Here is a 70,851-nt window from a genome sequence, read left to right on the forward strand (position 1 = left end):
GCACATCTTAATCTCAGTGGAGCGTATCAGTAAGTGATATAAACATGTATTTATCATTCAGTAGGGAAAGACCATGGAAAATTTAACCAATTACTCTGACTTCTGCGACCAACTTTGTCTTATCGAGTATTTTTCTTTTAACATGGTGACTGTATGGTGGAGAACTCAACAGCTTGTTAGTAGCCATGCATGCACTTGTGTATTTCCCTAAACAAACAAAAACTTTCAATGGCTTGGGTGTGTATCCAGTGCTTTTAAGCAGGTAATTGTCTAAGCAGGAATTTCTTGTCTTCATTTTTGTCTGCTGAGAAAGCCAGACTGATGTATAAAAGACAAGCGCATGCCAAATGCATTAAGAGTTTACAAAGCCTTAATCAACCTGTTTTAAAATTCTTCCTACAGCCCTGAAATAGTAGTGCTGAGTTGAAACCACTTCTGACACCTCTAAGAAAAAACAATAGTGAATGAAGGAAGGAGTCAAGTATAGGTGCGAGTAAGGCGTGTGGCAGAGCACAAGGCTCTGGGTGCAGCCTCTGAAGACTCTGGATGAACAAGGTAGAAATCAGATTCAAATCCCCAGCAGTGGGGTCAGGTCACCCTGTTTCCCCTGGGTTTCCTCCCACAAAGTCCAGCTCTCTCAGGGGTCTTGCTGTCAATCTTCTCTCCCTACCGCTTGCCCCAGACCATTGCTGTCTTTCTTTTCACATGAGCAGAAGGAAGAGGAAAGGCATGGCTGTTGCTGGCGATGTGACCTGTTAGCTTAGCTGCGTGGAGAGCGTACAGGCTGCTGCACTCCCCAAAGCACTGGGGGCTTGTTGGTCGTTTGCTGAAGGTAAGCTGCACTTAGCGAAGCTCACTGTGGTATTTCAAGGCTGAGAGCTCAAATCAAATTCATTCTTAGTTTAATTGTTCCACCAGATCCTTTATTTTTTTCTCGAAGAAGTACCACATTGTGCTATTTTGGCAACGAACTGAGTCATGACACACCTTCCTCCATTCGTGTGGGAGAGAGCCCAAATGGAATGCAAGATTAATGGCTTGATGTCGTTCCCCCCAGCGGAGATTACCTCTTTGCACAGCTATGAGCTGCTGCGGGCAGTTCTTGCCCATACCCCTAACAAGAGCATGACCCTTTATCACAGAACCAAGTCAGAGACGAGTGCTGGCTCTAGCTGTGGCTGCTGCAATAAATAATGCCCGTTTCTAAATGCGCTGCAGTTTAAAGTGACCTTCTAAGTTGTACGTAGCGAGGTGTTCCCACCTGAACTGCTGGGTTTGCTCAGAGACCAGTTTGGTTCCAGGATGGCTCTGGGTACTCACTGCAGCCTGTATTGATGTTATCAGTTGGCGTGAGAGTCATAAATATTCATTCCCACTGTTCAGGGGTGTCAAAAATATGCAGCAGGAGCACCTATGTTATGCGTGTGTTATTTAGACCTGCTTGTTATCCTTAGGGCACCCTTTTTCTATGCTGAAACACGAGAAGAACACAATCATGCAGCTCGTGGATGTAACTGCTGTAACCATGTCCGTTTCATTCCCAAACGGTGAGAAATGATGGTCTGTGCACTAAGCCTCTCATGTTATTAAATCCTGACCGACATTAAATCCCTGGAAGTCTTCAAAAGACGTTTAGATGTAGAGCTTAGGGATATGGTTTAGTGGGGACTGTTAGTGTTAGGTCAGAGGTTGGACTCGATGATCTTGAGGTCTCTTCCAACCTAGAAATTCTGTGATTCTGTGACATGAAAGAAAGAAGTGGAGAGGATACATCCCTGCTCGGATGCAGACCACATTAAAAGGTCAACAAAGTAAAATAAATAAATAAAATTAAAAAAATATAATAATAATAAGAAGAAAAGGCTCTTCCTTAGATATTGTTCTGTTTCTTTCTGGAAAAAAACGTCTGTTCCCCACCCCCTGCCCTGGAAAACACGCATACTTCATTGCCCAATTATCTAGCAAGGTTCTCTAATAATAAGGCAAGTACCAAAAGAAAAAAGCCTGTAGGGCATGAATAAATGATAGGCTTGTTTTTATGACTTCCTACAACAGAGAATGAGAAATGACTTTACTTTTCTGAGGGCAGGAACGATAAAGAAGTTTGGTCAAACGTGGTGTGAAATCTTGCTTTCAACAAACTGCATTTTCAGGAAATGTGGAGGCCTGGCTTGATGAAAGCACTTGGAAGCCAAAATCTCCTCATTATCACTTTGAGCCAACGTGTAAAAAGCTTAATGCCAGTACTAACATGAACAGCTACCATAGCTCTCTGACCTAGGAGAGCTTGCAGGGAGATCTTGTAGGAGAGCTGCAAGGAGGAGGTGGCCTTTGGTCACATTTTTAGACCCCACAGAATCTCCCAGCTGGCATCAGCTGTCTCCTGAGCCAGTACTTCTTGTTCCAGTCTAAATAAGCGGGCTGCTTTTCTATGAGTTTCTTTTGGGGGGCTGTTGGCAGAGGGGAAGGGTGGCACCTTCTGCCAGAGGAGTCTCTGGCTCCCTCTGGAGTCACTGAGTTACGCTCCCAAGACGTGCCTGGTAAGCTGGTTAGTGGAGGAGTAATGTCTGCTGGGTGTCCCTCTTTTTAGGGACCTCTTTCGGGGCCTGTGTTAGGCTTAAAGGACAGAAAATGGCAACAGGCTTCAGACCATGTAGCGACTCTTGGGGAATCTCCTCTCTACAAGAGGGGAGGTACAGCATCTGAAGTTGATGTGGCCTTCATGACGGCCGTTCCATGCAGAGCGTGCTTGGGCCAGAAGCCTGGGGAAATGGCCAACTTCTCACAGGGTAATAAAGGGAGAGGACAGGAAAGAAGGTCCTGTGTCCCCATGGACAGGGAGGGAGGTTTCCTTGCTCAGAGAGAGCCTTTTTGTCCTGCAGGATCTAACTTGTCCACTCCTTGCCTTTCTAGCCCTTACAAGTCCCATGCCCCCATCCATAGGCGCTGCTTAAACAGCCTCCTTACACCTTCCCTCTCCTCTCTCTCCACCGTCTCCCAAGAAGCCGGCAGCAAGCGAGTCTCTCTTTGCTTTCTCTCTTTTCCTGATCTGCATGGCACAGCCTCCTGTCAACTGCATTTTTCGCCAGCAAAACAGGTAGTCCTCAGCCCGTGGTGTTTCCTGAGAGCTGTGGAGGCAGCACTCACAGCCACGCGCCAGAATGCTCAACAGGTTAAAAAAGACACAGGGGGCTGTCCAGGGCACAGGCAGTCTGAGTAACCATTGCTGCCTGGAAGATGTGTGGGTCAAGATCCTTGGGGGGTCAGTGGGTAAAGCAGGCGATCCTAAACCCTCCTCCTAGGAAACCGAGGGGGATAGGAGGCCTTGGCTGCATCTTGCCCACGCTGGCACGGTGCATGCCGCAGTTGTAGAGACCTTGGCACAGTCGAATCCGATCTCCTAATCAGCTCCCGTTTCACTGCGTTCCTCGTTAAAAGGCGGTTCTCAGGCGAGAACGTCGATGTTTTCATTTGCTTGGAGCCAAGCGCGCAAATATTTACTTGCGTCTCATAAGCTGTTGTGAAGAAGTGCGAACCCAGCGCCTTGAGCTGGATGCCAGAACCCAGCCAAACTGCAGGTCAGTCGCTGTGCTTCTGTGCACGGCTCCTCGCCAGCGTGGTAACGTGAGAAAAAGCTGCTGGCTTCCTGTGTGAGCTCTGCCGCGGCCACCGAAGATGCGCTGACCTCAGGGCGAGATGTCTTACAAGCCTTCGCGCCCCACTGAATGTGTTATGTAGAAGCGTCTCTGCTGATTTCCATTTTCACCAGTTTCCTTTCCATCCTTTGTTTTGTTTTTGTTTTTTAAAACACTGCAGATTAAAATCAGGCCCTCGCATTGCAACTGCTTTTGGAAGGCGTCCACATGTACATGCTACCTGGGGAACCAAGGAACTACTTAGCTGGGTAAGAGTTTGCTGAAATATTATTGAGCAGCATCCCAACTCAACAAGGTAGCAAAAAAAAAAAAAAAAAGTGCACTTTAAGCACAGGATTAACTCCGGTGAAGTCAGTGAGAGGTGAATGCTTGCACAGTGTAAAACTCCCTGATGCGGCTGTTTATTCTGCGTTACTAGTAAGAAGATAGATCTAGATTTATCAATAGGTTTAATGATCAAGTGTTATACATATTCCAGTATCATTTGCTGTGATTACTACTACGTATGCCTTTTGAATATCTTTTCCCTTAATAGATTTGATGGTGAGCCAAGGCGTTTTAAACATTTTGCTATATTATTACAGTGAACTTTTAAAAACGGGAGTTGGAGGTTGCTGGAGAATCCTGGGGACAGGCTTGTTCGTTTTTTCTGAAGGAGATTATTTAGCAAGGAGAACATTCGTCTTGCACTCTGCTTATCGGAGAAGACAGAATTTAAAAAAGTTATACATTGAGAAAATAGCATCTGATTACATACAACATGTTCTGCCAGATATTCTGAGACAGCACCAGAAGGCACCACATTTCAAGTGGCAACAACATGTCATGGAAATATCTGAAAAGTCTCCTTTTTAGTAAAATGTCTGTTTATCATGCACTCGCTATCAAGCTGTCCTGTTTGTTTTTACCTTAATTTCCCCATTCTTCAGTTGCTAGGTTCACTTTCACTTTTCAGATGGATTCTGATTTTCAGTGATTTGAAAGCATAAACAAACACGATACAATTTTGCTGCTGTTGTAAAAGCATAAAACGTTTGAGTGAATGCATTCCTACAGCGATCCCGTGGACTCATATGGACTTCGGTCCTTTCTTCTCACGCCCCTAAAAATGACAACAAAAAGGAAAACTGCTTCAGCAGCTTCTTCAGCTGCAGTGCTGCTGGTGCAAATTAACAGGCTGATCTGCAGGAAGGTACAGAGCATCTGCAGAAAGAATAAGTAGAGGGCTTGTGGTGTTTATTCCCCAGTATGGCTCACTCGACTGATACAGCTTTCTGCGTATCTTCGGGCGTATTCCTTAGCAAGTCTGTGCTTGAATGCCCTGTCTGCAAAGGGGAAAATAATATTTCTTCTGTCTATTCAGTCTGTAACTTCTGTGTGACAGCAACGGGGTCTTGTAATGCTTGTACAGAATCCACCATCGTGACCCCCCGATAACACTCTCCTAGATTAATGGTAAGAAACAAGGCGGGCAAATACAAAAAATTGAATGTTAATTCCTCAGCTGAAATCTTAGTGCAAGTTAGTTTGGCGTATCTGAATGAATGCTTTTCTTCTTCTTGGCAGTAGACCTCACTGGTCAGAATATGATGGATTTGGGGAAGTCTGCCAACATCACCTTTGAACCAAAAGCATTTCGAGTGCTTCGGGAGCCAAGCCAAAGGTATTCTGGACATAGGGTATTCTACGATGCATGTAGCATTTCCTTGATACATGCAGATCAGGGCGGGCGGAGGAGGAGTGGAAGAGGAATTGCGGAAGAAATTGCTGAAGCAGCCCGTTTTGTCACCTGCAGCAATTCTTCCACTCCCATTTCCCCATAGCTCCACTGGGGCAAACCAGGAGAGAATAATTTCCTTGGGGTAGTGTCTTTGCTGAGCTTTGGAAAAACACCCTTCCGGGTCTTTAGGTCCTGTTCAGCCGTCCCTAACCTTTACATGATGAAATGACAGCACTGAGGCCAACTGTTGTAGGCTGAGAAAACAGTTTCACGAGGCAATAGCAACGATTTCAGCAGGCTGTGACGTTTGAAAGCACAGACAGACTAGCCTGCCCTTTATTTACTAGTGCAGAGATGCCCTCCCATGCTTAATAAGCAACCTTGGCCAGTAGTTAGAGTCACCCATAATAGTAAGGGAAGCTTCAATAGTTTGGGCAACTGTCACTGCAGATCTTGGAAGCGTGAAGAAACATCGCATCCTGCTGATACCACGCATTGAGAAGAGTGGGGACAGGAAAGATATCTGCTTAACAGAAATTCATGTCCCCAAGCAGTGTTAACCAGAGAAAGAAAAATATTTCTATATCTGTGAAACTCTGCATGGACAGGACCTTGTTGTACCAAGCCCCCTTGCTAACAGCAGCAACTCTTTGAAGGCACCCCCTGGGTGAAGAATCCTTCCTGCCCTGTTTTTAGCACTGGAGATGTCAAAGATGAAGTGAGTGCTTTCGGACAGCTCTTTCAGCCCAGTGGGCTAGAGAGGGAGCCCACATGATGTGGATTTCCAGTAGTTTCAGTTGCCACCAAGAGATAGGCAGGTAATATCCTGAGGAATCAAACATAGGGCAGCCAGCAACCAACAGAGAGAGGTTATTTCTACCAGGCAGGTCGTGGTGAGTCAAGGAAGAATCCCATACATCTCATTTAAACCAAGGGCAAGCCTTCTGCTGCCCTTGGGATGTGCGTGTATTGCAGAGGGAAGCACACATTGTAGAGACAGTGGGTAAATTAGTTTGGGTACCAACAGCGTACCCTATAGAAACGTGCCTGTTTAAATTTACCTCCAGTGTATCTACCCTATACTGCAATCTCAGTTATTTAAACCACTCTGAAGTACTGAACCTTTTAAGTCTCATCATTTCATAGCCCCAGACATCTGGAGAACTCCATCTGTGCTATGGCACTGTGCTATTTCAAGGTCACGAATTGCACTACATGATTCCTACTGCATTTTGCTCCTGTGTGGATGTGGAGTTTTCAGCTGTCTGCATCCAGCCGGGGTGCTGAAATCCTGTGACGACGAGTTCTAGAAAAATCCTATCTGAAAAATAATCCAGGAACGGGTCGTGAAAGGGTAAAGGGAAATAGCAATGAGACCGCACGTGAGTGGCCTCGCAAAAAGTGAATTTATAGGAAAAAAATAGCAGAGTTGGCAGTTTGCTGAAGAACTGCTATGAAGCATAAGCAAAAAGCACCTCAATGTAAAAAAAAAAAAAAGGATGGGAATTTTAGTGAGACCAGAGTGCCTCAGTCATTAGCTCTTCTTTGATCTCTGTGTAAGAAGGGAACATGCGGAAAATGAAATGTAGGTCATCATACTAAGGATTTATACTGAAATGATAGCATAAGCATTTATGGTGTAGATTACATTGCAAGCTAGAAAAGGAAATAAAATGCAAGAAAGGGGGCTTCTGAAGGTATGTCAGTAAAAAGAGGGAGTTGAAGCTCAGGTCTTAATACAAAGAGGCAAGGAAAATCCACTGTGTCAGCACAGGGAAGGAAAAAGTAAAATTTTTGTTGTTTTGCTTCATTCTTTTCTAATATGCCTAATTTTCTAATATACCTAACTGCAATGAAGTAGGCATGTTTGACTCCAGGGAAATGTAGACAAATTGTCTACATATGGAACAATGCAAGCATTTTTACTGAATTACATTCAGTTGAAGTTTTCTTCAGCTTTTTGTGGCTGTGCAGAATTCTAGTTCTGTCCTCCAGCACGCAGCTTTTGAAAACCTAGGAGATGTGCTTTCTTGTTTCATCATTCAGATGATTTCCGAAATATTCAATAATAATGGATTGTGTCAGGTCTTCTGGACAGTTGTGTGGTACTACCCTCAGCTTTATCAATGAACCACCGAAAATCCTTGTGTCCAGTGCTCCCACCTGCTCTGTCTCCCCTTTGGCGCTGCCATCTCAAGATGAGCCAGGCTGTTTGTAAGAACATCAGGTAAGGCGTTACTAAAATCAAGATGTAGAACACCTACTGCTTCCTCCTACTCAAAGGCCTGTTACTGAATCAGAGAAGAAAAATATTTTGGTTTGACACAGTTTGTTCTTGGAGAAGAACTCACTGGTTGCCAGTTATCTTGTTTTCTTACAGGTAGTTCCGAATAGTTTAATTCCTTGTTTTAGTACTTTATTTATTTATTTCCCAAACATCATAATGAAGTGGATTAGATGAACAGTACTGGTCTGGGAGCTTTGTCTGAGCGGTGGAAATACGAATTTGACGTCGCAGCTCTGCCAGCTGCATGATCTCCTGACTTGAGGAAAAGACAAACTAACCAAGATATGGCCCCCAGCTCTCAGTTTTTCTCAAGGTGAGTGGCAGGGTTTTCTTAATGATGTTTTGACTTTGTGTGTTGACTAAAATAGCTCATTTTCTCGTCAAGGAAGTCCAGCTGTGGTTTGTGGGGTTGTCTTTCACTGCCCTGAGACGTAAATGCGGCGACAGCACTGCGCTGTACACTCACCTGCTGTCCCAAGACCCAGCATTGGTGGCAGTGATGCAGGAGGGTCCTGGGTGAGTGGGAAGACACAGATTATTCCCAGGTGGAGCCCCCCAAGTTCCAGAGTCAGCAGACACCATCATTTCGGCTGCTGGGCACCACCAGCTGCAACGCAAGAGATAAGCAGCCCACCAAGGTGGGGATGTGAGCCTGGCAGGACACAAATCCCCCGAACCACCCTCACACGGGTGGCACACGTTGCCACTGGGAGCACAGAATGAGAAGAGCCCAGGGACAGAACCTGCAGGTGTTATCTCGGCTTTCCAGCCTGAACTCGCCCCCCACAGGCTCACACGTGTTTGTGGACACGTGTGGGGCTCTCCGCCCTCTGACAGGTCATGACGGGTGATGGAAAGAGGCTGGAGGTATCAGATGTGGAAGGTGGCACTGCCCCAGAGCTGACGAGCATAGAAACAAGCCAGACCCCACCACCAGCCTGGAGCCTGCTTCCCACCGTCAGCACCTGTAGTGGCTCAGCTTACCTGGGAAGAGACCAGGAAAGGTACAGTCTCCTTCCCAACAGGGCAAGGGGCTTAAAAGGAATAATTTATGTCTGATTTATGGAGAATTTTTCCTTTTATTGTAGGCTTAGGCTCACCTTCACTTTTTTAGGGTTTATAGGGAAGGTCCGAAAGGTGCTAGCTTGGATTTCTTTCCTGCTTTTTTTTTTTTTTTTTTTTTTTTTTATCCTAGCAATATCAAGCAATAAATACATAAATATATATAGAAACACAAAATCTAAATGTGTATGTAGCTATACATTGGTTTGTTTTGGACTGGTTGTTTTGCTACAGGATTGCCTGGACACCTGAGCATGCCAACCCCGACCTGCTCACTAAATGACTGTTGGTGCATTTTCCACTGAAGAAAATTCTCCCACTTGTTCCTTACTCTGTGCAGTTATGTAAGTGTCAGGGAAAACATACAGCATCTCAAATTCCTTGTCTAAAATCCTGGTCTTACTCAGTTACTGTGGGAGACTTTTACTCATTTTTCCTTGGGATGCCATTGCTTTATAATTACCGTTGGGTATAGCACGTCTGAAGTTCTAACGGAATCATGTAATTAATAAAAATTGTCAAGCCCAATTTATAGAACTTTAAAAAAAAAAAAAAGAAAAAAAAAAAGAAAAAGACAATTTCAAACCTCAAAGAAAATGACATATTTTGAAGTGTCTGTGCGTGTGTATGAGTATTTACTTCAGAGTTCTTTACTGGAATAGGTAGATACAAAAATACACGAACATTTTATCAAAAGCTGCAGTTACTTGGCTGAAAATAGTTTTACTTCTTACTCAGATAGAAACTGGTACATGTGCCTGTGAAGAAATACCTTGTCTTTTCTTTAGTTTCTGGTTGCTGGTAAGTGTAACAACTAGATCAAGTTTATTTATTTATTTATTTTTAATGCAGGAAAAACTATTGCACATTTTATTTTGAATTAAGTCTTCCATTCTTATCCCAATGAAAATCAGATTGTAACACTTGCCCCTAGCTCCTTGCTTTATGACTTTGTGAAGCCCCATCACCTGCCCCTGTAGGCTCAGCAGCGGAGCTCTTGCTGGGAACTGCAGCGCACGGGTTTCATTAGGTCGCGGTGCCCATACGGTGTGAGGGGTGATGCTCAGCGCCTGTTTGCACGGGGTAAAAAACAATGCCACCTGTAGGAACCTCTCTAATGGCACAACTCAGCGTTACAGTAACCGACCGTGCTGACTCACGTCCCAAAGATTTTGTAACTTTTTTCTGCACGAAGTCTGTGAGCAAGTTCTCTCTTAATTAAGCCGTCATGTTCTCACAGAGCACTTTTTAGCTCTCAGTATGTCACTTACTGCATAGATGTCAGCTTGGGAGGTTAGAAGACATCCTTGCCAGGCTGCCAACGTACAATGAAGTTCTGGATTTTCCCCCCAAGCACTTCCTGAAACCTTTTTTTCTGTCATTATATAAAGCAGTGTGGTGCTCTATCTTTTAAGCTTGCCATCTGGATGCCATTCTTGATTTTTGTCTCTCTTTAAATACACGTATTCAGGCTAGATCTGAAATGATGCAGCTTCTTTCTATGTAATGGTTCTAAAAGCTGTATACTTTCTTTCCCAGTCACTTTACCAAAACTTTGGCATCATCTTTGCCATCTCACATCCTGATAGCTCAAGTGCTTCCTCTCTAGTATGAAACTCTGCACTTTCCACCTCCCTATGGATACCCTGCTCTTCCCTGTGGAGCTGCAAAATTTATTTTCCCGATCTCATGGACCATACATGTACAAACCCCTTTTCTAATCATCTTCCCCTGGCACCTTGTATCAGTTACGAGTTTCTTGTCTTCACCTTCCACACACCTCATTTCTCAGCCATTCCTAGGTTAGCCGATCCTGAAATGAATCCTGATTTGTGCTGTGTCCTCATCTCCATGTCTATTCACGAGTAAACTCCGTGTTTCCCAAAACTAGGGCTGGTAGCAAGGGCTGCCAGAGGGAAGACAAGGTTCTGAATCCCACCCTGGGATCTTTGGATACGGTTACAGCCCCCAAAAACGTGCTGTTCCTCTGGTGCTGCCCAGCTCTTCTTCTGCCACCGCTGCCTCGAGCTTTGCAAGAATATTGCTTTATTTGTGAAACTGGATTTCGTTCCCCAAAATAACCAACACAAAGGCTTTGACAGCAATAAGTTTTCACAATAGAGCCTTTGTTAAAGTAACGGGTGATTGCGTTAATTGTTTTAATGCTTTATCTGTCAGCGTTAGGGAACTCTTGTTGTTTCTTTAGTGAAATTCACAAGACCGGATAGCCACACCAGCAAAAATAGCTATTTAAAGTGACGTAGGATGAAACTGAAACCTTAAAAAAAAGATAAGGGAAAAATAAAATGTTTGTTTCGATGTGTCTCTAGACCAAAGGAGCCAAATATCCTGTTGCAATAGTCAGCGTGGAGGTTACGGCTGCGTTCGAGGAGGCCACCACATCAGTGAGCTGCAAGCTGGCAGCCGACCACGAAATCCTAACGGGGCTTTTATTGAAAACAAAGCACCCCTTGGGTCAACTAAGGCCCGGTACCAGTTGAGGTTCTTCTTTCACCTCGTGTTTTTCCTGCAGCCGGGAGTGCAGGAGGGGACTGGGCCCGCTGCCTTCATGCGCTCACGGGCTCCTGGGCCTGGCTGGGGCCAGCTCCAGCAGCGGGGCAGGGGCGAGGCGCCTTGTTCCTCCCAGCCAGCCCTCTTCATACTGCTGGCGTGTTAAAAATTTCCTTGGTCACAGCCGCGTCCCTCATCTCTGCGTTTGGTGTCTGCTCTGTGCCGAGTGACGTGGTCTAACCCTCTCTCAGCTCAGGTACAGCTTCGCCTTCCTTATGGCACCTTACGGCAGAGCATTCCCTGCTCCCGGTGTGCCTGCGAGGAGAAAACCCTCCTTTTGCTGCTGCCTGAGCCCATTTCTTCGTCCTGTCACTGGGTCCTCCTGCACTGAAACTTTCTCTGCCCAACTTCCCTGCGCTGCAGGTTAGGCGGTGCCAGCCCCCTGCCAGCCCCCTCCCTCACTTCCCTTTTCCCAGCTGGGCAGCCCCGGGCTCCTCAGGCTGTCCCGTGCGAGCCCCCCCACGCTCTAATTACCCCCCCCAAGACCTAATTACCCTCAAGGAGGGGGCAATTAGCGGAGGCCCCGCCCAGCCTCATGCATATGCATGAGCTCATTAGCATGCGGCGGGGCTGGCCCCGCCCCCCGGCGGCCATTTGTAGCCGCGGCGCCCTGGCTGCGGGGGCGGGCGGCGCTCGGCGGGGCTCGGGGCAGCGGCGGCTCGGCGAGGAGGAGGAGGAGGAGGAAGAGGAGGAAGAGGAGGAGGAAGGCAGGAGGAGGAGGAGGAGGAGGAGGAGGAAGGAGGCAGGCGCCGGAGCCGTGACCCGGCTCCCCCATGGCCGCGGGCTGCAGGGACGGCCCGGGGCAGGAGAAATACCGGCTGGTGGTGGTGGGCGGCGGCGGCGTGGGCAAGTCGGCGCTCACCATCCAGTTCATCCAGGTGAGGGCTCGGCCGCCATGGGGGCTCCGCTCCCTTCCCCTCCCCTCCCCTCCCAGCCCCTCTCCCGTCCCCTCCCCGCAGCCCCGCCGGGGCCTGGGCGCTGCCCGCGGCGCCGGGGTGGGGCCGCGCCGGGCCCGGCTCCCCCGCGGGGAGGGGAAGGGGAAGGGGAAAGGGGAAGGGGGCGGCTCGGCCGGGCGGGGTCCCGCTGCTTTTAGGGTCGCTGTAGGGCCGGGGCTGGTGCGGGAAGGGCTTTGGGGTAACGCCACCCCAAAACGCGGGGGGAGTTGGGGCTGGAGGGCTCCTGCTGGCCCCGGGCTCGCAGGGGGGTGGCGGAGCAGCCGGCGCTGTGAGGGTTTCCTGCGAGGGGTGGCGATAAAAGAAGGGTTTTGCTGCTGGAGTGGCAGCATCACGCCAAGCTGAAGGCGAATTTCCCAAATTAAGCCGTGCTCGGTGTGCTCTCAGCCACCTGCCTCGTTTCGCCCCCTCGGTGGCGTTGCCGTGAGGTGAAGCCTTGGCACTGTGCCGTGAGCCCTGCTGGGTGGCTCGGCCCCATGGAGATTTGGGGGCTTTGGGCTGTGCTGAGCAGAGCCATCGGTGCCTGGCGGGGGGTTTTGTGCTTCCACAGAGCTGCAGGCGGCCAGAGGTGAGGCCTGGCCGCACAGCCCCTTCTGCGTGGCACATACCCTGCCCAGGACGCTGTTTGTCTTCTGAGGCTGCCTGGAAGCCACCCCGAGGTGTTTTAAAATTGATTACGAGCGAGTCACACGCGTCGTTTCTGGAATTGTTCAGGATTAGGTGACAAACTTGTCGTTGCCTCACGCGAACACGGCTGGGTACGGGACTTGGCCTCCTGACAAGCCTTGATGTCAGCGAGGGATTTCGGTCCTGGTTTGCCTCCCTATTGCTTGTGGCAGCGTGGTTGTTGCTTCTCAGTTCTGAAGCTTAAAAAGGAAAGTTGTTTTGTTTTTTTTTTTCTTACTGGCACTAGTGAATATTTCCACACTTGGGCTTGCTTCCCTATAGCCCCGGGCTTAACTTCCTGCAGGGGAGTACTTCAGTGCAGTCACTGCTGCTTCTGCTTTGCTGCTGCTCGATATTTCCCAGCAAACAGGACTGATGTGCACACACCTTCCTTCACCGTGTCCCTTTGAAAGACCGAAGGGGTTTTGTGTTTGGAAAGAGGGGAAGCTGTTGGCTCATTTCAGCTGGAATAAGCGAAGAGGGAGCTGGGGGTGTGGGCAGGACCGGGTCAGCTGCTTTCCGTGTCTCTCAGCCTTGCTCAGGTGTCGGCACCCGCCCTGAGAGCAGGACCTGCTGCGGGGGCCAGGCTCTCACTGTGGCTCTGAGGTAGCTGCAGACTGTGGTGCTAAAATCCGAGCTGAAACAACCATGTCCTTGTAAGGGGGCTGGGTGAACGAGCCGGTGTCACGCAAGAAAGCCCTTCCCCGTGCTGGGTTTGGCGTCCTCGTGCTGACCAGCGCAGCGGGAGCAGCATGTGGGATGCAGCTCCTTGCCCGTGAGAGGCTGGGTTCGCTCCTCGGGGGCTCCTCTTACAACCCGGAGAAATTTCAGACAACGCAGTAACAGATCAAAGCTTTCGGCGGTGAGACGACTGCCGTGCTCCTCAAAATCCTTCCTCTGAGGAGATAAACAGAGCTTGGTAGTGGCGTTGGTGGGACAGGATTTCATCCTGGAAATTTAAAATCATTTCCTTTAAATCAGGATGTGATATATGAACTTCGTGCTCCCTGGGCTGCGCGCTGTTAGGCAGGAAGTGGAGAAGTTTCAATCGTGGAGTAGATGGGATCCGACACAGCTATAAACCTCAGGAAAGCCCCGGCAAACGATAGTCGGGCTCTATACCACGGTCTTTTTAAAACTCTAAGCGCTGGAGCTAAGCATTCCTCCTCTTATTGGAAAAATAAACAAATAATCCATCACGCAGAGATCCCAAAAGAGGCAGAAAACTTTTGAAATAACTTGCAGGCAGCTAGCTGGCCCTGTAGCAGGCTGAGGTATTTGGGAGTATGAGCTGTGCAGAGCACACAGCTGTTGCCACAATAGCTTTTCTCCAGCTGTCATGCAGAGGTCTGTCACAAAATACCCCACATTCCCTTCTAACTCAGCCCTTTGTAATGTTCAGGTTTCCTTGCTCAAAGGGAGTACAGCCTAGCAAATACTTAATCACCCTCTGCATATTTTGTCCTGCAGTTGCCATTTACTTCATGCTTTTTTTTTTTTTTTTTTTGGTTAAACTGCTCTGTGCGTAGCTGGTCTCAGCACTGTGCAGCAAGGAGCCCCCTCACGCTCTGCTCCCTCAAGTCTCTGCTCCCCGAAGTTGGGGGCGCTTTTGATCCCAGTCGTGAAAATTATTTGTTCTGCCTCTTCACAGAGCTGAAGATTGTGCTTTGGGACAAATGCCCGTGGATGTTTGCCTGCTGAACAGGACTCCAGCGGGTAACACGGATGTGTTGCTTTATAAATGTCGCTGGAGGTGGTGGTGACTGGATGTAGTTCAGTGGGACCGAGTTGAGCTCAGTTTGTTGGTCAACTTGATGCTGATTATGGTAGTGCACAAATACGTGGTACAGCTTGTACGTAGGGGTCTGCTGGTCGCTTTGTGTGCGTGTACTGAATCCCTGCTGTATTTACAAGTGGGCATTTGCTGCATAAATGCATCTCCTCCTGCTCTTCCGACTGTCAGCAGTGAGCTCTGCTGGGACCTGAGCTGGCTGTGTTGCTGAGCGAGTGAGTAAAGCAAATAGGATGTACATTTGTTGACTCCTGAAGCCTAATACGAGATGTTTCTCTGAAACCAAACATATAAGACCTAGAGGTGGATGGTGAGCAACTGGTCAGCTATTTTTCTTTTTCCTTTCTTTCCCCCTGCTGCTGCTTTCACCGGGATGTTAGTTCTTGCTAACTAGAAACGCAGCTGAAGGTAAGGTGGGTGAGCTCCGAGCACCTTTCACGTCTGATAGAGCTGTTGGGCCAGAAAATGGCCTGTTCCGAATTTAATGGTGCGGAGTGGTAAAGCAGATGGAAAAGCAACAACTGAACTGCAGCTGGTGCTCGTGCCGGCACCCGGGGCGTTTGGCAGCCCCTGCAAAACCCTCTCTTGTTCCTAGGTGCTCTGCTGAACCGCTGCTGGCCCTCAGAAAGCGCTCTTCAAGCGAGACCGTTGTGGGGGGGGGGAAAAAAATGGACTAAAATGCCATGAATTCCAGGCTGTGGATTCATGTAGGGCTATGCTTCGAGTGGTGTGCTTACATTGTGATAAAGAGTGGGGCCTTCCTGCGGGAAGCAGCGCGCCCTAACAGGAGACGGCAAAACGCAGCTGAGGAGCGTGAGCGGCTCGGCACCGGCATCCATTGGGGTTAAAGGCGGCGTGTGCGTGTGTCGGGAGAAGGTGGGAAGTAAAAAAAAAAAATCCTAATCCAAACAAGGCACTTGCGATGCAGTCACCTGGAATAATAAGGGCTGCTTGTTTCGCTTCTTGTGAAACCTGAACCCCCGCGCTCCTGGCTTTCCCGGAGCACCGCCGCCGCCGAGCCGTGCGTTGCTCAGTTGGAACCGCCGCCAGGCTGCAGATCTGACTCCTGGCCTGACTCGCAGGCGAGAAGGAAGGGCTGACGAGGTGCCAGGAGCTGCCAGGAGCCCGGTGTGCCGCCCTGATGTTGCGCATGTGTGGCGGCTCCTCGCGGCGTCCTGGCGGGGCGGCTTCCCAGCCGCCTGGTGCCGCTGTCAAGGTGCGCTGAGGAGCGGCCCCAGCTGCTGGCTGGAGGTGTGTGGCGAGGCTTTGGGGCTCCAGGGCTGTGCTGCAACATCACCCACCTGCCAGGGATGCTGCAGAGGTTGGGGCTGAGCTCCCTGAGGGGGAAGTAGAGTGGCTGTCTGGCAGGAGCTGGTAGTCCTGTGCTCGGATATGGCCATGAGCATGGCTGAAGTAAAACAACATCCAGGTGAACGCACCACGCGGTGTAAATGCTCTCCGTTTCAGGAAATATGTTAAACCAACACTGACTGAAGTCGCGTTTGGAATGGCTCCTCACATCTGGACTTGTCCCTCTGGCTCTGTGTATAACACCTCCAAAAACTTCTGGATGTAACTCAGAGCAGCCTAGACAAATTTTTACCAAAAGGGGTGGAGTGAGCGGGATACAGATTAGGTAGCTTAATTACGAATAACACCTGTAGGCAGTGGTTGCCTGGCAAATGGTTTGCCACGCAGAGTTGGTGGGGTTTTGTTTAAAAATGCTGGTAGGTAGCAGTGCTAACCCATTGCTAGGAATCTGGGGAACTGAGCTGGATCCTAGATGAATGAATTCTGCATGAGCACTGGGTGAGGTCCTACCTGCTTGTCTTGAGCTATGTTTTTATTTCCTAAATCCTGCATGCCCTATGATCTCAAATTTATGTATTTATTTATTTCCCAGCTCTTTTTTACCCTCTGTTCTTTGCTGGTTGTATGTTCTGTCTCACGGCTTGGTTGTGGTTGCAGCTCGGGTCCAGAATAGCCTCTAAGCCCCTCTGGGGGAATAGGTGATGTGAAAGAAAACATTTCTTTCCGATCTTTATAACTGAATTACTTGGAGTAGGTAGCGGAGAGAAAGATGTTTGCTTCTTTGCTGTGCCTTTTCTTACCTACCCTTATCCAAGGACGCACCACGTGTACACCTGAACTGGTCACATAACAGCATCAGTGCCAAAGTCGGACGGGGGAGCTCCTCGGTGTGTAGCTCTGCTTCTCGATGGAGCTTCCCTAGGGTTTTTTAACCTTTTTTTTTTTTTTTTTTTAATCTGCTGCCAGCAAAGGAAAAGCTTTGGAGCTTGCGCTGTGGCTGTCCTGAAGTGTATGCAGGGCCTTGACCTGAGCTGGGTGGAGGTGGCTGGGAACGCGCTTCTCTAATTACTCGGGGAAGTGCCCTAAGGTCTGCTTATGGGCTGAGATCCCGGCTGAGGGCGAGCTCCCCGGTAAACTTTGTGCAACCTACAGATGAGCTGACACGCGGCCAAACTGCCCGAGGAGCTGGTTGCTTGGTGCGGACAGAGCGAGGAAGATGTCAGCGACGGGAAGTCTTACCTTCGTGCTGATGGACGGACGTGAAAAGAGGAGTTACTCCCCAAAAACGCGGCGGGGAGCGAGCGGTGCGTGTGCGGACACGAGGGACGTGCTGGAGACTCGAGCGGGTCGGAGCAGCCTGCTGGCGGTGCAGCTGGAGAGACGGAAGGGCCTTGAACGTGAGGACAAGCTGTTGTTTGCTTTTCAAAAGGGGGCAGCCAGTGGGGAGGAGCAGGGCCACGAGGTCAGTTTGTACTCTTCAAGCCCGAAGAACAGGGTTTCGCTGTAGCTGAGCGTGTAATTTGGGAAGCTGGTGCTGCTCTGAAGGAAAAGCATCCAGCAGCAGGTCCCCGTGCTGCCGCGGCGATTGTGCCACTGTTTTCTCCGTGAAGTTCTCTGCAAGTCCTTAAGCGATCGGAGTTAAAAATAACCCGGGAATGTCTCTACCCGGGATCAGTTACCCTGTCTGTGCAAACAGCTTCATCTGGCCGCGGGGCCGGCTCACCCGGACCTGCACCGACTCGCCAGCGCTGCCAAGACACCGAGCTGGGATCTGTGGTGAATGGGGAGAGGGCTTCGGGTGCCGAGAGCCTGCATGGAAGGACCCCATGAAGCACAGGAGCAAGTACTGGCTGCTGGGACCAGCGTGCATTAACCATTAACTAGATGTGAACCCCACACAACAAAATGCCACGGAGTTACTGTCACACCTCTTTCTTCAACTGAAGATCTTTATGCAGAAGACCTGTACCTAGCTGTGTATTTCTGAAGCGATCTACCGTGTTGATTCACTAGTTACATTTGCTAGAAAAAGGTGAAATTTCAAGACCTCTCCAGTTTCATTTTTTTTTCTGGCAAAACTAACTTGCTCAGGTCGTGCCTCAGAGTGTCCTCAGCATTTCCAATTTAAGCAAATAAAACCTTTGAAGACCTGCAAACGAAGCTGAATGTCGTGCCTCCTATGTAGGAAGCAGACCACGAAATGGCAGGATGTCGGTGGTAAAGCTGTGTGAAAAATCTAGCATTTTTGGATGGAAAAGCGATCTGTTAAATATCTTCTGTTATTAAACTTCCTCTGTGTAAGGAAAGTAAAGGGGACTATGTTAATACGCGCTGCTTGTAGTAGGGTGTTTCTAAACTGCGTGGCCCTAGTAGTTTTTCTGTGTTTGCCTTTCCTTTTAAGAAGGTTCTTTGTAATCGTGCAGAAGTCGTTGTTGACGATACACTGGAGCGTGTGCTGCCAGCACTACTGCTAAAGAAGGAGATGCTGCTAACAGCGCCTCTGACGTTTGCTGCTGCTAGCTCGTGCTAATCAGTCTTCATTAGCAGAATAAGTACTGGTGGTATATTTAAAAGGATTTAGGCTTTGCATGACGCAGCATCGCGGAGAAAACAATTGCCAGGACAGTTTTCATTAGTTTTGTGTTTCCAGTTGCTGCTTAGGGATTTTTTTTTCCTAGTGGTTGTCTTCCAGGTCCCCCAGAAGCATACCGCCCTTGCGTGTCATTCTCCTGCCTCTCCCCAGGCCCCAAATAAAGTTATCTGAGTCTCGACCACGCACTCTGATAGAGATTTCCCAGCTGCAGACGCACGTGCTGAAGTGTTTCTGTTTCCCATACGCTGACTTGCTTTGCCTGGCGCTCCTTGGCCCTGTGAGCCAGCATCTCACCTCGCTTTGGAGCAAGGGGGTGTGTGGAGAAATGCGCTCAGCAGCGCTCCTGCAATGAATTTGGTAAACCTACGAGGCCCAAGTCAGCGTGTAAGCAAGGTAAAACAACTCCGGCTGTGCAGCTGCGTGTCTGACGGAGAGCACTGCAACGAGAGGTTGGGAAGAGTGGAAACGGCTCCGATCCCCATCTCTGCAGGGCCGGATTTATAGCAGGAGAGCAGGTAGTCAAAGGATTCAATAAGCTTTTTTTTTTTTTTTGGTGAGACTGATCTTCAGCCATGTGCATTCTGTAAACGTTGATAAAATCCGCTCATCTTTCTGGGAGTCTGATGTGGGGAAGGAGCCGTAGATGCGAAGCAGCCACCTCCTTTGTCCCAGCACGAGCTGCCTCCCTCCAAGCAGGCCGCATTCCAGACATTTTTAATGGTGGCTTCCCCTCCTCCAGGGCTGCTTCGACTTGTCTGGTGGGAGGCCTTGAATATTTAGGCTGACCCTCCAGAAGTCTCCTCCGAAAAGGGAACCGGGGATCGCACTGATCGCTTCGAGCCGAATTTGAAAATAATCTGCTCTGTGCTGGCCGAGTGTTTGTTCAGTGGAAGCGTGACCTGGGATCTTAAAATGCAGCTGAGCCTGTATAAAGTCAGGGGTTTTGCTCACAGTTTAAAGGTTTTTCTAGCTTGAGCCAATGCTGTACCCTGAAATTATTAAGAGTATCTGTAAATTGGGAAAACAGAGCCCAAACAAGTGCTGCATCTCGTGAAGTGATCTGTGTGGGGGGAAGTGGTGATCTGGAAGAATTTGCTCGGTCTGGTTGCAGACGAATAGCTTAAGCTCCAGCCACTTGCCTCAGACTAGATAATTGAGACCTGCTTTCGTGACCACTAACCAGCTTATGTGAAACGTTTGCTGCGCTGCGTGTGTGCTAGCAGGCTGCCTTGCAGCCGAGTGCTTCCAGATCTCCGCTTCCCCCACTGTCAAGAGTTACAAGATGCTGATGTGATTACCTAATAGTTCTGCTAGGTATTTATCTCTCTAACTTCTTCCTTTCATGGATCGTGATGCCTCCGGTCTCTCTTCGTTCTAGGAAAAGCCATCTCCTTAGTGAGAGGGACTCAATGGTATTTATTCTTCTGGGCAAAATCCCACGTGTGCCCGGAGTCCTCCTGCTGGCTGAGCACGTCAGGAGGGGAGCTCGAACTTGGCAGCTTTCAGATGGGTGCTTCTGGGGTGCACGCTGTCCCCGAGCAGTGGCAACCTGCTGTCCTGGCAGCTGGCTGGCACCGAGATGCACAGGAAGATACCCCTAGGTCTGCTTTTCTGCCTTATCTTTATCTGACAGTCGTTTCCTAAACCTGCAGCTTGTGGGCTGCCGGTGCTAAAAAACCTTTCTGAATAAACCTTTGTAAGAAGCAGAGAGCTGCAGCAGCAACAGGTCAGTGCCATCTGGGCTCTGCCCGAGGAATGCATCAGCTTCGAGTTTGGGTGATGATGGAAGGTTGCTTCTCATCCGTGCACAGGAAACGAGTCCAGAAAACTTCTGGTTTAAATTACAGTGATTCCTAATGCTGGAAGAAAGCCTTTAATTGGTAGTATCCTTCCCGCCCTTGTAAATGACCTAACGTTGGCTTTGCTGCTTGCTGGAGGCTGCCAGAGCTCTGTGGCAGTAGCGTTATGCTTGGAGGTGGAGCTGAGATTCAAGCTCAGCTCAGGAGGAGTTAACCAAGGAGATGAGGTGTCCCGAAGGCTTTCTTCTTGTGCCGATGTAGTGGCTGCCTGGGACGTCACCTGTGCTCGGGGGCGCTGAATAGCCCATTATTCGAGCTGTGAAGCTGAAGAACTTGTTTCTAATCTATAAAAACAAGAGAAACTAATATGCTTTCCTGTGGTTTCGGTGCAGAAGGCTGGCTGCTCGTGCATTCCACGCTCTGTTTTCTCTTCACTAGATGCCTTTACCACAAGATCACTACTCGGTAGAATATGGGAGCGGAAATAGCAGCAGGTTTTTTTTATTTTTTTATTATTTTTTTAAACAACAACAACAACAAAAAACCCTCCGATCAAACCTCATGCATTCTAAAACCTTACTCTAAAGGTAAACAAATGGCAGGGCTCTGCACGCTGCTCACACGTTTTCAGCCTGCTTAGGACTGCTGCCTCTTCCCACCCTCACGCCGAGCATTTGCCTAAGCCCCTGCTTGCTGGGGAAGGCGGTGGGATAATGGCACCCTGCCCTTATTTCAGGGCGTAATTAGGTGTGCCCAGATGACTGGGGAGGAGAATTGCACGTTTTTTTTTTTGTTGTTTTTTTTTTTAAGGCAAAATATCTTAGTGATGAACAAATTACCAAATTTCTCCATTGGCAGTGGCTGGTCTCCAAACCTATGCTGAAGAAGGCACCTTCACTGAAGCTTTGTGTCAAGTTAGTGATCCTAAAAGCAGGGATTCGGAGCAACAGGTAGTGGGACCATCGTGTCTGAAGTGAAGATCTGACTGGCATGATGAAGTTTATTCTCCATCATCCCATTGTCCTTCCATACTTTGAAAGTCATGAAATAATCGTGCCTTCATGGCTTAGCTAATGTGTTTGCTGGTGCCTTTTACGACCGGTGTTCATATGGCTCGCACCTGTGTTTTCCAGATAATGACGCTGCTTTCCTTAACTGGTGTCTGTGAAGGAGTGTGATGGAGAGAGCTCAGCACGTATCCTCCGATGCAAATGAAGTAAATCATATGCTCCATCTGCTCTGTCCGGACTGACGGCAGCTTATAAGTTTAGAAAACAAGTTTATTTGAGAATTTATGTAAATCTTTGAAAGAATGAGAGCACATAGGGGACAGAAGGGAAATCACCTTGCTGGAAACCCCCAGAACAAATCTTGCCGTACCATGTAGTGTTGTGAAGTATCTGAGCGTGTATTCCAGTCCTTAATTTTAACTTTATGGCTTTTAAAAGGCTAAAAATTAGAAACTTCCAACCTTGAGATGGGATGATGGACTGGCCAACGTGAGTGCGGTGTGTGAGAACACCAAATGTTTTATTATTTTTTTTAGGGGTGTGTGTCTCCCTTTAGGACATTGGAGGTACTCAGCCTGCTCAAATAGAGGATTGTGCTGTATTCAAAGCAGGACTGGCAGGGCGAGGATAATCGAGTCTGTTAAAGCGACATTTGGTAAAGAGCTGTGCTTAAAGGTTGCTGTGGACATAGCTGCATAGCTCTGAAGGTTTTGCTGCATGCCTCTTAATAAGCAAAGCCATTGGAAAAAGGGATTCAAGTGTGATCAAGTAATCATAGAAATCTATGAAGTTGCAAAAGGAAGGGGAGGAAAATACTTTATGGCACTTAACTGCGTTCAGCTGAGATCTGTTCTAGGTAAACTGGTCTGCCGTGTTCCAGCTGGGACGAGGCAGTTCCCCAAAATGGAGCCCATGAAAGAATAAGATGCCATCAACAGAAAGGAAAGGCCTGCGTGTGCGAGGAGTCTCCTGAGCCTTGGGACACCAGCAGAAACAGCACTAGAAATGCCCTCTGTGAAAGGTTTCCACGTCTGCAACGCAGATGGTTCCCATGAGGTTCTTAATGTGAGGGTGAAGCAACGGGCTGGGAAAGGATGTAGAAGGGAGGGTGGTGGGGTTTGGGGTTCCCTCAGCAACTTTGTGTGCTGGAGATCGACTTAATAGACTCCGGAGAGTTGGCTGCTCTGTTGGAAGGCAATACCACGCTTTATTTCCTTTGGGAAAATAAGGAGACTGGATGCTGGGGAAGAAAATACAGGACCTCGCTCTCCTGGTGATCCTAAGGTCAGCGTGACTCCAGCACGTGTTGCAGGCTCAGACTGAGTTCCCTAAACAAGCAGGGACACTCTGTGGATGCCGGGCTTAACGCAAGCTTTTGTCACTTGCAACCAGCTCCATCACAGGAGGTGATGCTGCTCGGTGTAGAGCTGCTGTCATCTTCCATTTGCTTTCTTTGCTGCTACCATAAATGGCTGTACTGTAAAAACATTTGTTGACTGCTTGCGGTGGTTGATTATATAGCGCTTCAGCTGAATGTTTGCTTGCAGTTTCTTGATGTGGTTCATAATAGATGTGGCTTTTTGTAACGTGAAAGTAGGTATTTGCACACCGAGCTGCAGCTCGTGGCATAGCGTGAAGTGGCTCTGAACGTGAGAACGAGCCTGCTAATGCTCGGGGAGCTCTGGTCTGTTGTGCTGCGGGGTTGTGTTAAGTGGACGAGGATGGTGCCTTACAGGAGATGTGCTTTTCTGCCTCAGTTATAACAATATTTGGTTGGGATGTAATTATATTCTCACTTGAGGTAAGGCAGTCCTTGCTATTATGATCATAACTTCTCTAAAGGTAGGGAAGATCCTGCTAGCACATACCTGCGTAGGTCCTCCAGCTGAAGCCTCCCATGAAATATTCATCTAACCATCATTAATGCCACAGATATTGAGTAATCTCTCTCTTTTTCTTTCCCATGCAATGTCTGTGTGAATTCCGGGCAAAAAGTAAGCTCCCTCTGAGTTCCCGAGGTGCTTTCCTGCTTTTTCCTGCCCTGTGCTGAGGGTGACACTGACTAAGAGTGGAAGTACACCTGCAGGTGCAGAGACAAAGGGGAAGAAACTCTGTGGTTGGTTTTGGTCTAAGCAAATGTTTTGCTGGTAAATATGCTTTTTTTAGATGGAAATTGTTGCTTGCTTAAATATGTAGGCTAAAAACTGAAGACAAAAGCTTTTTTTTTTTTTTTATGTAACATTTGAGGATGTAAGCGTATTTCCATTTGACTTGAAAAATGTAGAGTTTCTGTGGCTGAAAACTCTGGCGCCGTGTAGGAGCACTGAAATTGCACTCACTGGAGCTTGAGGATCTCATCCCTTCCCCTACAGACCAGCTACCCAGCCGAGCTTAGCAAGGCAGTGCCTGTAAGCAGCTCTGCAGTACCAAATCTTGCTCGCATGTCAAGATTAGCAGCTGTGTAAAACCACTTGATAGCTTCTGGTTCCTGGAATTAGCGTCTGTACGCATTTCCCTATATGTAAGCTGCGTCGCTGTAAGCAACGTAAACTCGTAGGACACTGACACAAAACATGGAGCAAACTTGAGACTTCACAGCCATGAGGATTTTTTTTTTTATCTGACTCTCGAGGGTAAAATTTTCCCTGTTACCTCTTGTATTCCTTCTAGGAATGTGAACGTCTGTCTCCAATGTAAAAGTTTCACTGTGCACGTTCTGAAATATCAGAGGCAAAATTGCCTTTTCTAAACAGCCCTCATGCTGTCCTGCAACTCCACGCTCCATGAGAAAAGCAGCCTGAACGACACTGTTGTCTGAATAACCTTCGGTCTGGAGCTCTGCTGCTAACGGTAGGGAGAGGAAAAAGACACAGAATGCCTCTGAAGACACTTTGCAAGGATGTTAAGAGACTTAACGTCAGTGTGACCGCAGGTTAGGCTGGAAGGGAAAGCCCTGTACTCTGCTGGTGTCTGGAGGGCTCAATATATTGGAATTGTAACCTTCTGTTGTTACAGAAACCCTCAGCCTCTGAAATGGCAGTATTGCTTTGGCCCAGCAGTGTCCATGTCTACTTCAAGCACTTGTGCTTTTTTTTCGAGCCTCACTGTGCTGTCAGGTTCACCTGTAGCTCCAAAATCTGTGCCAGAGATCTCTGCTGAGCAGGGGTGGAATTTCTCTGTCCTACGGGCACGTTTGAGGATGGAGTAACTCTCACGTTGCTCTGCTCCGTTTGGCTGACGGTGATCAGCTTCAGGCTTTTTTTTTTCCCTCCTCTGTTAGAATTTGATCCATCAAATGCTGTGTCCAAACAGATGAGAAAAACAAAGGCTGCTTGTGTGCCTGGGAGCTTCTGGACATCCTGTCTCTAGTGCTAAAGGGTGTCCACAGCCTCTTCTGACAAAGTCCTCTTCCTTCCTTCCTTCCTTCTCAGAATCAGGTAGGTTAACCTGACACCTTGGGTTAGAGACGAGGCAGAAGATGCTCTCAAGCTTTGTTGTTTGGCTCTAAAGCCTCAATGAAGCTTATTAATATTTTCCTTTTATATATGGGGTAAGAAAGCGACGCTGTAACATCAGATCCTCGGAGAAACTCGTCTTTGCAGAGAGGACGTGAAAGTTATGGAGCTTGTTGCTGGGCTTGGGTGTGATGGCACGTGGGTGGGTGCTTCTTCCTCAGTGTGGCTCTTTCCCCAGCCTGTGTGCTGGCCCTGCCAGGATCTGAAAGGCCACTGACGATGTTTGTCAACCAGGATAAACCCTCTCTCTGTCGGAGCAGGCACCAGAAGCAGCTGGTGCCTGGGGCTCGTGCCGAGGCCCTCAGCCTCACCCGGTATGGCTTGCAGGCTGTGTCGGTGGTGGTGTGAAGAAATTTAGGGAACTGCCTTGTTAAACACCTGCCTTCCGTGTGTTATCCTTATGGTAGCTTCTTAGCACGATCTTCTTGTCTGTAGCTCGCCACCTGCAAGCTGTTCAGGAGTTGGGGGGGAAAGCTAGTAATTATTAGCCTTGCTAATGAAAATAGATGGCTAAATAACACAGCTGCCATTTCAGCCTTCTTGGCACTTCTGGTTATGGCACTTTCAAAACTTACAGATTACAGTAATTGTCTGCAGTCTGTGAAATGAGTCTAGACAGCCTACTCTCAGGCCAAAAGGTTGGAGTTAAATAAATACATGATTTGGGCGGCACATAAAGCTAACAGAACAGTGCTCGTCTGACACAATAATTCTTATTAGATTTAAGTACTATTTTATAGCCTTTTTCCTAAATAATTAGCTTCTAATGATCAGCCAGTAAGTCTTGGAAAAAATAAAATACTCCAGACTTTGCTAATGAAGCTGAATGTTTTTAGGTTGGATGTTGTCCAAGCTGGTGCTCATAAACTCTATGGGATTTACTGTGGTAATAGGAAAAAAGGAATGACTGGGTGGAGACTCATTGCTGTCTGTGACTGCAGCGGCCTCATAGCGTACAGCAGGTATGTCACTGGCCCTGAAAGTCATCTTCACTTTTAATTCAATATATATTGATGATTCTGGACCTTTTTTTTTTTTTTTTTTCTTAACTTGTTAATGCAGTTCAGTTATACGGTGAAATACCGTCCTATGGATGTTTAATCCTAATTTGAATCAGTCTAGAGGACTGTAGGTTCTGGTTTTAATGGGCTAGTTTACCCGGCTGTATCTCCATGTTAAAGCAATTTCTTTAAGAGGAGAACCCATCGGGCTCTCTGCCTGCCTGCTTCTAAAGACAAAAGCAGCTGGCGTTGTAGAGAGCTGAGATGTGGTAGGAAAGGTAGGAGAAGGCTTTTACTACCTAAAGCAGATTGTTACTTACTGCTTTCAGAATAAGACAGGTATGAACTTCAGAAGGTTTTCTACCTTAGCTTGTTGCAGAGTCCCAGGGCTCAAATGTTTTTCAGGTACTTTGAAGAAAGGAAAATCTGAAGTAGGAGTTAATGTTACTAAAATGCACTAGACTTGTTGAAGTGGGTCTGTTTTACATGCTCTTTTGGGCTAGAAAAAGTTCTTACTGTGTTAAAGTAATAATATGAGTCTCAATGTCCATGGTGTAAGCTAGGCAATCTGAGAAGTCCAGATCACAAGCAATTTGTTTGCAGCTTGAATATATTTTAAAGGCTCTGATTTGATGTGAATACTCTCCTCAAGGGTTTATTTTTACCATGGAGTCAAGTTTTTTCAGTCTGCGTTCAAGTAGATTTCAGTACTTTCCTCGGAGTTGTGAAGTGCCTTCTTTCTTCAGACTGTAAATGCCCTAAACGTGGTTTATCACCTCTAATCTGAAGGCCCTTGCTGGTTTAGGTTCAAGATCCTGAAGTGACGAGCTATTTTAATCAGGTGTTTTACCCTGTTACTGTACCTAAACTTATAAATCAAAACCTCTTGCTACGCAGTGCTGTAATTTGAGGTGCTCTGATGATGTCATGTACACGATAAAAGTACATTCCCGTAATTTTACTTGCCCCCCACCCCCAGGGGGATTTTTTTGAGTAACGTTACTTTCTTTTTACTTAGAGCTGTAGTCCTGTTACCTGGTTATACACGTGTCCTAAAGGCAGACGTGTAAGTATAAAAAGATGTCAGGCTTCTCGAGGTAGAAACTGAGGTTCTCCCGAAGTGTGCTACTACGCTGAAAACTGCCCAAACCTGATGAAATTTTATGGCTGAAGAGATAGTACTGAATATTTTAGATGTGATTTGAATTGCAAGTGGTTCTTGCACATATTTGCTGTGAAGCAAAAATGAAATGAAATGAAATCAGGACTCGTCTATCCTGGCAGGGTAGAGCACGTTTTATGATCAGGCGTGTTTAGGCTTGAGAAACTGCAAAGCCTTCTTCAAAGAAGGTTGCTGGTGCTTACTGGCATTAAAAGGCATTAATTCGGGGCTTTGCAAAGAAGTCTTAAAGGACAGTGAAAGTGAACTTTTCTCTGACCTTGAGTGATGAGAACTGTATCGAAAGTCAGTAGTTGGAGTGCAGAGTGTAAGGTATGCGTTGCTTACAGCAGCTCTGTTCAGTATGAACGCGATAAATCAGAGGCCACCGAGCTGCCAGTGCTGAGTTGGGCACCCCCGTGGGTAGCTGTAAACCAGCAACGGGAAAAATGTAAGCATGGCTCAGGGCTGTTTGAGTTAAAATCTGAAAGCTGTTTTAAGTTTTTAAGGAAGATAGTTTTTCAAAAGGTGTTTAAACGCATTTCTGCTCGTAACTGAGGCAAATGATGTTCCTTTCCGCGAGAAAATGTGCGTATTGGAAAAAAACACCCAAAGTAACAAAACCCAACCACCATTACTGATGTTCTGCATGTGTAACTGCTGTCCCCTCTGTCCATAATTCAGGTGTGGAGGCTGCGTTAACACTTCACGATGGTTATCCTGACAGCTTATGTAAGCCAGGCAGGAAGTGAGCAGAAAGGCACGTAACCCTTCCCAGCAAAGGAGCTGCAAGATTTATTCCTGAAGCCTCTATGATAGGAGCGTGCACTCAAAACTTGTCATTTCTTTTTTTTTTCCAGAAACTTTTAATTATCTGTTCAGCAGATAAGTCACTCCTTGGCTCTAGGTTCAAGGAGAAGAGAAGGGAGATCTCTTTCCTGGGCTGCTGCAGCCCAAGCAGGGTAGGAGAAGGAAAAGCTGCTTCCTTACAAGTAGCAATTAGAAGGACAAATTAACGGGTGCTGGAATATCTAAAGCACTGGTAGATGTTCCTGTTCAGAGCACGGAAATCGGTTTCATTTCAGCCTTTCATCTTCCTGAGCTCCTCTCTTCTGTCTGTCCTGCACAAACAGGCTCCAGAACCATCGTGGCTCCTAAATCCTGCCGTGAGCCAGCCCTGCTGAGCTGTGGATACAAACGTGGAACTTCTTAGTGTACAGCTAGCTAGAAAAATACATCACAAGTGAGTACGTTTATGGGTGTGAAGTTCACGAGTTCACTTAGGGAATCCAAGACCTGACAGGTGCATAGCCGGGATTCAGATACATCTGCATTCAGCTTCAAACCAAGACAGTTTATCCTGTGTCCCTTTGCACCCCCTGGCCTACCTTTTGCTTCCCAATGCCTGCGGGGGGAAGAAAAGTTGGTTTTGTTTTTGGGTACTTCAGGTAGGAGCTGCTGCAGTTCTCTTTACAGGAAAGAGCTGTAGTATGTGTGGCTGTGTGCATTAAGTACCTCCATGTACTGCGCACAAATTACTTTTTCTCTGAAGTGCTTGTTCAGCGATTGCTGCATCTGGAGGAGCAGGGAGCAGAGAGAGGGAGAGATGTAAGAATACGTGGCTGTGTAGTAGGGCTAACTTGTGCTTTTAGTGTTTCCAAACAAAGCACAAGCTTGTGACAATCCTCGTGTGCTGTGTGTATATTTAATATATATCTCTTCAGGGGAAGACTTAGTTATACGTAACCAAGTCAGATGTTTATGGTTGTATTCCCACCGTATCTTCTTCAACATTTAAGATTTGCTCCTCTGTGAAGTCCACGTTGTGGGATAGTCTCCTGGATGTGCTCTCGGACAATTCTGGATAACGTCAGAACATTGCATTCTCTGGGGCTTGAGTAAGCATGAGCTTAATCATACGTAAATACCCGTGTTTTATGTACATGTAATTCTCGTTCTTCAGGAGCAGATAAAAAGAACTTCTCATCTTGATAACAGCAGCCTTGTTGTTCCTGCCAGATGCTGGGAAGGGGCAATGGGAATCGAGGAGGGTGCTCGGCTTGTAGTCCCCTGCAAAGCGTGGCTCTGTGCACGGCTCGTGGCATCCTTCTTTCACTGTAACTTTCTCCAGTCCTGTTGTTGTTCTGTTTTCACTGTTAGTGAAATTATCAAGGGTTTCACATCACGTGGTAATTACGGTTATTGCAGTGACAAATGGCATCTGCCTCCCTGGGTGGCCATAACAGCGCTGGCAGCAGACACCAGGACAGCGGGACAGAGTGAGGGAAGCATCCCTGATTGCTTTGAAGCACACAGACGATGTTTTAATGTCTCTTATTATTTTTTTTTTCAGAAGAAAGGAACAGGTGCTGTTAATCTCTCTAGAAGTAAAAGTGCCTCGTAGGGATTTGTGTGAGTATGGGATGACTGGAGAAGGACACACCTGTCCTTCTGCAGCATGATCTGGTGTTTTGGTAGCTGTCTGCTGCCTGCTCTGGCTTTGATGTAATCCCAGACTTTGTTCCACATTCTCCGCCATCTGCAGCACCGCAGAAAACCTCGAGCACTTCGGTTTAAAAACAATGCTGGGTTGGCACGAGTAATTCCTGCAGTGTCCTGGTCTCTATGCAGGGGCAGTCCCTGTCCTGGCCCTGCTGCATGGCATGGTTCTGGCGGGGCTGAGTGCTAAAAAATCGGGGGTGTTATTTAAACCCAGAGGCGGTCTGTAACTTCAGCTGGAGGGTGGAAACCCTTCTATTTCCTTGCCTTCACTGGGCTGAAACCAAAAATCTGAACACGTGGAAAAAATTTAAATAAGCAGCTAGCAGCTCTTTGAAACATTAAGCGTATATTTAGTAAATACAACTGGAGATTATAGGCAGGGCGAGGATAAATATGTGTCTTGGCACGTGGCGCCCCTGTCACCCCGTCGTGGTGCTGTGCTTTTTCAGCTCGTGTGCTTTCAGGTGGCTTTTCAGCTTGGAGACTATTCTTGGCCTAATGAAGAATAATTCGAAAAAGCTGCACCAAAAATGTGACGCTTCCCTGTGGCTTGCGTAAGATGTCTTCACCCTGCTAATTGCTGTTATTAATGGATGGAGAGGGAGTCCTGGGACTGTGAGGGAGCCCAGCTAATGGAGGAAGTCCCCTCTGTGCATTACAGGCAGCGTAACGAGCGGGGGAGATGATTTAAAAAAAAATAAAAAAAAAATTTCACACATTCTCCTTGCCAAAAGAGTGACTGAAAACAATGCTTTGGAGTTACTCTGACCTGAAGTGGAGGCAAACGGTGAGACCGGTGGTCGGGATGATGGTAACGCTGGAATTTCAGAGCCCTGCAGGTAGGGGAGGTCAGGAAATGGTGCTCGAAATGCAGTCGGTGAGGCCACGTGTGTGCCTAAAGGGGTGCTGGCGGTGGGCTGCGAGAGATGCAGCTCTTGCAGGAATGACTCTTGGGCTTGCAGCCTTGGCAGGTTTTCTCATCTCTGGACTTGATTGCCTCAGCAGTCTTCGAAAGAGGAAACCTAGAAAACTCGTTGCATAATATTTGGGGTAAATTGAATGGCTGATGAGCCTACTGGGCTTGGCTTCTTGCTTCCCTTCTAGGAAGTGGGTGGAAAAGTGCCTTGATTTCATTAGCGATTAAGGGAGTGGTGTAACAGTAGAGCATGTTGGAGTTGCTATCTTCACAGAAGTTTCCTCTAATGATTTCCTGCAGGCAGTGGCCAGCTGCCGTGGAGCCAGCTGAATGACACTGAGCTCCTCCAGTTCATCACTGCAAGCTCGGTGACATTTGGGAGACATCTGAGAGCGGTGTCCCCGTAGGGTGACCCGTGGGGAGTGGCTCTGTGTGCTTTGTACCAGCTGGCATCACGACGCCTGCTGTAGCTCACGGGCATTTTGCAGCTGCTTCGAAGCCTTCAGGCTGCTCCGTACCTGCTCCATCCCACTCCTGTGAAGCAGGCACCAGAAAGCTGGCCCAGCTCTCCAGACACCGCCACGGACAGCAGCGCTGTGCTGAGCATCTGCACGCTCTGCTCATCTGCCTGCGCTCAGCACCAGCGTAAGATCAGCTCTCTGTCACAGGGCAGCGTTTGGAGGTGGAGGTGCAGCCCCTGGGGATATTTCGGGGTTGCTGTGTCATCCCCTAATTCTTTAAACGCCGCCTGGATGGCAGCAGGAAGGCCTGGCTCTGCTCAGATTGATACCTGCTGTATCTGCTACGTCTAATTTTCATAAATCAATCCTGACTGAATAAGGCCTGTGAGCTGTGGTTAATGCTCCCCGTGGCAAATAGTCCCAGTGCAATTTGGGAAGACTCCTTCAAAACCAGCAGCTATTTCAGGCACATTAGCTTTGTCTACTGCCTGGAGGTAAACCACAACACTAATTGCCTCGCAAACCTCTCCTAGAGTGGCTGTGACAGCAGATTTGGCAGCGGATCTCCACGGGAGGGAAGAAATTGCTCATATGAGGCTTGTTAAATGGGGGGAGCTCTGGCGTGTGCTCAATCTGAGTTTGAGATGCAGCCGATGCTGGGTTGGGACAATTCCCTCCCTCTTCTGAGGGAGGAAAGTGCTCCGTGCACGTGTACCGTGTCCGATGCTCTCACTTTGTGGTTTTCATTTAAAAAAAAAAAAAAAAAAAAAAGGTGGAGGATTAGGGGAGAAGGGGAGGGTGCAGAAATGCTCTGGATATTGCAGAGCTTGCTGCTGTTCTTGGACCTTGCAGGGATAATAAGGAAAATAGGAAGAATCCCTCTGAGATGATGACAATTTTCTGACTTCTGGTGACGAATATTGCACTTGTTGGCTATGAACGTGGTGCTTCAGGTGCTCTACTAATACCCATTCAGGAGAGTGAAATAAGCTGATTGCATACTCTCCCTTTTATTTAAAAATACAGCTTTTTCATTTTTTTTTCTGTTTCCTTAATGAAACATTGGACTTCTTTTCCTTGTGATCTTCCTTTTAAAGTCAGATTTTGTAAATAACTTGATTTACACGTTGGTATGGTCACATAAATGATTTTTTTCTTCTTTCACAGTTTGTTAAAGATCACAGAGGACTTGAGACAACTCATAGTTTATGAATAGGTTCGTTCATTAAAAAGCCAGGTTTTAAGCTTCTGGATAAAACTAAGTCCTGGATATAGGTGAAAGAAAAGATGAGAATGATTTTGCCCTTCTAGAAATAATTATAAATCTGCTGCAGAATTCTAGGAATTGCTGGGAAAATCCTACTGCTGCTTAGGAATTACTCAAGGGGGGAAGGGAAGCAAATCCTGGAAACGTGTGAGAAGTGCTGAAGACATCTACGCCCTGCCAGATGTTCAGAGAGACTTAGCAGTTCCTGGAGGCCTAAAAAGCCACTAGAAACTTCTTAGCTTCTAGTAATTCCTGCTGGGAAACTCAAGGGATTACTAGAAGCTAGAAATCCTGGAGGAATGCAGTAAATTCAGTAACTCTGCTAGTAATTTCTGTGACTTGGGAGCATCTGCGAGGGATAGAAATGCTGCTGTCTTTGAGTAAAGTGACAACCCGTTGTACGTGGATATCAACCTGCTCATCTTCACTAAGCCATGGAGCGTCTTACTTGGTGGGTGTCCCAGAGGTGCTTGTCTTACACGTGCTTTTTTTTTTTTTCCTGCAGTCCTATTTTGTTACGGATTATGACCCAACGATCGAAGACTCCTACACCAAACAATGTGTGATAGACGAACGAGCTGCGCGCTTGGACAGTGAGTAGCCAAACAAAACCAAACACAGAGCAGCTGCAGCTGTCAGTGCCCGTGTTCACATCTGTATGCGTAAATGTAACGTGGCTGAACTGTGCAGCACGTGGTTTTATGCCAGGTTGTGGCTGATAAAAGCTATCTCTGTTTTATTAATGTGATACCCAGAATTAGAGATACTGATGTGCGTAAGTGCCTCTTTTATAGTAGATTGGACGTTTTTTTAAGGATTATTCTCAAAGTTTTAGTACCCATAAATGCTAGGAGAATTGACAGAACTCCAGTCAGTCACCTGGGTGATGTGGTGGAATGAAACCTGCATCAATGGGTTGTCATGTGCTGCCTCTCCAATTTGGTTGTTTTGCTATAAAAGTTTCAGTTCCCCCTAGTCAATGATTTCTTTAAGGACAAAACAACACCACTCCCAACACCCTTCCCCTGCAGCCTCTCTGTACGTTTTACAGCTTCATCAGCTGGTCCCAAACTCGCAAAAGTTTGCCAGACTGTTTCGCAGTTTGCTTCATAGATCTGGAATTGCTCAATCAGTCCAAGGATGCATTAGGAATCTTAGCAGAAATCCAGTAGAATATTTAAAAAGTGATTTCTGCTCAGCTACCAATACATAGGATAGGCTTTCACAACTTTCACAATCTCCTATTAGGAAGGATTTTTATTCTCAGTCTGTATTCAAAGAACATGAACTGTAGTAACTAATATTTTGCTTATATTCAGTTCTGGATACAGCAGGACAAGAAGAATTTGGAGCCATGCGTGAACAGTACATGAGGACAGGGGAGGGTTTTCTGCTTGTTTTCTCAGTCACTGACAGAGGAAGGTAAGCCTGATGTAAGAAAGCTGATGTAAGAAAATCTATCTGTGTAGTAACTAATCTGAAATTGCTACTCATCCTTTATTGAAATAACCTCTAACAGAATGCATTCACTTACATTCTGCAATGTGATATGTCTTCAGCACTGACAAAAACCTGTTTGAAACAGATCATATAAATGAAAGTATTTGCATCTTACAGTAGGTGACTTGAAAACAAAAACAAGAATAACAAAAAAAAGCCAAATCTGTTCAGGCACTTCATTATAGTCCCGAATACTAGTTTCCTGTAGGTGACAGATTTAAAGGGTTGCTCGCTATTATGTATGGGTTCTTTTTTAATAATAATAATAATAAAAAAAAAAAGCTATCCACTTGCTGTGTGTTTGTCAGCATCCTGTGGCTGGCTGTGGATTTCTGAGCACATGTGCCCAGTTCAGGCTGTCTCTCTCACTCTTCTGCAGGCAGATCTTGCTCTGCCTCTTCGCATGAATTGCTTGGAACCTGCATAACTCATTTATTTATGGCAGAGTTCAGATGAAACGTGCATTTTTGGAAGCTCAGACAACTCGGTGAGGTAGATCCTGATTATTTTAAGAGTAGGAAAATGCCATGTGTGTACCGAAAGTCCCTTAATATTTTGGCTATGGTCTTCCCCTGTTGAACTTACCAGGTTTGTAGAGATGAAGAAGAGCTCAGGGAGCTCTCTTTCTACTTGCTTTGGGTTGTAAAGAAGAGAAATAAAATGAGGGGGGACAGAAATCTTTGCAGTATCTTTTCCTTACAGATTCAATCTGTCATTTCTGTTCTTACAATATCTGTCTATATTGAGAATTAAAATAAATATTCTACTGAGCATATGCATGTTCAATTGGATCTGTACCTTACACTTAAGAATGCTGCTAGAGGTACAACTTTGTCTTGACGTACTGTCAAAAGAGACTTTACACTTCTGTTAGAGGTCTGTGCCTATGCTTTTTAGGACACATGGAGCACTTATGTTAACATAAATATTTTTGTAACAGAGGACTGTGCATTTTAAAAGTCGTCACGTGAACTCTTGCTTTTCTGAAAAACTTAATTTTTTCTTAAGCAGATCTTGATGTGTTAATCCTGCGTATCACTTCCCCTCTGAAATCCTTAAGAGTGCTGATGAGCAGGGTTTTCAGTTCTGTTCTGTTATCCGTACAATTCAAGGCTTGCCTTGCCTGTCCATGAAGTATGTGTCTTCCAAGGGTATCTGTCTTGTGTGGTGGAAGGATTCTGAACCCAGAAGTCTGGATGAAGAAGTTGGTCGCTTGCAACTCTTCTCCTCCAGTTGCTGCAGACATCTGAGCAGAGTATTAAAAATGCATATGGAAATGGAGGTCCAAGTATGCCTCCTGGCATTCCTTCTTTCTAATTCAAATTCTTTCTAATTCAAATTTCTTCTGATGGTTCTTTCATAAGGATGAGCTGTGTTGGCATTATCATGTCTATGTAATTTTTGATGAAATTTTCTTACTGATGATCATCTTGCTGTTAAAGTTTAGTTTACAAATGTGAGTGTAAATGACTTCATGCTATATGTCCGGACTTAAGTATAGTGATTGGGATGTCTCTGATCTAAAGGCAATGCAGTTGTCTACCAGGATCTGTGCTGGAGCTCCACATGCACTGACATAGCTTTAATGCTGCTTACTGAAAGTAGTGCATTTTTTTCTCTCCAAAAATCATTGTCTAGGCCAGAATTAGCTTCTTTGATATACTGCTTTTGGGGAGGATTTTTGTCCTGCTCACCCTCTAGCGCTGCTGAAATATTTCTTAATGCCTAAACAGCATCACTACCTGGTATAATTTGGGAACTGGAAAGCTTTCTGCTCATTTATCCCAGCTGTTTTTCTCGAAGACACAATTTTCCCACTTCCACCAAAATTCCTAGAAGTAGCTGTGGAGGTTGCTACCTGGAACTTTGATCACCAGTGTCTCCAGACTGTAGCTTCAATATTCTAGGTAGAATTGAACTCCAAAGTCAATGTTTATAAAGTGGACTGTGGTTGCTTGGTTCTACTCAACTAATTGGCATCCTGGTCCCTCTAGAATTAAACAGAACGAGGGTTTTACTTACCTTGCTGTCCAAACTGAGTGCAGTCCAGTGCTAGCTTGGGTCAGGACTTCTTTAGTTTGAGTATTGAATGATTCTCTAATCAGTCATGCTATGACAGTGAACTCATTGATAGAGTGCCTGCAGCTGTCTGTGCTTGTGTGGCATGGCAGGGCAAGTCCAAATAGGTGATTCATTGTTCCTGAACTTCTACAGAACTTGAGAATCTGTGAATTAGTACACTGATGCTCTGCTTTTCTTTTTACAGTTTTGAAGAAATCTATAAGTTTCAGCGACAAATTCTTAGAGTGAAAGATCGTGATGAGTTTCCTATGATTCTAGTTGGTAATAAAGCAGATCTGGACCACCAAAGACAGGTAACTAATTTATTGCTAGCTACTGTTTGCTTTCTTATAGAAACATCACAGTTTTCCTCCCAAAAATAGGGGGAACAAGAAACAAATGAAAAAATCATGTATTAGCTAATTGCAACACACAAAAAAAAAAACAACAACGCTCAGGGGCTGTGCTTGAAGAATCTCAGAAGTATGATGGCATTCTACACGGAGCAGATCTTCACTCTGACTCACTTGGGTGATGTTGAGACCAAATCTATTCACATACCGAGGGTGAGAGCTATCTGTCATGACTCAAGCACGAATGTGTAATTTTTCCTTTCTGTTACTCACTGTGGCGCGCTGTGCCAAGCAGAGTGCATTCCAGCACTAGCTCTGATGATCCTGACAATTCCTTGCTTTTACTGCTCGCTGCTGTTATGTATGAATGAGTAGCCATTTGTCTTTTTCCATTTAACCACTTACCTTCTGCACAGCTAACTTAACAGCTTTCGAAGCTGGAAGTACAGCAACGCAGTGTCTTCTTTGTTCATGTACCTTAATGCTAAAATTTTGGAAGCAGTAGATTTTATGCTCACCCCTAGTTGGAAGATGGCTTGAAATATTTTAGAATGATTTAAAGAAGGAGCCTGTGTGTGTTTTCCATGTTTACTGTATTGATTTTCATTAATCAAATTGGTGGTTCAAACTAGAATGGGACTAGTAGTACTACACCAGCAGGAGAGAAGCAGGTGTCAAATTTGTGGTGTTCTTCAACATCTTTCATAATTCTAGTGATTTTCATGAGATAGTGAGATGACTTTTAAAGTTTTACTGGCAAACATGAAAGTAGCCTGAAAGTAAACCAAATTCTACCAGAAGTGCTGTAATTATTTTGAGATTAACAAAGAGAAGTCATCCTTATATGATAAGATATTCTCAGATTTATTTACCTGACTTAGTATCTGTCCACAATTGCTTACGTAAATACTGCTCTTGGCTAAACAAAATCTTGTCATATGTCAAGAACCAGTGGTTGGAACATGAAAAAAAAAATCTAGTACAAAGAACATTTTAGTACAAAATAGTTGCTGTCAAATGTGCTCCCTTGACTGTTGCATCCTCTTTACCCAGAACATGAGCAGGAAGGTCATTACAAAACTAAAACCTGTGCTGAAAGATGCGGTCTCGAAAGTTGATGAGCCTTGCGGGTCCCTTCCAACCTGGGATATTCTGCTCTAAGAGAGCTGTTCGCAGAAGTCCCTCAGGGGCTCATCAGAAGTTACTTGATGTGTTCCCACGTGCACAGAGCTATCTGGCCTGTCCCCGAGACAAAAGTGAGATGTGTTTGCACATCATACCCCCATCAAAATTCCCAGGTTTAACCTCGCAGGTCCGGGAACGTGATGTATTTTAATGCACACGTCGCCATGAAAACCATGGAGGTAAAACCAAGCTGTTCCGCAGACTTTTAGCAGCTGAAGGACAAACATCTGAATGCTTTGAGAGGGAAATAACATCTCTGTCAAACCCAATTCTCAGAGGATTCCTACAGATGTAAATGGTAATCCTACAGATCTATTCCTAGAAATACTTGGGGTCCTTGTTCTGTCTCCTTCACCCTCCTAATGTTATTATGCAGGCTGTAAGTTACCTGTTTCCCTGCTCAAAGAAGAGGTGCCCTTCGTTTTTCTCCTGCTAGTTCCTCCATACTCAGTTCCTAGTTTCTTTTTCAGATCGTGATAGGCTGATAAAAGTGTAAGCTTAAAGCAGCTGCTTCCAAAACTAAGCAAAGTTGCTTAACATCTGAACGCAAATAAAAGCACGTGTCCCCAGAAGCTTTTTGTTGTTGTTTTGGCTTGTTTAATTGATTACTTTTACTGGCAAGCATAACTTCTGGTACTGCCACGTGCATAATTTGTGCTAATTGGTGGGTTTGTCACTTCCACACTAGGGCAGGGCTCAAACAGCCTTGGTTCAGCTGGAGGTTTGCAGAAGTTAAGTTCTAGGTTTGCTGAAGCAGGTGTCTTTAACTCTTCCCTGCCCCTTCCCCATCACATGGAGGGGGCTCAGTGGCTCTTAAGTCAGTCTAAAGGAATGGCTTTGGGATGCTGAGCTGACACAAGAGCTCCCCAGGAGGGAGAGGCCTCCCGCCCCTCTTGACTTCACGTTTGCACTCTTCCCCGTGCTGGCTCTAGCACTCATCTGAAGCACTCGGTGAGCTGAATCATCTCTCAAGGCAGGGAGAAAAACAGGCGGGCTGGAGTGGTTCAGCTCCATGTGCGAGTTAAGTCCGCTCCTGGAGAGGCAGAGTGAGCGCCAGAGCTCGAAGCATGGTTAGGGGTGGGACCGCGGCCCTGAGCAGAGCAGGGAGGAGCCGGGGTGGGGGCAAGACAGCGAGACCTCGCCTTTTGGCAGCAGCCAGCAGTGAGATGTTATCGGCTGGATGCTCAGCAGCAGCCAGAGCTCGCGCTGCAGGCATCCATGCAGGGCTGGCTCAGCTGGCTGACCTGGCTGCAGACGAGTCCTGCCGCTGTCTTCCCAAGTATGGGAAGCTTCAGGCAGGGTTGGGCCCTCCCTGGCTGCAAGGGAGCTCCGGGGAGGAAGGCAGAGCTCTGCCTCACCCAGCCCAGAGCCCTGTGCTAGCGGGGTGTCTCGGGGCTGGGACCTGTGGGCAGACACGCAGTGCTGCTCCTCTGTGCTTTGTGTTCTGCTGTTGTGTCAGGCTTCTCTCCCATCGTGTCAGCCAGCCCCCTTTGTCATGAGGCAGTCCTGCAAAATGTCATCCTGCTCTTTTAAACTCGTGCAATTCGAAAGGTATGTTTTTCACCTTCAGAATTGAGCACTTTTCGGAAATCCAGGAGGCTGGATATAAGGTTTTAGAACACAACTGCTTGTATTATACATCCTCCTAAAGACAGGAGGCAAACCAGTGAACTAATAGCAAACACACACTGTGAGAACATGAAACTAAGTTAAAGCGTATGTTTTGATCAGCAATCGAATAGAACTAACACAGATCTTCCTGGATCCTGAAAGAGTTAAACATATGGAAGTGGTTTGGGGGTCTCAAGGGTCCAACCACACCTTTATGCAGGTAACTGCAATTTGTAGTTGAGCATAGTGTAGAGTGCTGCCATGATAGCATAAATCTGTAAGTAAATAATGTGTAACTGGTAGTCCTGGTGCAATGGCAGATGTTTCCCAGGAAATACGGGAGCTGCCTGGCACTGCAGAAGTGCCCAGCCTGTAGTATGACCTTCATGAAATGGCAGCCTAAAGTAGTGGTGGTTGTAATACCTACAGGTCGACTTGTGTGGTTTTGCAAGAAAAGAGAGGAAATGGAAGTTTGAAATAGCAATTCACTACGGTAATAATTGATAAAGATAAATGGAGAAGATAAATCGATAAAAGATAAATGGAACTAAGCAGACTTGATGTAATTGTCTCCCGTGTAGCATGGGAGGCAAAGTCCTGAATGCATTAGGCTGGCGAAGAGCAGTCTCTTTCTGAAATGGGTTGATTCTGTACAACTCGGACAATTGTGGATGTTTCTACACTAAGGCAATTCCGCAGAGCACCTGATATTTTAGTAACAACCCCTACTAGCAGGGGCGCAGGCTTGTCAGTGCACGATAGGTATGATATTTTGCAGGTAACCGCTGGCTTAAGTTGGATCACGTCAGATCATTCCCCAGATGGCAGGCGTTCAAGGAAAATCCAAGTTGCAACAGGAAAGGGCTTGAATTTCATTAAACGATAGCTTTTCCTTTTGCTTTACTACTGAACGAATGCAGTGACCTAGTGCTGAGACCATCTGCGTTGCTAGATACCTTCAAAGCAAGGTTTTTAAGGAGAGGTCAGCTCCTCGGGGCTTCTCTTTATGCCTAGGCAGTTGAAATCAGAATTTGGGCAAAATTGTGCATGGATAGCAGCCCAGGCATATGCTGCCTGCTATCAGCCAGAGGTGGCAGCACCGATAGGTGACAAAGCTGCCCTTCAGGAATGATGGGGCTCTGCCATCGCTCTCCCTCCGTGCAAGTGTAGAGGCAAAACATGCGTGCAAAGTTTAACTGAAAATGAGTCTATGAAGCAGCAGAGCGCTGTAGCATTTCTCTAGGTGCAGGAAAGTATAGAAAGTTCGGAAATGAATGTATTTCTGCCACTTCTCAGATAAAAGAGTGAAGGAAGGCAGTCTGAGGTGTTCGCAGGATTCTTCTGCAGATACTCAAATGGAAACTTCTTCAGAAGGGAGCCTGTTACTTAGGGAGCTGGGGAATAAGTTTTTCCATGCTTGACTTGCTCACTTACATCCATTGTAAACAGTGTTTAATTTGAGACACTTTTACCAAATACTGAACAGTGTGAAAGAACAATATATGAAAACAAATGGTAACATGCTCTAAAACAAGGGATGAGCATTGCGAGTGATGCCCATTCATAGCCACCCTTCATTTTACCAAAACTAAGATTTTCAAAGCAGAACCAACACGTACAGTTCATCAGAAACTCTGCGGCTCCATCAAAATAAGTGTTCTTTGAAGAAGAAATGTGTTACTTTTATTTTGCTGTAATTTTTATAATTTTATTCTTAATAAGCTTTCCTATCATCCTTACTGAGACTTGTCATGACACACGGGGTTGTCGTACATGCTTGGGGAGCACGTCATGATGTAACTTTGTGTTTTTGTTTCCTAGTATTTCTGTTTGTCCTTCCGACAGTCCCCTCAGCTTTGAAAACGGAACTGCTCTGCTGTGGCTTCGAATTTACTGCTTGAGCACTGCAAATGCTTCCGTAGTGTGTCCAAAACCAAGGGGGTTTTGTTGCTTTTTGTTGTTGTTGTTTTTAAACTGACTTTGCGGTCGCTGGCGTTGACCGCAAGCTACTTCAGGAAATACTGGTAAAATGAGACAAAATGATAGATTATTTTGGAATTGAGCAATTGAGATTATTACAGATAATCTGGCAAAAGCAGTAAGGGCTCTAAGGTTATATCTGTTTGTTTGTTTGTTTTTTAATGCAGAATATTGTGGAAGTGTAGCTTAACTTTATTACAGGTAGCTCCCTACAGAACAAATGTAGCTGTATCTCTAACATGCTTTAGATGCAATCATGAAGAAAATAATGATCAGGTACCTGTAAAGGCTGCATAGAGTTTATCCTCGCTCTTATGCTGGCTTTCCCAGTTACTTATTTTCATTAAACTTTAATCTCTTACTTTCTGGGGCTGCAGTAGCTATGCAGGGATGAAGGAAAATAAAGGGGGCTGGTTTTGCAACTGCTACCAATATTATTGATAGTTTAGCTTATTTTTGTCTGGTGAACGAGGCAGAGAGGCGTAAAAGGTTCAGAAAATCCTCATACAAACTCTGTGGGATTGTGCCGTGGCACTAACCTGCCATCTGTGGACGTTTCTTAAATGCAGCCTTTGTAAGCTTTGGAACAAGGACACTTCAACATTTGGGGCTGGGGAGGGAAGATGGAAGTGGGGTGATGGTAGCTACCGGAGCAGAAAACTTGACTATCATTCAGTTTTCAGACAGTAATGGAGAAATGAAGGATCCCAGTCATTCTCACTTTGTGCCCGGCTATTAAAAACGCAGCTCCAGTAAGTTATCTTGGTTGTGTAGTGTTTCTTTTTTTTTTTTTCTGACTTCAGCAGATGGTGATAACACTGAAAAAAACGTAAGCGTGTTTGAGATCAGCGGCTGCATCCTGAGTTACCCCAGCTGTAAAGGTGCTGCGGGGGCTCCTTGCAGGGGGTGTAGTGGGAGCAGCTCTCAGTTCAGCAGCAAGTGAATAAATGCAGTACAAGTGGGGCTGCTGGTGACAGAGGAGCCAAGGGTGTTGAGATGCTGTGCAGGAAGGCTCTCAGACCGTGTGTGTAGCTGTAGGAAAGTATTTTGTAAGTTAAAAAGTAAAACTTCAGCTTAAAACTTCTACATCTTGCAGTGCGCTGAGTGCTTGCAGTGATGTTTTTCTATTTCCATGTCTGTGTAGTTTCTTAATCTCCGTGTGCATCTGACTGCCTTTTCAAAAACAAACTAAAAATAAACCCTTAGGTTTTTTTGTTCTCGCGCTATCAGTCCCGTACGTGCTGGTTTAACATTTTTCTGTGAAAGCAGTGTAATCTTTGACATTTCTGCCACTAGCCGCTGTCTTGGCAAGATCTGTTTGTACTTCCTTTTATCACTCAGAGCTGCCCTTTCCTCCCTGTGCTGGGGGTAAGCTTCCTGTTGAAGTCTTTTTCATGTTTTGCACTGCTTAAGGTGGCCTTCTGTCATCTGACCTCCCTGCTTTCGGCTCATCCAAAAACATGTAGCCAACTCCTTTGGTTTTGCCCTGTGACCAGCTTATTCCTCCTTCCTGTATTGGAAGCTTCCTGCCTGCTGCTTCATCGATTTAAGTTTTATTCCAGCTCTTTATGGTGCTCATTATTTTCTCTTAATCACCGTTTTTATCATTTGCCCCAAGGAGACAGGGGGTAAGACAGTGTCTCATTAGTATTTAAGTGGGGAGACTTCGCAGTGTTTTTTTTCCACATCTCTGGCGATTTAGGCTACGTTGAAAATTGTCTGTCTTAACATTTCGCTATGTCATACATGTATTTCTTGCGATTTTAATAAAGATTCAGAAGCTAAACATCACTTCTTGTTTTAAAAGAAGTAATCTTTATTCTCTCTAGCTTTAGCTGGGCGAGGAAGAGAGTGAATTTAGCAACAGAATTCAGAGTGCTCTTAGTAATCCATCAGATTGTGACTCAGGCACTTGCTTTGAGGAACTGCTGTCTGCTTAGGAGGAGAACTCTGGTCTTGTTATTGCAGAAATGAGGTGAATGGCAGGCAGCTGCAGCGGAGGAAATCCCCATGCCTAACAACCAACCAATTTGTGTGTTGTAGCACGTGGGTTTGTTTTCCAGTTGTATCACGTAGACAGTGCAGAAAAAAACAGTTTAGGGTCAAATAAGCATTATTGTTGGAGGGGAGCAGATCCCTAGGTTAATGGTGTTGGCAGTGTCTTCTGATACAAATGTGCCTGCACGACACGTAGCTTAATGATTGATTTCCCTTACAGGTGACACAGGAGGAAGGCCAGCAGCTAGCACGACAACTTAAAGTAACGTACATGGAAGCCTCAGCAAAAATCCGATTGAATGTAGACCAAGCTTTTCATGAACTTGTCAGAGTTATAAGGTACGGTAACTGAAATCCAAATAGTTGCTGCCCCTGTCTTAATATGGATAGCTCCAGCAAATATATTGAAATGCAGTGGGAGATCACTGAAAAAATCCTGCCTGCTGTTATCAGTCGACTTCAACTAATGCTCTGTTCTAAAATTTTCTTGTGTGTTGGCAAAAAGGCTCACATGAATGGTACATGGATTCGAAACGGAACTTCTTCACCTTACTATTTCAGACTTTATTGATTACGCAGTAGGCCAAACAGATAAAAATAAATTTGAATATTGGCCCCCTGTAAAAAGAGGGGTTTCTTAAATAAATAAATAAAGGCAAAATCAAAATACCATCACTCATTTTATAAGAAGTTTGAGCATCAAAAGTAAGTCCTTCCTCTATAAACATGTAAAAACAGTAAATTCAAATACAGTATTTATTTTAGTGAAAACGAGTCTATGAATTTAACTTGAAATATCTGTTTCCAGGAAATTTCAAGAACAAGAGTGCCCTCCTTCACCAGAGCCAACACGGAAAGAGAAAGACAAGAAAGGCTGCCATTGTGTTATTTTCTGAGAATCCCAAGAACCAAGCTATCAACTGCCAGATTATTATTTTTTTTCTTTCCATCATTTTACATCACTTCTGGTATTGGTCTAGCCTTATATGTGCATGTCCTAAAAGTGGTCACCAGAATAGCCTTAGTCCAAGAAGCTGGCAGAATAGTTCTTGAAGAAGACTCAGTCATCTTGGGGCAGACTTCAAAGCAAAACACTAAGGCTGCTTCTTTAATACCACAGTTCCCTCTTCTCTCTTAAGAGCTTGCACCTTGTGGAGTTTTATTCGCAAAGGAGATGAAACAAAACCGTGTAGGACAAGGTGTTGAAGTCATGCATAAGTTGTCTCTTGTGAATTAATTTATTTTTACTTCTGACGTTTCATTAGCTATTACAAAGACCTATATTGAAGCATAGAGAATACCTTTAAAAAAAAGGGGTGGATTGGCTTTTTTGCCCTCAGCTAAATTATACTTGAGTATTCAGCTAGCCTTAAGAAACCTACACTGAATTTCATTGTCAGCAAAAATTTTCATCTCTTGTTTATGCTGCAGTTTTATTTCAGTGGCCAAAACAGTCTACTGTATTTATTTTATGAATCCAGAACAGCTAGGGGATGATTACTACTACTATTAGATTATGGCCAAATACCTGAGCTCATTCTGGATTGAGGCATTTCAGCTTAATATGAAATTTCACATCATTGTTTGGAAACAAAAAATAAAAAGTGTCTTCCTTTGTATTTCTGGGTAAGGGATTAAGGAAAACTAAAATTGTAGCTGTTTTTGTTTCATGTGATATAAAAATGAATTTGATCTTTCCATTGTCAGAGATGATTAAATGTTTTTGCTATATACTTTTATACATTATTTTCTTATCAAACTAGTTAACAAGTATTTTTATATGTTTGTAAGCAAATATGCTTTCACAGCATAACTTGTGTATATGTAAAGATGAGTATTTAATTCTCACAGTTCACTTTTAACTGACAAAATGTGGGATTTGCCAAACTGTGGTAAACTTCTCCTTACTCCTCTGGTTATACCCAAGAATGGCCAATTACGTGCCTGCCCAACACACCCGTAGAGTAAAATCTAGTGTTGTGTTTTAATCAATTGCAGTATCCCTTACTAAAGACTGACCATTATGTGAATTATTAAACTGTAAGACTTTTAACTGATTGTTTAGTTAAACTGTGGATGGTTGTTTAATTTTGAGTTCTGTGGATTGTGTTTAAACAATTCAAGAGTATGTTCCCTGATATTGAAATACTGAGTGGTATTGCACAGTTGTCACCTTACTGAATGTGTCCAGCAGTTCTTTGAAACTTGATTATTAAGCAAACCCTTGTATAACTTCAGGTGCTAGAATTAAAGATGATCTAACCGTTATCGGGGGTAAGCATATGGCCTCTTTCTGACTCCTCTAAAACCTGTGGGGTTTTTTGGAGGGTGGGGGGAAGAAGAGGGTGATGGAACTTAGGAGGTAGATGTGCATATCTTTGACTTTCCTTCAAGCTTGAAAGTAAAGTCTACTTAAATCACGGTAGATGGTAAAATGATAGATGATTTAAAATAATATATTTTTGATTTAAAGTATGTAGTCAGGGGGCGACTCAACAATTCCTTTGTGCTTTCAGGCCGTGCCATCAATCTGAAAACGTCTGCTGAGAAACAGTAATTAAACAAGTTAGAGTTATCTTTGCTGCAGCAAAGCTATTAGAAGGAACTAGAAGAAACACAAGTGCCATTTGCAGAGCAATGCAAAGTTTCTTTTTTATTTATTTACATAATTTGGATTAGGTTCTGTAATTCTGAGTTTGAGAGAGAGTGGCTCCTCCTTCCCACCTTTATATAAAGTTATCAGTTGATGAAAGGCTACTTATGAACAATGCCTAAAAAATTCAAAATAGAAGTTCTGGTGAAAGTGCATTTGGGAGACGAATTATGTTTTTCAAGTCAAATGTAAGAAGTTACAGCCTGTAGCAAAGATCTTACGTTTTATAGCCTTAAATGTGAAAAGGTCTCTGGAGTTAAGTCACTAAACGTGTGGCACTAGGGTGAATTCAGACAAATTACAGCATGCACATCTGAGATAAAATCTGCGAGGTGCGCATGTGCTTATTGTCTCATCTTTCTCATGTTTTGACTGTTCACTCATAATAAATTGATCCTAAAATAACTGTTACACAGATAGGCATTCTAATATGTAACTCTCTGTAATTCATAGAAGAGGTGGAGAGCACCCCACCCTTGCATTTCCTCATTTGTAAAGCAAAATGGCTTTGAGGTGGTTGATGCTAAGCAGCCTACTCCTATCCGCTAAGCCACATTGTAAACATGGTAAACTTTTTCAGCAAGTTAAACAAGTGGGACCACTGGGTGCTGCCATGGAAATCTGCTTCAAGCTTATTAATGAATAGAGTGTATTCCCCTGCACGTGTTCTCAAGGCTTCTGCAGGAGAGGAACACGCAGGGAAATCCCTAAACGTGACCTCAGGGAGATTCGAGGACCTGATCCTCCTGTCAATGTTGTTTTGCTTTCGTTTCTTCACTCATAGGTTTGCCCTATCCTGCCATGTGCAGGACACGAGGTGCAATGCAGGTGGCAGTGCTCTCCCTCTCTCCCAGTCTCCCTGGATTCAAACAAAATTGCGAGCTCAGCTCTCTGCTGCCATCAGCTTGTGCAGCACCACCTCACCTGTGGCGTAGCTGCGGCCATCGCTGGCTGGAGTTCCCACGTAATCTGGTTACAGGGCTTTAATGGGCTTATCTCAAACAAGACTCTCAGTGTCAGTCACCAGACGAAGCGCTGCCAGAAGTTATCTGGACGTATTGTTTGAAGTTTGTTGCCTGGAAAAGCTCAGGAATCTGCTAAGCAGCTTGTTCGCTCGTGCAGCATTTGTTCGCTTGATTGAGGCCTAAGTTGTGGTAGTTGGTTACCCACGGTGCTAGGCCAGAAAACGTGTGAATGTTCGGGATATTTACATCTTCTCTTGGTACTCCAACCGTGGAAATAACTGACTGAAAGGAAGTGACTTTTTCCTTAAAACCGTGTGGCAGTCTAGTAGTGGTAATACACGGAAGGTGAGGAAGACAACCCGATCAGGTGCAGGAATGAGGATCGGTGGGGCTGTCGGAGTAGCCTTCAGCTGGGAGGATAAAGAGCTCCAAGTGAGCAGCAGCAGATGTTGAGGAGGCAACGGATTAAGCTGCAGGGAGAGCGTCATACCCGAAAACAGCACTGGGAGTGCATGCTGTAGCCGTGCTGGACTGTTACAGTAAGACCACAATTACTTTGGAGAGTTTTGAGAGATTTTTTTGTGGATTGAACATAAGGGGCAGATGATGTCCCATGCAAAAGCTAAATTGGATTAATGTATGTAATGTAATTAGTGATGTTCCTGAGCCAGCCAGCAAGCAGAACTAAATGCATCTTGCTGCTGGAAAGCAAGTACTGATCTGTGCAGCTACTTAAACTGGGGCCTGTGAAGCGTAGTAGGCTACACACAGCATTTGCTACTCGTTAATTAGTCGTCTGCACTCCATAAATTACTGCATTCTTTAAAAATGCCTCTGACAACGTAGTATAGAGAGGGCATGGCAAATCAACGTGGCAAAGTACAGGCACCTGAAATGCAAGTAGAGGCAAGGAGAACACCTTTTAGATTCTCACCTCTGAGGTCCTGGGCATGAATTAATTTGTACCTGAGAAAGCTTTAATCTCAGCTCAACCTGACTGCTGAAGAGCAACAGCAGGGTACAAATGCTCCTCTGAACATGTCCCACGTTTCTCGTGACACGTAAAAGTGAGCTCACTGCAGTGATATGAATAGCTTACGTTCCTTGAAGAGCATTTGGTAACGTAATGCTTTGAGACCTATCCTGGGCCATGCGTCCAGCCTGCTACACAAACACGTTCGTCCCCACTGTGGAAAGCGACCCAGGAGCAAGCGGTCAGCTCCCTTTGTGTGGTGAAGGTGCTTGGGAAGCTCGGCAGAGCTCATCTGGGGCAGCGTGGGGCTGGAGGGATCCCCCAGGTGCCAGCACTGCTTGAAACCACCCTCGGGAACCACAGGGTGTCGCCTGGGGTGGGCGTGCAGCTGACTGCAGGGCTGCGAGTGCCGTCTTCGTGCTGGGACTGAGTTAAAGTTATTGCAAGCAGAACACGAAATACAAGAAACAGAACGAAGCGGTCAGTGCGTGGCTAAACAGGGCTGTGCGCCGCTGCTGTTTCAGAGTATTTTGTTCCGTAAACTCTAAAATCTGTTTTTTTTTTTTGGTAACTAGGGAAAAAAAAATATGATTTATAAAGGAGTTGTTCTGAAGGAATTCACGTGAAAAGAAGGATGTTTATGATCTAAAACAGTAAAGGCAGCTTAAAATAGCGTACAAATTCTTAATTTCTGTGTAGTTTGCCAAACTTTCATAGTCGTCAGCTGTATCGGAATACAGGAGCCCATCGTTACCTGCGTGTACAGTTTGCAGTCAGAAAGTTATGCATAAACACCCACTGCTCGGCTAAATAAGAGATCTAAATGAAGCTTGCTGTTAGGAGGAAGTAAATGCTGTCCCTTATCTAGGTGCTAGGTGTGACACCTTGAGTGGGGAAATCTTTTGAATGCAGACCCTTGAAAGTGAAACAAAATTTGGGTGTTTTTTTTTCCTTTCTGCTGCAAGACTTTGTGTTTTCACTCAAAACATCTGTGCTTTAATACCTCTCATACCACCTGTAAAACATGTCTGTCTGTCATTGCTTCTCGGAACTCCTCCACCTTTGGTTTTTTGTTTCATTTTAAAAGGCACTGAAGCTGCTCACCTCGCCAGTGCAGTTGTCTTTATGAACTTCTTAACTTCTTGATCCTTTTTTTTAATACAATTAAAAGGAAGTTAGACCTATCCTGTTTATCTTTCCCTTAACCAACTTAGATCATCAAATCCTCCTCACAATGGCCAGCTTCATGATGCTGTCAGCATCTGCCAGGGTCTAATTCCCTTTTCTGTTAGTTTTACAAGAAGTCTGGCAAGGCATCTTTCCCTGTCAGGTCCCAAGAGCTGGGCTCTGCCATTGCTGATCTGGTTCCTCATCCTGCTGCCAGGAGCTGCTCTGCTTTGACTGTCATCTCCGATGTCTTTGGAGGGCTCTGGATGTGCAAACGGAGCCCAGACACCCGCTTCCCACTCAGCGCAGAGCACTCCCTTAGCATGGGCTGCTGCTGACGCTTAACCAATGTTGACTTTTGCCTTTTTAAGCTTTGTAAATTCATTTTAAAAGGGTAAATGGGGTATTTTTGTTGTGGTTGGTTGGTTTGTTTCGCATCCTGACCTAAAAAGGCTGAGCAGGAACCATGCTTTAGTGCTCCTGGTACCGAGTTACTTCTCTAGCAGGATGCAGAGTTGCTTAAAAATCCCAGTATTAGGAGCCAGCCAGAGGGTGTCCCTGTCAGAGCATTGCCTTGCAGACAGGCCCGCCTTGCTCTCTTTTTTGCCTCCCGTCCGCAGGAGTTACAGAAACCTGCAGGAGCATCAGCAGCTGCCTGCAGAAACATGACCAAAGGCAGCATTAACAGCTCGCTGCTGAGTCACGAAGCCTGCAGAAGCCCTGGAGGAACAGCAAGGGGAGCGAGATGGGTAATGCAGGGTGGAAATGCCGACACCTTTTGGCTGCAGGACGCAGTTCTGCTCGGGGCCCGATGCCGTCATTCCTACGGGATGCAGGGGTCGGTGGGTGTCTGGCTCAGCATCTCGCAGAGCTGACACCATCCCTTACCCACAACCCGTCTTTCAGTCTTAAACTCGCTGCTTGATGCTGTGGGTGCTCATTCGCCTCCTATTTGGAGCTCAGTCACAGCAGCGGGGGCAGTATCTGGTGTAATTTTTTGGAAGGGAAGCTAGAAACAGCATTCACAGATAACCAGGGTGTTGGTCCCCAGGAATGAATGTAATATAAAAATCCTCCAGCAGATGGGGACTGGAATCGAGCTAATTTGTTTCTAGTTGTTTTTTTTTTTCTTTCTGCATCGCTCCCCGCCCAGGTTCTTTTTATGTGGGAAAACACACCAGGATTTTTGCACTGGCAGTGAATGGGAAAGTTTACTTTAAAAAACAAACAAACAAACAAACAAAAAAACAGTGGTGTGAATATTGTGATTTAACAAGTGGTACACTTACTGAATAGAGACGAGAGCTGGAGAGGTTTGGCCTCAGTGCTAATTCTGATTAAATGTGGTGATTGACTTTTTTTTAGGTGACTTCTAAAGTTATTCCTCCCTTATCACTCACTGGTTTGCAGCTCCAACTGAACTCCAAGATGCAGACAAGCAGAGTGTTGTTTTCCCTAATAGCACACTGGTGTTACATTTATTAAAGCAATATTAGGGTCTCTGAGCAATAGGAGATGACTTTTGGAAGGGCTGTGGTTGGGTGTAGCATGGGTTGCCTCCAGTATTGTTGTGCTAGTGACTCCTAGCCTCTCCTGGGTCCTTTCCTTGTCGTGTTGGGCTCGCACTTTGCCATCATGGTGGTGGTCAGCGACAGAGCAGTCAGCCTGGGACGTCCCTTCAGGAAGGGCTGGAAGATACCACACTTCGCTCACCGTCTGGTGAGCTTCGGCGGGAGACCCAAAAGGTAGGGAAAGTTTTCGTGGCAAAGCCATGCTGGAGGGAGGTGCCAGCAGCAGTGCTGTCCAGCAGGACGGGCTCTAACGGGAAATCTCCCTGTCCTTGCATGGCTGAGGAGTGGCTTTGCTGCCCAGTTCTGGTGGCTCTGCCGTCAGTGGCTGCAGCCTCTAGGTCAGCCTTCCTAACCAGAGCCCGCCTCCGTGCCTTGATTAAGCCCAAGGAACGCTCCAAGTGGCCCAAACAATTTTTTTTTATTTCACTTCCGATCTGTATTAAGAAAGCAATGATTTGCTGAAGGCCGCTATAGCTGTCCATAGGCACAATCTTGAGTTTGACATATGACAATTCCTGTAAATATGAGAAATCAGCCAATATTGCAGGGAGGAGCGGGGGGAGAACAGGGCTAAAAAGCTAGCAAGAGGTTGCTGTAGTGATTAGAATTGCACAAATGGACAAAAGCAGCATGCAATTCTCTCATAATGTGCTCTGTGAGGAGTCCACAGTCTGCTGAAAAACAAAGATCAGCATCCGTGTTATTACAGAGTTTTTCTGGTTTAGTAATTGCGGTATTTTCCTATAGAGTTAAAATAGCATGCATATAGCACATACAGCAAATATAATGTTGTTAATCGCTTACAAGGAAAAAAGAAGGAGCTGTTTGTGAGTGCAGCACCGGCCGATCGAGTAGCAGCAGTGTGGCTGGTAGCAAAGCCTCAAAAGAGGGACTTTGAAACAAGCGTGGGTTGCACAGCCAGCTAAAACAGGGACGTGTTTCCAAACACTTCCAGACAAGAGATGATCGCAGGGCCAGTGTTCTGTGCCTGTGCAGGGCTTGGAGGCATTGCAATGCACAGGGAGGCCTTCATCACTATGTGCGTCTGCTCCTTGTTTCTTGGTGGCTGTGGGGAGCTCGTGCTCTGATTCCTGTTCTGTGAGGTGTAGGTGATGATGCTGACTCCTTTGCAGAGTGCTTGGAGACTGACATATGAAGTTGTTTATTACACTGGGAGCAAACTAAAATTGTAACGACTCTAACAGGGAATTTTTAGAAGCAGTATTATCCTTTGAAAGGAGGATTAAATACAGAGCTATGATGGATACACTGGTTTGAAGCTCTTATGGGTGTAAGTACCCTACTTTCAGAGAAAATCACTAAGCCAAATTTTATGAGCTTTGTTTTGCAGAGGAGCACAAGGGCACGTAGAACAGCAAAGCAGCAGCATTCCTCCTGCCTATTTCCACACTGTAAAACACTGGGTTGCAGGCACAAGGAGCAGTGCCCACGAATGACTGAAGCTTTCAGCTCCTGAACCCGTCAGGAGGGGCAGCCCTCAGGCTCAGCTTACCTGCTGTAGGGCCCTCGCTTGGTGGCATGCTGAAACCCAGGCAGCAGCCCTGGGTGCGCTTGGGTGGAAACCCAGGCACCGTCCTGAATGAAGGAAGCTGAACACGAGGTCCTGCTGGAAAATGTGCTGTCAGGGGGTGCCTGAAATGTACACTTAGGCCTCGTGTTGTTTCAGGGATGCCTAACCTGAAGCTGTTCTGTGCTGGTTTTTTTTGACTTTCCATTGTTAAAAATGTTACGCATCATCTGGTGACTCAGCAGGTACTTTTCCACTCATTTGCAGCTTGGTATACACCAGCATGAAAATGCAGGGACACTGACTGGCTGCTGCAGCTCTGGAGCCAGTCTAATTTCTGTGGCATTGCAATAGCTCAGGCCCAATATTCCAGATCCTCTGGACTCAGCTGCCTGAGTCAAAGCGGGCCTAATTTGTGTCTGCTCTTTGCACGTGCTTACCAGGGCGCTGGCTTTCCCATCAAAGCTGTTTTAGAGATGTTTATAGCAGTGCTGCCGGTAGTGCAGGTTGTTCGGTCAGATGGCAGACACGAGGCCTCGTGTCCGAAAGCAGCGTGGCGCAGCCACCTCCAGGCATGAGAGCGCCTCAGAGGGTTTGTTTCTGGTGGAGGATGCCAGGCATGGGATGTCCTGGGAGGCAGGAGCCAGTCGGGATGGTTTGCAGCTGCTCCACTGTGGAAGGTGCTGGTTGGGCTGAGTGGTTTAAGGGCAAAGCAAATGGTCAGTTTTCAGATTGCCCACTTCCAACGCTGGTAGCAGATAATGGAAACGTGCGACCTGCGTGGGACATCCATCTGTTGACAGACGTGGTTAGGGGCTCACGGGACATGGGCAGGTGCAAGGAGCAGTGTTTGGGCTCAGCCCACAGCTGGGGGCTCCTGCTGGCAGGGCAGCACGTCCTGAGGCTGTGGCATGGATGTATCCTCCTTACCGCCGTGGGCACGGAGCAGGGGACCCCTTCTGCACTGTCTGAGAGCGGGGAGCAGGTGCTGAAAACGGGGAATTCCTTGCTGTTGGCTGCCAAAGAACACGCAGCAAACATTTGATAGGGATTAAAACTGGAGCACGAACAACTCTTAGGCTGCTTCTGCCTATCCTGCCGTGAAGGGATTATGGGTGTGGCCAATTCACCCTCCCAAAATAAAGACTGGAAATAAAAGTGTTGATGTTCAGGTGTTCTCCGGAATTGGACTTGGGTGTTTATAACACCAGAGGTGGTCCCCTTTACTTCTGGGTTCCCAGATCAGCTGCTGAAACAGGCTGCAAGACCCTGAATAGCAAAATGCAAAATGATGGTATCCAGACCACATGAAACAGCATGGAGCACACAAAATGGGTGTGAAAGTGGGTGTTGTGATTCAGAGGAGAAAGAAGGTAAAATCCTTGGCCACTGGAGACGACCACGCAGTGGTCCTTGCTGCCCCCTCTGCTGTGGCTCCCAGCACAGCGGGTACCAGTGGATGGGGTTTGCTCCCCGTGCCGCTCACCCTGAAGTGCAGCGAGTCCTGAGGCAGGGACTTCGGTGCGTGAAAAAGCACAGCCCGTGCCTGGTTTCCACATGGCAATAAATCGTGTGCAGCCAGAAACTGGGGCCTTGCTGATCCCTGTTCAATACAGCACATTTTAACAGATACGGCAATTACAGGAGAGGAGAGGAGAGGAGGCAACCCTGCAGAGCTGGCTGGCTGCGGCCATCCCAGCGCTGCCTCTGCACGCCGAGGGTTTAATTATTGCCTGCCTGAACAATCGTGTTGGAGAGACCCAGGGACCCGCTGTGGGGTGGGAGATGGCTGATGTCAGAGCGGTGGACCCGTATCTGTGGCAACCAGAATAAATAAATTAAAAAAAAAAAAAAAAAAAAAAGCGTGTGCTGGAGCAGGAGGCGTGCAAGCTGCTGCTCCCAAGCGCAGCTTCGCCGAATATCTCTTAAGCAGCTTAGAGCTGCTGCTCGCCTTTATTACCTGAGCGCCTTTGTGCCTGCTGGGCAGCTCAGAGCATCCTGCCCGTGGGCAGAGACCCCCAGGAGCTCCCCGTGTCCCTCCCCTGTGCGGGCAGTGGTTTGCTCCGTGCACCTGCGGCTCGCCGCAGAGCCCCCGCGGAGCCGTGGCCCCGCGGTGCAAGGCCGGAGGCAGCCGCCCGTGGGGGCCCGTCCTCATCCTCATCCTCAGGCAGGTGTTTGCTTTCCGAGGGCAGCAGCCGGCGCCTGCGGTGGGCGAGGGATGCTGGAAGGGCAGTAGCCGAGCCCGAGATGGATGGAGTCGGCAGCAACAGGACCATGTCGTACAGCAGATGGAGTTACAACAGGTACCGTCTCTCTCGATTTGCTTTGTTTGGCTGTTTCTTGGTGCTGCTGGTGGTTTTGCTTGTTTGGTTGTTGTGTTTTTCCCTTTTCTTCCTGCCTGATATTGGAAATACTGGCAAGATGTTTATACTGACCACGGCGGAGAGCCCTCTTGAGGAAAGCATAAACCTTTGCTGGTGCTGCTTTTACAGTCTGACAGCCACTTCAGTGGCATTCGCTGCTGGTTGGGAGGTGTTTGTCTGGAAATTGGGGTGTTTTTCCCTCCCTCTGCTTTGGCAGGACCGGGGCTATTACCAGCCCCGTGCAACAGGGGCTGAGCATTTCTCTCTTCCCTGAGCAGTTCAGTTTATGTGCGGTGATCAACCCAGCAGGTGCTGAGCCATGCAGAAAGGTGGTCTCTAGGAACTGAGTTCAGAGCTGGCACCCAGACATTTGTGTGAATCTGAACAAACAATTGGGAAGGGAAGGGGCCAGGGACCCTGACAGTGGATAAAAAGTGGTGTTTTCCAACCAAGGCTGTCAGGAATGCTGCAAGCAGTCCATAACGCAGAGTTCAAAGGGCTGAAGTGGCTGCGACGGTGAGACAGGTGAAATATTCGCTCTGTGCTTCATATCAAGATGCAACTGCATCTCCTCCTCTGGGAAATGTGTAATGGAAAATTATTGTACCGTTAGTTTTGCCTTTATGTGATTCACAGCTGTGATTGACAGCTTCTTCGAGCCCAGATTAAAAAAAAAAAAAAAAAAAAAAAAAAAGGTACAAACTACAAACTTCATGCTCTTATTTTTTTCTTTTTTTCTTTTTTCTTTCTGTTTGTGCAACTGGTACACCTGAAATACAGTCAGCTGCACTATTAGCATCTGACTGAATCACTACCACAAGCCACCAAAAGACTGTGAAGAAATAACCTTTTGGAAGTGGTTTTCCTTGCTTAAACACACCCTCAGCATCGCCCACGCTCCCCGGCTGTGTGGGCTTGTATGGTTTATGCGTGCATCCAGGGAGTTTCACTTGTTTTCTGTGCATTTCTGTGCGTCGCCTCCCCAAAATGTATGTTCAGGTGCACTCCGCGGTGGCAGTGGGGACGGTACCTTTAAAACCACGTGCACGCTTCTGTGTGTGCACAGCTGAGTTATACAACAAGCCGTGATGTGATGCGTGGCTTCTCCCCCACAGAGGATGTTTCTCGTCTGATGCCATGTCCTCAGTAACAGCAGTGTCAGTGCCCTGTTGTGCTCAGAGCTATCCCATGCCAGCCAAGTTGGCTGCAGTCAGGGTATCTTAACCCTACAATAAACCAACCAGAAATGGCACGAGAACTCCTCTTGGACGCTTTATCCCGGTGCTGTCACCCTGATTACTGCCTGAGATCTCTTTCTCCCATTTTCAGTCTTCATTACCGTGACAAAGAAGTCTCGGATTACTATTTTACTGTTGCACTGGGAAGGCTGCACTTGTTTGTCTGCCCTGTTGGGGCTTTGCACTGCATCTGAGGGAGAAATGCAGGATTTCAGCCTCCAGCACGGCTTCTAGCTGGCTAGTTCCCAGATTAGGATTTTTTTTTTGCAACAGATCCGAGCTCCATCAACCCATGTCTGTGTAATAAATATATTTTTCAGCTGTCTGTTCGGGGAGGCTGAGAAATGAAAGGCTTGTTTTCCTCACGGTCTTCCCTTGCTGAAAAATGGTGCAGAGTTGTTCTTGCACATCAGCACTGTCCTCCCACAGCCCCCTCATGCCCAGGCCAATGACGGGAGGAGGGAGCAACCCTTTTTGTCTGCCCCCCTGGCTGTTGCTGTTTGCATTTGGAGCGCGATCGCTGCCTCATCTTTGGTCTCGCTGAGAAATGACAGGGAAAAAAAAAATGTTTGGGGGAACTTTCTGTTGGCAGAACTGCACTTTGGTAGCGGTGAGAGCTCCTTGTGATTTAGCAGCGCTCCCACGTAGGCAGGGGCTGTCCTGTCTTGCAGATGATGATGTCTTTCTCGATGCTGCGAGCACGTTACTCTCAGGCTGGGTGGCTGACATGCAAAGAAATTCTCCCTGCAGACTCTTGCTGCTCCCCTGCTGCTCAGCAGAGCGGGGGACGCAGCGGCAGCAGGCACGGTCTGCTCAGTGTTTTGTACAAATTTCCCCCCGTTTAATGAGCTGCGTGTCCTGTGGTATCACCAGAGCTCCCAGCTCTGCCCCAAGCCTGGGAGACATGAGGAGAATAAGTGTATAAGAATAAGGGAGATGTGTGGGCACTTCCCCAAGGCGAGCAGGGGCCTGCCTCACCTGGGAGCTCCTGTGGAATTACTGCTGTGACCCGTGGGGTTTTACTGAAAGCACAAAGTTCCTGCCAGATTTTGTGGAGGTAGCACTCAGGTACAGTGAGTTGTAGGAGCCTTGCTCGTCAAAGTCCAATTAGTGTGATTTGCTTCTTCCTCGGGGGAAGCTTGCAACCCTGGGCAAGAAACAAATGTTCCTGCCCATAAAGCAGGATTAGTGTTGCTCACCTCATTTACAGCGTCCCGCAGACTCAGATAGTAAGGCTGGGTTTATTATTCCTCAGGGAAGGTGGGAGGGTGCGTCATGGTGCTTCTGCAGCTTGTCCCTGCTGGAGTCCTGGTCAGCTGGATGGACAGGGCCCACGGAGCAGGCACCGGCTCCCATAAACTGTGTCTGTCATTTAAAAAATGTTTGTAGTTAATGAAACTGGGCAAAGAGGAATGCACAGAGCTTTGGGCCTCTGGACTTGGTAAGTTGCATGATGGTAGAAGCTCATAGGAGAAGGAGGGAATTGCTGTGTCCCTTCCTTCTGAGGACACAAAAACACCACGTACGGCACACAGGCCTCTTTTCTAGTGCAAGTCTATCCAACATTTGTGATGTTTCTCAGAATTTGGTCCTGTGACTCTAGTTTTCCCCTTGACTTGCTCTGCAGGATTTTGCTATGGGAAAAACGTGGCTCCTTCCTGCAGGTGCTTTGTGCAAGGAGAAAGTCCAAAGACTGACTGTGAAACCCGAGGGGAGGAAACCCCAGGCAATTAAGATACACCAGGTAATAAAGCTCCCCTCAGCAGCTCTTTTCAGCAAAGGAAAGCTTTTTTCTTTGTGTCCCCCCAAACCACATTAACATGTATGTGAAAGAGGAACAAGTAGAGCGTGAAAAGGCTCCCCATGAGCGAGTGTGGTGTTCCCACATCTTGCTGTTGCTCCCTAAAAGGCCCCCATCGTGTCTGTGCTTTCCTCTCATCTCAGAGCAGCAAGCATTTCCTTGTCCCTCTGAATGCTGACAGCCAAAAGCAGAGGCTAGGCGGTGATTTGAACAAAAAACTGGGGATATTTCAGATGTCCTATAAACACTGAGGATTCCTGACATCAGCCAGAGAATTGCTAGAGTAAAATAACGCTGCTCTTTCATCCTCTGCCCACGGTGAGATAGTGTTTCCTGGGCAGTTGCTGCTCATTTCTAGCAGCCCGTAGGCATGGGAGACCAGTTTGAAATCAAACATACGGGCAAATACTGCAGACTGGGATCGTGCTGTGCACATTTGGGGAAATTATGTAAGGCAGTGGTGGGCTCCATGATTTTGCAAGGGTTTTCAGATGTCGGTGGGCTGTGCATAGCTTGCACGAGGGTGACAGCTGAACAGCCAGTCCAGAAGGGGTTTCTGCAGGAGCAGTGGAAAGTTTTGCAGCAGAAGCAATGAGTGACCTGCAGGCTTCTACCCAAAAAGTTTAACTAAAAATAAAAATAAAAAAAAATTCTTCCTGTGATCAATAAGTTCACAGTCTTTCTCCCCTACCCTCTCTGCTTCATTTCCATGTCTATTTTCTGTGCTTTTCCTGGAAGACTTTAGTGCAGTTGGGCTCTCAGATTGCCACATTGTGATTAACGTAGGTTTTATCCACTAGTATTTGGAAGTACGTTTTGGGAAACTTACTCCCAGGATGTTTCAGCTCTTGGAGGCAGATGAAAACTCTTTTTCTATTGATCTCTCTTTGTTCTATTCTGGATATCAGCATTGTTCGCAGCTCCCTTTTGAAGCTGCTATTTCTGTTTTGCCTTTTTTATCCTGTGTTGAAAAGCCGTGACTGTGTATTTAGGTCATGGTGTTGGAGGGTTTCAGTCTTCGATCTCATTTTTGAGGGCTTTTAAACTCCTTTATCTTCCCTATGATTTCCACTGCTGCTGCTGCTCCTGATACTCACTGCATTTCCAGTCCGCCTGGCTATTCAGCTCTTCTCAGGACCTAAATTTGTCAAGAAGATGCCTGCCTTCTGTGCCCTCCTGTGGGGAGAAACCTCCACACTGCAGGCACCAGCAGGAGCCCTTCCCCACACTCAGGCAGGGCCAGGGACCCAGTGGGCTGACAGGTGAGGAGGGGTGTGACATTTCCTTCCCTGAGCACCACCACCCTTCTCTCCTCTGCCAGCTTGTGTTCTTCCGTGTTTTTCTCCTGAAGCAGATACCTCCATAGGTGTATTTGTGTAAATTGTTCTGCAGAACAGAACAAGGGAGCAAAACCAGCCAGCCCTGAAGTGAAGCTGGAAGAAAATGTTCACATAACCGATAAACTGAAAGAATTTATGAGCAATGTTTAGTTTTCTGGAAGTCTGAGACATGTTTTAGGTTCCTTTCCCAATAAAGTGTCCTAATATCAATTGCATAGGAGAACCTAGAGTTGGGAAAGATGTTTTCTTCCACAAATCAAAACACAGTGAAGGGTCTGCAGGGGCATTCACACACATCCTTCCTGCGCTCAGTGGCAGTGCTTTGCACTGGCTAGCAGCATGTCCTCGGGCGTGTGTGATTCTCCAGAGACTGCCTGGTGAATTGTGGCAGCCTGGCAGGGAGAGGTGTGAGAGGAAGCTTCTGTTCCCACTTCGCTGAAGAAGAAATTTTAAAGCTGCTTAAACAAAAGTAACCTGAGGAAATATGTTAAGCATACTTGGCTCGCAAACCGCATTGTGATCGCAATGAATGTAAGAAGTGCTTGGAGCAATTGTTTGGTATCACTGCCAGCAGCTTGACAAGGAAAGTGAAGGCTGAGTTTTTCAACGGAGACTTATTTCACAGATGAACTTCAGTTTATCCATAGCAAATCATGTACTGGTTAAGAGCTTATAGTAAAAAAAAGAGACAGTAACTTACGTGAGTTAACTGGGCCTTGGAGATGCCACTTGCATGCTCCCATCACTAATTCTCTCTGGTGCACAGAACTTAGTGCCCCATCTAAAGTTTTCCATGGGCCCACTCACAGGGACGATTCCAGGACATCAAGACTTTGTGCTCCCTGTTGAGAGATGATTGTGAACCTTGAAATCTATATTAATGAACCTAGAAAAAGACAATTTCCCATTTTATTGCTGCCTCCTCATCTGGAGGAGGCATACCTTAGGCTTTTTTCACATCTCCCTGAAATTTAGCTCTTATTTGCCTTGGAAAAACTGCGCAGCCACCACCTTGCACCCTGGCTCCATCTGTCTGCCTGGGCTCTGCTGTACAGCACCCCGTGGGAGGGTTGCATGGTCTGTTTGCTGGTTTGCTTTTGAGATGTTTCGGGGGTTTGTTGTAGGGGATGTATTGGTGAAGAAGCGTGAGGAGCTTGTTTCAAACAGACTAAAAAAGGAGCGGTCGGAGCTGGCACCCCTGGCAAAGGGGAGGCAGGAGCCTGCACCCTGACTGAGCACCAGCACTGGCTGCCAGCGGCGTGGAAGAGGGCACAGATGGCCTCTGTTTGCAGTGAAGAAGCTGGGGTTGCACCTCCTGAACCTTGGCCTGAAAGATGTTATTAATAACCATTGCAGCTAATTGTGAGGACAATCTGATTGGAGAATGTTCGCACGAAACGGAGGCTCGGGTGCAAACTGCAGCCTGTTTGCCCAGGAAGCAGTAATGAAAAGGAAATGGGGAGCACTGGGGAGGCCGGGGGGGCAACACCGGCTTATATTTAATACAGGAGGTTAAGTATGCAAGGGGAGGAAACTGGCAGAAAGTAAAGAAAAGGAGGAGTTCTAAGCTGTCTGAGGAGAAATGTATGACTAGGGAAAACCCCTTGATCAAAATATTTCATGCAGCAGAGAAATACATGCATCATCTAGGGAAGGTGAAAAAATGTGAAGGCATGGGGAATAAATCTGTAGTGTGTAAAGCAGCCATGCTTTTTCTGGCAGCCTTGCAGGAACTTTTGAATTTAAACTAGTTTTAAAAAGGAAATGGTATTAAAACTATTTTTTTTACTTTCTTTGTGAAGGTGTAGGGTGAGCAGTATAGTCTCTAAATACGAAGAGTGAATGGCAATACGGTTAACTACCTCAGCTTCATGTTGACAAGGTTTTCTTCAATGCTCGGAGAGGTCATTAACAAATACTCATTAACAAATTCAGTGACGACTTCTTTTAGAAGATGGAGAGAAAAACAAAGCTTTTGAAAAACAAACCATCTCAAGGAGATGCGCTCCTCTTTGCCAGGGTGTCTCATCCCTTGCACACTTAAGCTTTCTGTATCTCTCACCTTTAAAAATTCCTTGTTTTCATAAGCTTGCTGTGACGTGCTTGCTTCCTTTTATCCCCCTGGTGCTGTTATGTTATGGCCACATTACTCTGGCCATTACTCTGCCACGATGGCTCAAACACCCAATTGCTTGCTGCTCATGCGCTACCAGCAGCACCTTCCCCCGTGCTGTGCCTTTTGCTGTCTGCGAATGCAAAGAGCTGTGGTTTGCAGGATGGAGTCCTCCTTATGGCCCCTGTGAGAACTCGTAGCAGTGATATTAATGTGAAACTACTGATTTGATCTTTGTTAATTGTGCATACTTACCTAGGCTCACTCCTGTCTTCACAGAATTCACTGAAAATCCTTCAGAACAGTTCTTGAAGTTATTTTTTTCCAAATGTAACTGGTGTCTTGTGGCAGGGAGTAAAGGTGCTCCCAGGCCACCTGGCGTTGCTCTGCTTCTCTGGGAGTCTGCTCTGTGCAGGGAAGCTCCATTCCTACTTCATTCCTCACTTGTTTTTGTTTTTGTTCTCATGAAGTACAATAGAAGTGAAACTGTATGGACTTTCCCAAGCTAAATGTGCTGTTTAAAGTTAATTTCATGTTCCAGCGTAATTTTTATTATCTTAAGTGGAATAAGTAAAGTGCTCTGCTTTTTAAAATAACCTGGCTAGCCGTAGGAAGAAGCAATGAAACTGAGGCTTCATAAGAGGATCAGACAGTTTTGATCCAATTTTCAGAATGCAGTTTTCTGGATTGGAAAACAGTACACTCAGATCTGAACAAACTTCTTGGTCGGAAGGCACAGAGAAATTTGAAGGAGAAAATAAAGAGAGCAGGCAAATCGGAAGCTATTCATTATTAAACCGCTGCTCTGTCTCGCTACAGAGCAGGTGAGTTGATTTTTTTGGGGTGTAAATTATTGTTAGCTACCAGGAATGACGTGTGTGGTCAGTGGATTTAGTTGGTTTTAATTAGATAGCTCAAAATGAATCTTGGAAGAGCTAACAGCTTGCACAGTGCAATTGCTGAAGATGAAGCCTTCTAAATAATAACTAATGTATAGCTTTGTCTTGCTAGTGATGAGTGAAAAATAGGCAAATGGGTAAAAATTGGGAGCTGGGAAGCAGCGGGACTGGAGCTGGCCTTGACACAGTGTGTGAAGAGCGGCTGGTAAGGCACTCAGGGTAACTTTGTGTGACATACGCTGTTTTCATGCACTGAAAACCCAGGCGGAAACCCAGCCGCTGATGGACACGTCATTTGCCCTGAGAGCTGTGATTTTGCCCCAAACTTTACAGAAGGCTGTGGTTTGCTTCATAGGCATGTTATTCGGTGGGCACAGGCACACTGTCACCTTTTTCCAGTACGTCCATCACCTGCCCCTTCCACCCTAACGTTTCACTCCTTTCATCCTGAGCGCACACAACATAAACTCCTCACTCTCTCTGGCAAGTCTTAGTTTTCCTCTCCTATCCAGCCACCCCTTAGATGTATTTATTTAGTGGGGATTTTGAATTCAGTTTGAGCCACTGACATGGGAAGTGTAGGAGCTGGTCTGGGCTGTGAACCCAGGCTGAGGCCAAAGCCCGTTTAAGTCCCTCCTTACAGCCCTGCTGGTCTGCTGCTAATCACCGTAAGAGGATTAGCCCGAAGCATGGGATGTTGGATACTACAGTCAAAGATGTTTATAACAGACTCTGGGCTATTTTCATTCATGTGTTTGAAGATATAAATGATTTCCAAAAAAAAAAAAAAACAGGTGAACTGAGTTTTAAGGCAATTTACTCTTGCTTAGAGCACATGCACATATATCAAGAAAAGGAAATTTGGACCAAAAAATAGGAAAAGGACTTAAATCAGAGCTGAGAGTTGATGTTCCAGTCTTGTTAAAAGCCAGAGCTTTGGCTCCCATTGTCTGCTCGTTTTTAGAAGGGTTTGCATTGTAAAGGTATTATTTGGTTTCTTGTGTGACAGTAAGCAATCATCTAACATTACATTGCTTTTGTTGGTGTCTGAATTGTACCTTCTCTGAAGGTGTGTTCCTCCCTTGGTCTCCTGCTGCAGATAGGCTGCTCTTTTCAAAGGAACTGAGGCTAAGCCACAGCTTTTTCTGTTCATGATTTTTGGAGCTCCCAGAGCAGAGCTTCAGCCTGACAACAGGGATTATTAAACATATCGTCTTAAGTATGGTATCATTAAATGCAAATAGGCTGCCTCTTGCCTGGGAGGCTGGGTGGGAAGGCAGTGATGTTTGCTTGATACTTATTGCCTCCCCTGGGCACTAGCTATGGGTTGCCCATCAGGGAGATGCTGGCTGTGCTGTGCTGCAGCTAGTCTTGTGCTGAGGAAGTGAAATCAAAGTTAATCTGGCAAGCACCCTCCTAGGTAGGCTGGGACTGTGTGTGGCCAGAGCAAACATGTCTGTGCCTCTGCGTGTAACTGGAGATTAAATCAGTATAGCGTCCTTACCAATGCACCATCTGTACCTTGAATTCATTCACTGAGAGATGTATATGGACTGATGGGTTGTTTAAAAGCGTAATTAGGGTATAACGTCTGCAAAACCAGACACATTTTCTCTCCTTATCCATTGCAGCAAGACTTTTGTGTTGGTTGTACTGTACAGTTGCTAACGCAATGGCAAGGAGATGCCGCATTGAGAGTCAAGCACAAGGATGCTGTATGCGTGGGAGATGAGTTGTGTCTCTTGCTGTTTCAGTACTCAAAAATGCAGTTGTTTGGGTAAGTTCTCATCTTTGATTAAGAGCGGGTGCTCTGCTGTGTTTTCTTTGCTTGTCCTGTGTGAAGCATTCCCGCTGAGCCTGGAGGAGTTCTGCTGTGGGAACAGCCCCAGATCGTGGGTGCAGGGTGATGCTGAGTGATGCTCCTGCTGTGATAATCCTGCTTATTAGAGGAAGCTGTGCATTTATCTTTGACTCAGCTTGGGTTTTCTGCATTGACAATTATCTTTCTGGTAAAAATTTCTCTTCGCTTTCACTTTGCCCCCAGTCCATTAAACTGTGGGATTGTCTGCATGATTTGAGATGCGTGCCAGAGTCCCTTTTCTGTGAATCTTATGCATCTTGCCAAGAACAGCATTGCAAGGAATATTAGTTTGCATCTTATCAGTTACCTTTTTGGCTGGTTGTTTCTCCTGAATCTGTAACAGAGAACAGCTCCTAGTATTTTTGTGCATTTATTGCTCCTTCTTACTGAGCAGCATAAAAATGGTTGTGCCTTCAGCAGTGGTATGATGCTCCAGGAGAGTCAGTTGCAGGCCTTTGGCTTCTTTACCATATAATTGCTTTTCCTACAGCTGTAACATCTGAATTTACCTTTTTGATGTTATCTCAGTCATAGTGCAGCTGAAAAAAAAAATCTGAATTCTGTGTACAGTAAATGAAATAATGTATATCGGTGTTGAAAATCTAGTGAACTTTTTTTTTTACTCAGGTCTTTACCGTTCTTGTGTAGGTAGTTGGAAAGTCAAGGCAGGTGACTTAGAAAAGAATAGGCAATGAGAGAGGGAGTGATACGACTCATTATGTAGCAGAGAACAATACAGGAGCCCTTTTATGATACTTTTGTGAAGCATCCAAGATTCAGGCTTCTAATATGGCGTAGAAATTATGCAAAAAGTTTTATAATATTGCTTGGATTCTGTCCGCAGGTACCGCAAAGCTTTTCATAAATTTTTCTCTGCAGAAGTTGCAGCAGGTCTGTAAGTTATAATTTTTTTATTTTTTTTTAAGTTTGAGATAACTGAAAAACCCACCTATATGCAAGGAAATATTCAAATATGTAGTCAAATCCCACTGACCGTGATATGATCACTCTGATCCATGGATTTAAAAAGAAAAATAATCTGACAATATAAGAGAGAACACTGCTGAGGAGGCAAGAAGTGTTATTTGGTGTTTTGGAGAACCTCGTTGCTGAAGTTGCTCTCCGTCTTGGACAAGCAGGCAGAAGGGATGCTATGGCTGCACAAAGGGAGAAAAAGTACCACTTGCAGGTCCCAGATGAGTCAAACCCAGAAAACAAATGAAGCTTGGGAGATGCTCATCCCAGGAGAGGCTTTGTGAGCGTGTAGGAAAGTAAGTAAAAACACGGGAGCCTCTTTAAGCTGAATTCAGAAGCCAATCTAAACTGTGTTAATGGTGCTTGCTGCTAATTGCACTTTGGTGTGTGCCTGTCCAGGAAACCCCAAGGAACACCCTGTGTGCTGTCAGCAGAGTGGTGCTGGGGGAGGTTAGCGGTGCCTAGAGGGAGAGCAGGAGGGCTTTGTGGAGGGCTGACTGGCCCAGGCAGGGATGGGGAGAAACGGGCAGTGCTGGCTGAGTGGGTGGTGGGGCCTGGATCACTCCTAACCCCACTCTTCAGGATTTGTTGAAACGTTATCAGGTTGAGGATGCTCAGATTCTCCTCTTCTGCTGCTGAGAGCAGAGGCTGAAGTGGAGCTGGAGACATTTTGCTTGCCCAAGAATAGAAGGGATACTTCTTATCAGACATCAGAAAATGAAAAGCCTCTAGAATTAGAGGTCCACAATGAAGTTCAATCTGTGACACTCCCCGAGAGCTGTCCGTGTGCTCTGTGCTCTGTCTGCCACCCTCCATGTCCTGTAACTGTGAACTATGACCCTCCTCTGGTGCTCTTCTGATACCCTCTGGGTATCCTAAGAGAATTTTAGCATCACTAGATGAGTAGTTTTGGCCAAAACCATATTTTCATCCTTTGGTCTGTAAAGGTGCAGGAAATGTGTTTTTAAAAATACATGAAGATAAGGAAGATAATTTGTTTTCTCCCATCTCTTTCAAACCCTCTCCTATTTATCCCTCTTCTGTGCTACTTCATTGTCTTGTCTTTTCATGCCAGGTTCACTATTGCTGCATCTCTGGCGATGGACCATCAGAAAAAAAAAAGGTATTGTTTTTGTTGCATCTCAGCTGTGGATGAGGCTTGGGAGAGTGAAGGTGGATCTTCACAGCTGTGCGCCAGTTTAACCTCTGACTGAGGTGTCATGTGGAGGATTCAACTGCCTTCTGAATTAAACCTGTGCTGTCTTCCTCGAGTATTATCTGACAGCTGGCCACAGCAATGTGAGCTGTTATGAACATGATATTAATCATGTTCTGAAACAGTGCTTCCTTGTGGAGCAAGGGCAGCTTTGCAGTGCTGAAAGCCTTGTGTGTGCAACAGAAGGGCTGCAGCCAGGCATCACTATCATGGGCGATATTACATCATGACTGACCTTTTCTATTATGATTTTATTAATAGAAATACTTCCTGATCGCTTAGCAACAACAAGTAATCATTTTATTCTTTTAATTATAAATCTAAAATATTGAATGCGCTTTTTTTTCTTCAAAAGGATAGGTCATGTTCATTTCTCTTCAGAAATAAGCCCTGGTTCATAAGGACGGAGAGGTAATCGTGTCACCTTCTGCAGAGCCATGCTCCCTTGCTGTGACCTGGGTACAGTGAGGAGGAGGAGTGCTCCCTGTGCCAGCAGCCCGACTGCGGGCAGCAGTGCCTGGAAACGCTTGGTGAGACCCTTGGTGGCACACTCGGTTTATCTTACCCTTTTACAGGGCTCCCTGCAGGAGTTCAAGCACACATGCTGCTGTGATTACATCCCTCCCAAGAGTGCAGGAGGCCTCCCCACCACAGGAGGAGCCCAGTGGGCATGCAGCAGTGCGTGTCCCCAAGCCCCCAGCCGACCAACCTGCTGTGCTGGTGCAAGGCCCGCTCCCCAGTGCACAAGGCTGTGCTTGGCTGCATTGGCAGGGGCCAGAAAGCCGGCTTGTGTTTCCTGGGGGGAACTGTCCAGGGCATGCCTTACTTTTTAAGTTTAATCTGAAATAATAGGACTTCATACTGGCAACTAATTGATGCAACTAGCTGCTCTTTGGCAGAAAAGGGATGGCACTATGCATACTAGGGCTCTCTCTTTGCAGATACTATTCTTTGAATGGCTCCCCTGTTCCCAGGGCACATGGCCTGTTGGTACAGAGGGGTTTACTCTCATACTGAAGAAGCATCAGCTGGAAGGTCTGCAGAAGATGAACTTTTGCCTTTTAATGCAGTTTTTCCCCTTTTAACCACACCGTCTGAAGTGGAGCAAAAGTGAGAACAGGCACTGTCAAATAACAAATAACATGTTGCTTGCTGTGCAAAGGCAAGCAGCAGTGCAGCCGCTGCCAGCCGAGCTGTCTCCTGAGGACCTGGCTCCAGCAGCTGGCACAGGCTCAGCTCTCTCTAAATTTCCTCTTGTGCTTATGTGCAGAGCTGCGAACTGCTCTCGGCTTTCAAGCGCTGTCGTTTGCTGCAAAAATTGGTCTGAATGGGAGTGTAGACTGCACCCTGAGTGCTTCTTTCAACGGGAATATAGAGGAAAGACCAGTCCCCATTTAGGAGTCTGGGTGGGGAGAGGGGCTGGTGCCGTTCACCCACCTCCCCTCTCCCCTATGCCTGTCACCAAAGAGGGGTGAGAACAGAGGCTCTCCTCCCAGACATGCAACTTGTGTATTCAGCTGCATATGCAGCTCTCTTTTTTCCTCTCTACCTGCCAACAGGTATCATATTTAGCCGCCTTGATGTTGGGAGGCATAACTCTTTAATTTCTGATTAAAACAATTTCAAAGCTCTATTTAATTGAATAGCTGTACCTTATTCATGCTTGCTGACTGAAGACAGGTATCAGCAAACATCGCAATCATCTGGAAACTGGATCTCATCCCCTGGAGGGTGCACCATGAGAAACCTGGTGTGTGCAGCTTGGAGAGCTAGAAGCCAGCCAGCTCCTCAGCATGTGTCCCAGTCACCGCTGGCACTGCTCAGTGCTCCTTGTCGCCAAGTTGCCTGGAGAGTTGGAAAACAGGCCTATGAGAAACTGAGCATCCTTTACTCACCAGCAATTGTCGACACTTCGGAGAAGTCAGTCCCAGGCAGTTTTCCTCTCCATTCCCACCGGTTTGGGCCTATTTTATAAGCAGGCCCCAGTGCGGCTGTCCATGGGAAGAGTTAGTTACCAAGACGTGTTACTCTGAAGTGCTCAGTCACACAGCACTGCAAAAAATAGCTTTTTGTAGATCGCAGGAGTTACTGAAGGGAAGCTGAATTCCCTGAGGCTCCTGTAGGAGGGGGAATAAAAGGCTTTTTTGTCCAACTATCTCACACTTAAGCAGTCATGCCAAAGCATGACGGTGTGCTTCTCCTGCTTTTCAGAGGCCTCCAGATTAATTGCAATTCTTTTGAGGACAAGATATGTGGAAGATGCAGTGATTAATGACATGGCAGGCTTTCCCTTCCCCCCTGGAGGTCGAGCCTTGATGAGCAAAAACCCTCCTAATGAGGAGGAGGCTGCTAGCACGGGGCTGGGGTTTCTTGCTGCAACATGCCATATCCAGAAACTTTTTTTACTCTGCATTTTTTTCCCTTAATAGAAACTGTCATCTGTAATTGAGACAATTGCATCAAAATGTGAGGGTAGCACAGAAACGTATATAACTTAACTAATTCTGAGCCTGCTCATCACCTTTGCTAGAACAGACAATGTTTTTAGCAGCCCTGTCCAGTGCTTTCTAGCCAGCAATGCTTTGCTGTAAATACAAGGCAAACCTCTATCGCTTCTCGTGGCTGCTCATCCCTTGGCTGGTGCTAAAGGGCATTGGGAAAACTTTGTCAGGACTTGCTGCAAGCCTTATCGCATTAGATCCTGTGCAAACACCTTTCGTCTTCAGGTGGCACGTGGGCCCCAGCAGAAATGTTGTGATTTTTAAAATGTTGTTGCATGGGGTAGGGAGTGCATCCTGTGAGCTGGGTATGTGGGATCTGGAGAAGCAGTTAGCATTCCTCTTGCTGTAAGTCACTGAACCCACGCTGGCTGACTTTGGCGGTGGTAAAATGCCAGGCTTTTCCTGCACCATGTAAAAAAGAACAGGAAAGATAACCCGGGTGAACCAAAAACCTTCGGTGGACTTGCTACCGATCTGGTATTTATGTCCCAGAAGGTTATTCTTTGTAAAACCTGCACCCTATAGGGTTTTAGAAAGTACCATTACCTTGGTAAAGGTTTAAATATATTTTAGATTTCAAAGAACCAGTAGATTCTTTGTAGATTCAGTTTTGCACTGGCTGCATTATGGCTGTGAGTCACTGAAGCATCAGGAAGAGGCTGAAGATAATTCATTGGCAATCTTCTTGAAACAATTTGTAATTTTTTAAATGCAAACAGCAGAAATTCCAGGGCAGACAGAAGAGCATGGCTTTGTGTTTAAGACTTGATGATATTAAAAAAGTTTGTTTTAGCTGTCACAAAATAATCAAGATATTTCTGAAATGTTTTGTGAACTTCTACTCTGTTGTAAGATGGATGTGGAATTTTCTGTTATTAGCAACTACCTTTTGTCATAAATGTATCTCTGCATTCAGAGACCTTTTTGCCAGATGTGCACGACAATGCCTTCCTTGCTGTTTAAACAGTAAACAGATAAGACACTAGCCTTGTTACTTCATTCTCACTGAAGTAACTGAAGTAATTACTTCATCTGGCAGATATGTTGCTTGTTTTCTCTGACTTGATTTTTCAAGAGGAGTTTAGTTTAAACCCTGGTTGTTGTATTTACTTTTTTAAAGCATAGCTGAGTCAACAAGTTTGTAATGATGGGCCCTTTTTTACATGATAGACAAGTTTCCTACCTCATTCTTATTAAGTTGCTGTTTAAGCAAAGCATCAGGCTGCTAAATCCAGGTATGTTTTTCAGATAACAACCCTCATATTGAGTGAGCTTAGCTGAGCAATCTTCAGAATTCCTGATACAAAAACACCATTTAGGGAAAAGCAAATATTATAAGTACATAGGAAATCTGGCATTTTAAGTGTTTATGGAATTAGTAACGTTTTGGTTGCCTGTTGAAAGGCCTTCGATGTATTTAGAGAAGTGCTGAAATTCCTTGCCCTTCTTAAAATACGGCATGCAGCTTTTCAATCCTATGTCACTCCAGATCCCTTAATTAAGAAAACTTAAGCCTAATATTTGTACACACAGGCTTGGAAGGAGAAATATAAAAATAATCAGAGGGCCTTGCAATGAATTGAGAGCATAAGGGCTCCTCTCACCTGTGGCACACGGGAGTGCTGCAATAAAGCAGCCTGGAGGGGTACGTTATTCCTATGAAATGTTTTTTTTGTGTGTGTTTTATGCTGCCAGTTTGCAATATTGGCAAAGGCTGGCAGACTAAGGGAAGCACTGAGTGTCTGGCAGAGTAGCATTAGCATTTCCAGAGCTGGGCTTGCCAGATGCCTGGGTTTCAAGCATTTGGTTTAAATTGTGGTCTGAACCACTAGAAATCCAGGGAAGTTTGCCTCGTAGCAGTTGCAAAACAGCTTATGTACAGGCAGGGGACAGTGATTCACTGCCAGGCTCAAAAAGCCACATCTGCCCCTGTCTGTACCAGTAAGGGGGTATTTCTGGAGTACATCCTTCTCGCAGAATTTGTAAGAGCCAGATAGCTCCAGCAATGCTGCTTTTTCACACTTTGACACCTGTGGAACAAATTTACCTGTAAGTTTACCTATACCCATATAAATTTACCTTTACCTATATAAATTTACCCATACCTGTGGAACCTATAATTTTTTTTTCTTCCTTAGTCAACTTCTCAGAGAGAACATGCAGCAGAGTGCAGGTGAGAGAGCCAAAGAAGAACTCAAGAGCTCTGTCAGTGCTGTCATTTGTGCTGTGTGATTTCTTTTGTGGTTGAGAAACTTGGTCAAATGGAATAAATGAGTCTTTATTTAATTATGATTCTGCAATTTGAAGTACAGTGGGAAAATGAATAATTGATATCCTATAAGACTAGCTAAATCAGGAAAAAGAAAAAAAAAAAAAGTACCAATAATTTCAGGAGCCCATAAAGGAGTTTAAATTCCATCCTACATTTTGGTGTATCCATTTTCTTAAAGAATGAATATTCTAAAACAAAGCACGGTGGAAGAAATGCTGCCCGGCACATCTCAGGCATGGCTGGAGACAGCTGCCCTGCTGCTTTGCTTCCCTGCCAGTGAACCAGCCTTGCTGTCTAGGTGGCTGCCTCCAGCTCTAACAGGACAGCAGTGAGTTAAGACCACATCCTAAAACTGCAAGGCCTCCACTGGACCCCACATCACCCTGAGAGGGTGCAAAGGTGGCAGTGGGAACACCAAGAGGCCTGGCCTTTCACTAAGTGATGCAATGTGTCAAATTCCACACTTAAAATTTCTGTTCTGGACAC

At 46.1% G+C, this 70,851-nt stretch overlaps 1 protein-coding gene across 1 annotated transcript; it reads left to right on the forward strand.

Moving 5' to 3' along the window:
- The first annotated feature begins 12,011 nt into the window (after window positions 1-12,011).
- Window positions 12,012-45,197, forward strand: RRAS2 (RAS related 2). The gene is made up of 6 exons (XM_032189022.1): window positions 12,012-12,174; window positions 32,747-32,834; window positions 33,561-33,663; window positions 36,008-36,116; window positions 43,150-43,268; window positions 43,738-45,197. Exons 1-6 carry the CDS (start codon window positions 12,070-12,072, stop codon window positions 43,823-43,825), a joined length of 612 nt encoding a protein of 203 aa, XP_032044913.1. The 5' UTR covers window positions 12,012-12,069; the 3' UTR covers window positions 43,826-45,197.
- Window positions 45,198-70,851: the final 25,654 nt, after the last annotated feature.

The sequence above is a fragment of the Aythya fuligula genome, chromosome 5 (assembly GCF_009819795.1).
Source record: "Aythya fuligula isolate bAytFul2 chromosome 5, bAytFul2.pri, whole genome shotgun sequence".
Lineage (NCBI taxonomy): Eukaryota > Metazoa > Chordata > Aves > Anseriformes > Anatidae > Aythya > Aythya fuligula.

Coding starts and splice junctions, on each gene's coding strand:
- RRAS2 (XM_032189022.1), top strand. CDS start 12,070: ATGGCCGCGGGCTGCAGGGACGGCCCGGGGCAGGAGAAATACCGGCTG. Junction 12,175..32,746: donor TCACCATCCAGTTCATCCAG/GTGAGGGCTCGG, acceptor TTTTTCCTGCAG/TCCTATTTTGTTACGGATTA. Junction 43,269..43,737: donor GAACTTGTCAGAGTTATAAG/GTACGGTAACTG, acceptor ATCTGTTTCCAG/GAAATTTCAAGAACAAGAGT.